General features: G+C 29.7%; 2 protein-coding genes and 3 long non-coding RNA genes across 5 annotated transcripts; all 5 read right to left on the bottom strand.

Annotated features, from left to right (window-relative positions):
- Positions 1 to 6,805: 6,805 nt before the first annotated feature.
- LOC114754360 (uncharacterized) lies at positions 6,806 to 9,792 on the bottom strand. The gene is made up of 3 exons (XR_003741165.1): positions 9,780 to 9,792; positions 7,452 to 7,457; positions 6,806 to 6,877 (listed from the first exon to the last, which is right to left on the bottom strand). It is a non-coding gene; the product is annotated as an uncharacterized LOC114754360 (long non-coding RNA).
- Positions 9,793 to 29,483: 19,691 nt separating this feature from the next.
- On the bottom strand, positions 29,484 to 36,886 carry LOC114754369 (uncharacterized). Its single transcript, XM_028943135.1, has 7 exons — positions 36,547 to 36,886; positions 36,319 to 36,461; positions 32,061 to 32,163; positions 31,761 to 31,838; positions 31,436 to 31,564; positions 30,002 to 30,233; positions 29,484 to 29,859 (listed from the first exon to the last, which is right to left on the bottom strand). Exons 1-7 carry the CDS (start codon positions 36,884 to 36,886, stop codon positions 29,484 to 29,486), a joined length of 1,401 nt encoding a protein of 466 aa, XP_028798968.1.
- A 541-nt stretch (positions 36,887 to 37,427) lies between these two features.
- Positions 37,428 to 38,866, bottom strand: LOC114754368 (uncharacterized). The gene is made up of 4 exons (XM_028943134.1): positions 38,761 to 38,866; positions 38,436 to 38,570; positions 38,264 to 38,338; positions 37,428 to 38,134 (listed from the first exon to the last, which is right to left on the bottom strand). The coding sequence occupies exons 1-4, from the start codon at positions 38,864 to 38,866 to the stop codon at positions 37,428 to 37,430; spliced, it is 1,023 nt and encodes a 340-aa protein (XP_028798967.1).
- A 56-nt stretch (positions 38,867 to 38,922) lies between these two features.
- On the bottom strand, positions 38,923 to 40,175 carry LOC114754358 (uncharacterized). The gene is made up of 3 exons (XR_003741163.1): positions 40,109 to 40,175; positions 39,424 to 39,491; positions 38,923 to 38,998 (listed from the first exon to the last, which is right to left on the bottom strand). It is a non-coding gene; the product is annotated as an uncharacterized LOC114754358 (long non-coding RNA).
- Positions 40,176 to 49,065: 8,890 nt separating this feature from the next.
- LOC114754359 (uncharacterized) lies at positions 49,066 to 52,013 on the bottom strand. Its single transcript, XR_003741164.1, has 3 exons — positions 52,001 to 52,013; positions 49,715 to 49,720; positions 49,066 to 49,140 (listed from the first exon to the last, which is right to left on the bottom strand). It is a non-coding gene; the product is annotated as an uncharacterized LOC114754359 (long non-coding RNA).
- Between the last annotated feature and the right edge of the window lie 20,076 nt (positions 52,014 to 72,089).

Raw genomic sequence — 72,089 nt, 5'->3', positions numbered from 1 at the left:
TAACATGGAAATAAAGTTAATGTTATTCTATCTTTCTATCTTGATTTAAGTTGTGAAATACCCACATAATGATTATAACAAAATGAAAAAATGAATGAGACTAACTAAAAACGGAGCAAAATGTATACTAATTTGGTACCTATGATAATCATCTTAGAAAGTAAAATACATGAAGATGAATCCTGAAAGAAATTCACTATAAGTCATGCATTATTATGACTCAACTAATGCATTTTGAAGTTGGATTTGGATAGTGGTTTCAAATCAGAGGTTACTTATACTTCATTAAAATATGCTATTCGAAGGAATAGCTTAATGGACAACAAACGACCCCCTAATCTTTGACATCTCATGTGTTATACCTAAATCATGCCAATCCTACTAGTAACCACCAATATTTTTTTACTTAGTTTGTGTATCATACTTAGCAAAACCCTTTCATAACCATCATCAGAGAAACTTCTTCATAAAGGCATGAATAAATCATCCTTTGATCTTTCACCGCCAATCTTGTAATGCTTCAACTTTAGGAAGAGAAGAAAAAGGATGGAAGTATTCATTAGGAGACGAAATTCAAAATCTGGGAGATTATCCTGTATGGCTATACACCTCCATTTATGAAACTAGCCAATGGTGCCTTTGTGGATCACCCAAAAGACTTTTGGGACGATAATATATTTTTTTCATTGCTCATTTACTTTAGTGCACTCTATTGTTACTTCAGCTTTTAGCTCTACTCTCTCTTCACTTCTGATTTGCTTTTGTAGATCGGTCCCTGCCTCTTACTAATTGCTTTGATTGAGGTTTTTCTTTTGCTAACTCTGGGAGAGACAATTCCAGCAACACCCCAATTGTACATGAGATGCCTCATATATGTAGCATAACGAATCAATTTCGACACCATGAGAATACACACCTACTAAAAGTAGCCCCGATCCTAAGCATCTCTAAAGGCCTGTTTGGTTGGAGGGAGCCATCTCCAAGAGTCTGTTTGGTTGGAGGGAAGGGTGAGGGAGGGAAGGAAAAATGAGTCCTTCCCCTCATTTGGCTAGAAATGTTAGAGGGGAGGGGAGCAAAAATTTTCCCTCCTCCCTCACCTTCTCCTATTTTAGCTCCTCTTGAAATTAGGTTTTTTTTTTTGGAAGGAAGCTAAATTTTTAGACCATTTTACCCTCTTACTTTTTTTAATATTTTATTAATACCCATAAAAAATATATTATTATAATTTCAAATAAAAATACATTACTATAAATAAATATATATTATTATAATTAAAAATATATTATAATAAAAATTAATTAAAAATTAAAAATATTATTATGGTGAAAAATTATATTATTATAGATTAATTAGTTTTTACAATTTTACCAAAATATTATTTTATTAACTAAAATATGTTTTAAAGCACGAAGAAAAGCATAGCCAAAGGAGAAAAAATTTCATTTTTTTTAAAACAAAGTATATTTGCTAATTTGATTATTTGAAATATATTATTATGCTAATTAGACTAAAAATCTACTGTACCAATTGTTTAATACACATATTAATATAACAATATCGCATTGTTATTAAATTATGTAATTTGAATTAGGATGTAAATTAATTTATGTAATATATAAATAAAAATAAAAATTAATATGTGAGGGTAAGATGATAAATTGACTATTACTATTCCTCTCCTTCCTCTCTTGAATTAAATAAAGGATCATTAAATATTCCTCCATCTCCTCCTTTTTAATCAAACCAAACAAAGTAAGGTTAATGATATAAAACAAGAAGAGAGAAGAGGAAAGGAAGAGATTAGAAAGAGCAGAGAAGAGAAAATAGAGAATGGAGAAGAGGAAACAAGCCGAAGGAAAATGATAACTGCAACATCATTCAATAATCAAGTTTGCCATAAAATGAAAACCTTAAATCTAATTATACTAAAATAATAATAATAACAATAATAATAATACTAAACTACTAATAAATCTTAAAATGATAATAAAACCAAATAAATCAAATATCCTAAAAATATAATAAAATTATAAAAAAAAATTTCATATTCCATCTGTTAAAACCTCTCCCACCGTCCCCTCAAACCAAACATGCCCTAAAGGGTGCCCTTCCCCATATTTCGGCAAGAAGAGAAGTAATGCAGGGTGAAACAAAAAATTCCAAGAAAGGTAACGACAAGAGAGCCCCCCACCAACGGTTTAACAAGTTTTAGAATATCACATTTACTTTTGTTCTTTTGGTGTGTTGCATATATGACACGCTTCATAATTCGTAATAGAAGTCATCATCAAAATGCTGAAAATATGATTAATTTTAAAAATAGAATTGATATATATATATATATATATCTCTCTCTCTCTCTCGAAAGCGTAAGGAAAATAACAATAGAAACATTAAGATGATATAAAAATAATAAAGAGAAACACTAGCAAGTTAGATTATATCCTTACCTTTTAATTTTTTGAGAAATTGGAAGTCCCCTGAATTAATACAAGAAGTCAAATCCTGCCAACCAAAAATATGCGAAAGAATTCATTATATGAGAAATATTATTGATAGAAAATATATAACAAGTCTGAGATGAAAGTGATTAAAAATTAATTCCTTCACATAATATCATTTGGGATCAAAAGGAAATACGCATCTCTTATAATTAAAACTATGCAAAAAAAAAATCATAATGTATATTTATCAAATTTTAAAATAAAAAGGTCATACCAAAGGAAAAGGTAGCAAAGTTATTGACTTGGATATTAATATTGTGTTGGTTAGTTGTTTGTGTGATTGCTTGTCATGATTGTCTGAGCTAAATTTTATGATTGAACATGTAATATATAGAATGAAATCTAGCTATGCAGTGCAAAGAAAAACGCCCTTTTACATAAATATATATATATATATATATATAAAAGGGATAATTAATATATAAGTCCTTATAGTTTCAACTGGTTTTTAATCAGGTCCCTATAATTTTTTTTCTTTTTATCATGTCCTTATATTTTCATATATTTTTAATCAAGTCCTTATAATTTTTTTTCTTTTTATCAGGTCCTTATTGTTTTACTTTGTTTTTAATTAGGTCTTTGTAGTTTTTATTCTTTATTTTACAAATAATAACATTTAAAAAATATATAAATTATTGTAACAATCTTATGTTAGTATTCTTTTAAATTTTTAGTTAAACAAATACGTTATTTATTTTCAATTCAAATTTTTATAATTATAAAATTCAAATTATAATAATAAATTTTTATAAAATTAAAATATGATTATAAATAATTTATATTTAAGTATAATTATTATTCTGATTATTTATTAATTACTAAATGATTATATTAATTATTTTGTCCAATTATATAATTATTAATTTAAAAATGAAATTAATTTTAAAGAATAAAGTTAATAAATAATTTTTCAAAAACTACAAAGCACCTAATTAAAAAATAAGTGAAACTATAAGGATCTGATAAAAAGAAAAAAAAATAGAAGGATCTAATTAAAAACACACGAAAGTAAAAGGATCTGATAAAAAGAAAAAATTTTATAAGGACCTCATTAAAAATCAGATGAAATTATAAGGACCTGGCGATTAATTATCCCTATATAAAATACGTTAGCAAAATATATATAAAATAAAATATATATTATTCATTCTATAAAATAAAATCTGGAAAAGTATAAAAGAGCTTGTCTAAGACATATTTAAGGCTTAGAGATATTATTCAAAGTCTTGAAAATTGGGGCAACGTTAACATTATTTGAGGATTTGGATATACTATGAAGAGGTCTATTTTTCCAAAAATAGCTTACATAATTTTAAAACTAATTTATATGAGAATTAAGGTCCTATTTTCTTGAATAATTCAAGAAAAAATAGTTAGAAAATAATCAAAATATTGATTTGGCCCAACAATTTTATAGACATTATTTTATGAGGCAAAGAATTAAATGGAGCATGGAGGGCAAAACATTTTATAAAATGTCCCAGAATATTTGGCTTTTAAATTTCAATAAAGTAAGGTTTCGATGGTAAATTTAATACACAAAGCAAGAAAATCTTTTAGGGCCAGGCTTGGGCCCAATTTACAAGATAAAGGTCATGGCTTTGATATTAAGAAGGTTTTTTTTCCCCCTCCCCTCGCCAATAAGAAGAGGTGAATTATTGACATGGGTCCCACAAATATCAAAATAATATTTAAATTCAAGCTTTGTTATAAAACGAGAAGTAATAAAAAAAACTAGAGAATATAAAAGAAAATAAGAGATAGAGAAGTCAATGGCTTTTTTCTTATTTACTTTGTTTCATAGTACAAATGCTTTATGCATGCCTCTGCTCCAAGCATTGAAGTTCTATGTTGAGATTACAAAAAAATAAAGAATATCCTAATTGCATTAACAATGAGAAACTATATATTTTATTTAAAATGATAATCATATACATTGGTAATAGAAAAGTCCTCTATATATTTTATTTTTGGGATCACCAGTTATATACTACACACTTCTCCTTTGTTTCCCAATATTATTCAATTTTAGTTTTGATAAAATTACACGAACGTTGTTGCATAAGAATAACCAAAGGTATTGTATGGTCATTAGTAAAAGTTATAACCTAAAAGTCTCACAAATATGTCAACATTACATGAAAAGAAACAAGATAAAGATATATTACCTTAAAAAAAATCGATGAAGAATAACCAATGAAGAGAACAATAAGAAGACTATTACACAAATTTGTCAATCAGAAACACACACAATTTAGTATTTACAATTATTTATAATGAAAATGTTTACTGCTGGTTTGGACAAAATTTAAAGCGCAAATTTCTTTCTCCAGGCATCAAATTTCAACCATCAAATTAAGTCTTATCTTACATGATGCAAATTGCAAAATAAAAGTAACCTTATAAATATAAAATTCTCAAAATGATTGTATATATTAAAATTGTAAACCATGTCGTAATTGATAGTCCAGACCAGTTATACAGCAAAATGCCATATAAGCATTAACAAGAAATGAAACATGATATGATATATTCTTACCCTTTTTTGGTGAGATTTCAATGTTGTTGGACAAAGAGACCTCCTTTTAACTTTTCTTTTTCTTTTTTTTTCTTTTTCTAAAATTTGGCGCAAACTAAAGTGATAAAAAGAAAAATGAAAAGATTCTTAGCAGGAGTGAAACACAAAATCTGCCAAACTTAAACACATAAAAATTAGTAATAGAAACAAGTATGAGATATAAAAATATGCTATACAACCTTTGGCATCCTCACAAATTTAATTTAAAATTAACAATTTGCGGATATTAAGAATAATTATGAGCTGTTAACATTTCTCTTGCCAGTATGAGCTTTTAACATTTATCATGCTAGGTTTTGTAAAGATAATTGGATATAATCAATTTAGTTTTTCATTCGTGCCGTTTGTTTCATTGTTAATTCAGATAATTTTTGCTTTCTTTATATGTGATGGTAATTCTTCATTTTTCTTGTATATTTCGTATGACAAAGAATCACACAGAGCATTGTATTCTTGTACTGTTTGGCTAATAAAAATGGAGAACACTTGGGATACTTGAAACACTAAAGATAGGTAAATTGAATGTACACGCGCGCACACAGACATCTTATAATGTGCTATAAGTGTACATTTCTATATGTTGATTATGAAAATTATTAATGATTGTAGAATGAATATAAAGAACAAGAAAAATGAAAAAAAATGATCATATTCATACCCATATATTTTTTAAAGAAGCTCTTCATAATGCACAAAATTTATAACGTCATATTTAGGTTTGACCGTAAAAATATTTATAATACATAATGGTCAATATTATAATTATTGCAGGATATTGATGAGAATCAGCGAAAAGCGAAGCGCAAACCTATTATCTATTGAGAGACACTTTTAAAGCACCGGCGCTTTCCTATGTACCAAGTACTTCTTTTGAGTTCTGGTGAATAAAATTTTCAAACAAGTATTTTTCAGCAGTTTTTCCTAATTTGAATGTATTATTACCTTTTTTTCCCCTGAAAGATGCACGAAGTTATGAATCAAAATAAAAACACACTAGAATGCACAAATAGCAAGAGCGAAACAAGTCCTGCGTAAATAAAAATTTATGGGGTGAAATTTATAGTTTAAAACTATTGAAACTATCAATAATATTTATTAATGACATCAGGAGAGTGAGCAACGAAAGATCAAATTTAATGAAAGAATGATAGATTCTCTCCTCCCGTGAGAGCGAAATTCTCTGCCCTGTGAGAGCCAAAACCGCTCCCTGGTGAGCGTTGTTTCTCGGCGTCCTCTCCCCGGCAGCCGCAGGGGGAGAGTGAGTCTAGTGTGTGTGTGTTGGCGTGTGCATGCGTTAGAGTTTTTGCTGTGGTTTTGGGAGATGGATATTAAGAGGAAGGTCAGATCTGAAGCTGCGATGCTTATGGAAGTGAAGGAGGAAGATCAGTGGATGGACCTAATTAGAGACTCAGAAAGCATCGTGTTGATGACCGATGGCGAGATTTGGACAGATACAGACAGAATCGAAGATGGAAGATGCAGAAATCTACCATGGCCGAAAGAGGCTGGGGAATGGAGTGATCTATGAGTTGCTGGCAGATTTGGTGTTTCCTTATAATAGAATGTCGTTATCCGGCACCTTCGAGGAGGCTGAAAATCGAAAAGAGCTGATGAGAGGTGGAGGCTTGGGAAGTGAAACGGTCGAAAGCTTTGGATCTCGGTTAACTCTTCCAATATATCTATTCAGATCTATGAGAGACGGATTGAAGAATCTCAGAGTAAAACCAACTTTGCAGTGCCTTGCTGTAAACATGGTCGAATGGAATCCTTTGTCTTGGATTTACAAGGTAAAATGCTTTGGTTCTCTTTTTTCTATTAGCCCTATTGTAGTCTTCATGGGGCTAAATGGTCTGATTGATGGATATGGAATAGGTGCTATGCTGTTTGTTTTGATTTTTGCTTCATGGAGTACTTGGAATATGAGATATATGTGCGAATTTGTAACGAAGGATCTGGTTAGATACAATTTTCACTGGTTTGAATCTCTGGCTTTAGTTCGTCTAGTGCTTACCGCAGTGTTCTTAAAGGTTAAATGGGGCTTTAGCGTTTTCTTCTCTCAAGATAGGATTGCCATTGATAGAGGTGGTGTTTTTTTGGGCTCAACTATGTTTCCTGCAGTTAGCTTTGTTGAAGTTGTGGAGTTTTGGAAATTTAGTGGCAAGTTAAGCTTCTTTGTGGCATTCAGAAGAGATATACTAAAAATTAAGGATGATGCACGTTGGGTGCCACCTGCATGTCTTTATTATTTGTTTGATTCTAAGAAACAAGTGAGGGTAATTGTTAGGGCTGATGGTTCTGAAATGAGAGTAGGGGATGTGTTTCCTGTGGCTTTGATGATGGGTTACTGGTCGACTGGAAATCAAGAGGACAAAAAGCTCCTAGTTCTTCTTTTTTTGTTATGCTCAGCTAAGCTGTGATTGGTGGAGCTTCTTTCTTGAGCACATATCTCTTCTGCAAATTGTTGCTCAGTATCGTAACTTAGCTTCTTTGATTAAGCTAAGGAGTTGGTTAATGGGTTTGTGGCCTTTATGGTTGGGTTTTATGCCCCCCAATCCCAGTTTTTCTTTTGCTTTGTTCTTGGCCCCTCTTGATGGATATTTACCTAGTGCTCATCTTCTCTGCTCCCATGCTTATCTTCTCTACTGTCACGGAAAAGTTCCAGAGCTACTTTGGGGTCAGAAATTGCTGTTTTGCTTTTTCTCTTTAGTTGTTGTTTTGGTGTTGGAAGAGTTGTTTTCCAGTTTATGTTCTTTGTTTTCTCTGTTTTTGCGTTTTGTTTTTCTGGGAACTTTGAGGTGTACTGGTTTACTTTTTTAATACGACGTACTTTCTGACCCAAAAAAAAAAATTAATGAAGGAATGATGGAAATGTTAATATCACAAACACAATCAAAAGTATTTTAGCAATTTCATTTTTTTTCAGATTTATTGTGAACCGAATAATGGAGGAAAAAGAAGAAGGACAAACAAAAATTAGAGCGAAAAGAAGTATCAATTTTTTTTTTAAAAAGTAAAATTATACCTATTTTAAGATACTCAATGTGAATGGTTTTAAATCTAATCAATAATGATCTGAACTGGAAAAATAACTAAATAGAATTTTTGATCTAAATATTATCACAGATGAAGCAAATGAGAGACTAAACATGGAAGGAAATGCCAATAAGACTACCAACATTCATACAAGTGGGAAAGAAACACAGTAAGAATTATAAATTTTTTACCTGTTTTTTTTTTTTTTAAAAAGACACTCCAACCTTCGCTGGAGACACTCCTTTTTGGCTTCTGTATTTTGGTTATGAAATTGAAAAGCAGAATGCAAAAGTTTGAGCAATGGAAGGCAAACTGATAGAATGAATTTTTTCAAAGAAATGAAACTATTTTCTTAAGTGATATTGTTAACAATGACATTAGGACTTTGATTTTTAGGGAGTGGCAGGTCCAGATCAACCATGCATGTGTTTAGAGATCTGGCCTTAGCTGATCATTTTGCTAAGATTTCCCCCAATATGGTGGATACTTTTTTGCATCTTTGATCGACCCTTTTTTTTTCAAGAGAGAAGGTGGATGACAATTGTGATCTTTTGTTTTAAGGTTGTTTTGATTCGATAGCATTCAGTTACATTCAATTATTACTTACGTGTGAATAAACTTTTCGGAGCACCGATACTTTTCTGTATAGGTACTTTAGGGCAATAAAATTTTTAAACAAGTATTTTTCATCAGTTTTTCCTAATTTAAATGTATTATTACCTTTCTCTTTTGCCTTTTCTTTTCCTGAAAGATGGACGAAGCTATGAACGGGAGTAAAAAAAGGTACACTAGAATGCACGAACAGCAAACCCGAAACAAGTCCTGTGTAAATGAACATTTTCAGGATGAAATTTTTAGTTTTAAACCATTAAAATTATCAATAATATTTAATGAGTACCATAAGGAGAGGGAGCAACAAAAGATTAAATTTAATGGAGAATTACGGAAATGTTAATATCACAAACATTATCAAAAGTATTTTAGCAATTTCGTTTTTTTTTTTAAATTTATTATGAACCGAATAATGGATGAAAAAGAAGAACAAACAAAAATCAAAGCGAAAAGGAGTATCAATGTTTTTTAAAAAAAGTAAAATTATAGTAGTACCTACTCTAAATGGTTTAAAATCTAATAAATAATAATCTGAACTAGAAAAATAACTAAATAGAAGTTTTGATCTAAATATTATAACAGATAAAACATATGAAAGACTAAACACGGAAGGAAATGCAAATAAAAATACCAATATTCACACAAAAGAGAAAGAAATACAGTAAGAATTATAAATTTTTTACTTGTTTTTTTTTTAAAAGACACTTCAATGTTTTTCTGTATTTTTGCTGAGCAGGTTATACATTCGAGGAGACAAGAAAAGTAAGACTTAATCCAAGTTAAGAAAAAACGCTTCCCCTAATCAAGAGACTTGTAGATAGTTCGTGAGATTAAGGAAGATCCTGAACTTTAGGTAAGTTTGTTTAATCACTAACTTAATTCATTTTGACTTGATTTACTTCACTGATTTAGTTCATTTTGTTTTATTTAATTTACAGAAAGAAAACAAATAGAGAAACTAGTACTCTGGATAAACAAAATCTGATTATATTATTCTTACCTTGTCTTTTCTTTTTCTTTTTGGAGACAGAATTCAGAGAAATGTAGAGCACACAAACAGCCAAGCAACAACAGATCAAACAAGCCTTGTGACTGTGAATTTGAAATTAAAAAAAAAATTGTTAATTTCTACAGCTCCATTATACGCAGCAGAAATAACTAGAGCGAACGGAAAAGAGTAAACAAAATTTGTAGAAATAGATAACGATTTTGACAGTATAGTTATAATCAGAATGGGTTCATACCTTTTTCTTTTTGTTTTTTTTTTTTGGTCTTGCCTTCTTTCTCCAGCCGCTTCAACTTTGTTTAACAGAGAAATCTGATACACAGAACAGAGATAAGAGCAACGGGGCCACAGAAAACAGGGAAGCAGAAGATGATCCAAATAATTTATGTTGAAATAATATAAATAAAATTACACGAACACAAATAATTTTTTTATGGAGATGATCCAAATAAAAGAAAATAATTATTTATTTTTAATATTTTCGGGCATCACAAAAATATTTACTTTAAACTATAATTTCTCAATAATTTGATATGACGAGGTCAAGATTCAAAGTCCGCACTGACCCCCACTTCCAGGCCCAAAAAAAAAAGCCTACTTGGTTCAATAATTTTAAAGGCTCAGTACTACAGACGTTAAAGTGCTTTGAATGGTGACAGGGCCCCCATCTGATGAGTAGTCCTACAAAAGTTAAAGTCCTTTGAATGATGACAGGGTCCGCATGTGATGCACGGGTAATATTTAAAATAATCCTTAATATAAAATCCTATGTGATTTTTATTTTGATTCTGAAAATAAGACCTCAATCCATTTTATTTTATATATTTATATTTTTTTTAAATAGTCCTTTTAATAATACGAATTCTAGTCAATACATTTGATTAATAAGAATATTTTAGGAAATACAACATCTATTTAGGACAAATAACTAACTCAATTTACTTCTTTAATCTCGTCAAATTAGTCAACTGACTCTTATAATTAGGACCGGAGATAATATTTGTTATTCATATGAATGGCCCCCACCTAGCTTGGTTTTTTCAAGAAAAAATTACAATTAAGTAAAAAAAATCATAATTATTAGTCTCAATAACAACTGACTTTTCGATAGTTACTTCCTTTCCACACAACTCTAGTACAATTCTCTTTTTTTAAAATTAAAAAGCTAAATTTATTTAATATAAATAAAATACTATAAAAAAAGACCTATGAGTTAATAATCCACAAAAAAAAGTGTAATCCAGAATATTCAAAACAAACCCAAAAAAAAAAAACAGATAAAGTAACGATTTGTCATGATTTTATAAAGAGAGGGGAAGGGGAATAAATATGGCACTTCTTTTGAGTTTTGGGCAATAAAATTTTCAAACAAGTATTTTTCAGCAATTTTTCCCAATTTAAATATATTATTATCTTCTTCTTTTTTTTTTGCCTTTTCTTTTCCTGAAAGATGCACGATGCTACGAATGAAAATAAAAGAACACCAGAATGCACGAACAGCAAGAGCGAAACAATTCCTGCGCAAATGAAAATATGTGGGGTGCAATTTGTAGTTTTAAACTATTAAAACTATCAATAATATTTATTAATCACATAAGCAGAGAAAGCAACGAAAGATCAAATTTAATGAATAAATGATGGAAATGTTAATATCACAAAAATAATCAAAAGTATTTTAGCAATTTCAATTTCTTTTATAATTTATTGTGAACCGAATGATGGAGGAAAAAGAAGAAAAACACACGAAAAATCGTAGTAGAAAGAAGTCCTTCTTATTTACAAGGGAAAAAAAATCAAACTTAAAAACAATAAAATTTTATTTTTTTAAGATACTCAGTACGAATGATTTAAAATTTAATAAATAGTAATATGAACTGGAAAATTAACTAAACAAAAGTTTTGATCTAAACATCATGGCAGATGAAGCATATGAAAGACTAAACATGAGAGGAAATGCAAATAACAATACATGACAATATTCATACAAGAGGAAAAGAAACACAGTAAGAATTAGAAGTTTTTACCCTTTTTTTTTTTGGGTTGAAGAGGCTTCAACGTTCTTTGTCGGAGACTCTCCTTTTCAGTTTTTGCATTTTTCTCGTAAAATTGAAATGAGAGGAACTCAGACAAAAGAGCAACGAAGTTGTGAGGTAGAAGCAGAATGCAGAAGGTTGAGCAATGAAACGCTAACAGATAGAATGAGTCGTTTTAAAGAGCTGAAATGATTTTCTTTTTTTTTTCTTTTAAAAAAATCAAGTCAACTTCAAAGTCTTCCTATATGTTAGTCCCATGTGCAATTAGATATCTCAGTAATTACTCATTAATGAGACACTCTTAAATTTTAAATTTAATTAATTATGCCTTAAAATTTAATAATTTTTTAATTTTAATTCGTTTAATATGCATTCTATATTTCAGTAACATTTGTCCTTTGAATAATAAACAAAAAATTAAGTATATAATCATATGAAAAATTTAATAACTTGACTTATAATAAATAGGAGCAAAAAAAAAAAAAACACATTACCTCTATGCTTTATCTCATAAACAGTATCAAAATTTAAAAAAGGGTTAAGGTGCGCCTAGCACCCCGAACTATTTACCCAGGTGCGTCCAGTGGTCTAAAGTAATTTTAGGTGCATCCAGTGTCCTAAACTAATTAAAATGGTGCGTCCATATCCCAGGCTAACAGAAATGTTATGTTTAACTGTTACTTTCCTGACTCAGTTTAAAGTTGACCCCAGATATTCTACATGGTAGACACATGGACACTCGATGTGTATTATTCTTACTCAAAAATCAATTTATTTAGAAGAAGAGAAAGGAAATAAATTCAATTTTGAGTAAGAATAATACATATCAAATATCCATATGTCTACCATTTAGAATATTTGGGGTCAACTTTAAGCTAAGTCAGGAAAGTAACAGTTAAACATAACATTTTTGTTAGCCTGGAATATAGACGCACCATTTTAATTAGTTTAGGACACTGGATGCACCTAAAATTATTTTAGGCCACTAGACGCACCTGGGTAAATAGTTCAGGGTGCTGGACGCACTTTAGCCCTTTAAAAAAATACTTCTCTAATCCTATTTATAGGATAAAAAATAAATTTTTTTAATTCTATTTATAAATCGCTTATTAAATTTGTTATATGAATATACAATTTTACTCTTTATTTATTATTATATAGTATAAATTTTGTTCTTATGGTATAATGTATATTAAAAGAAAAATATTATTAAAATTTTAAAATCACAAATGATTACAAAAATATGCTTCATTTATTTTTTGAATGTTATCTATTGTATTTATTTTTTAAATGTTATCTATTGCTGTTAAAGGCTTAAAGCATAATAAAAAAAATTTTAAATTTTAAATTTTAAATTTTTTTTGTTTTTTGGGGAATTCTCCTCGTCTTAAATAACGAGAAAGTTAAAAAGTTGATATGTCTCAATCTGCGTCCTTTCCTACAGCGAAGTAGATGCCGGCAATTTAGGAGGGTCATTGACGGTAAGTCATCGCCCCATCAAAAATCGGAAACATAGACCCATAGGTTCGGAAGAGTAGACGGCCGACCAAAAAGGCTCGGAAGAGCAGGTGGGGAAGCACTAAAAGGCGGGTATAAAGGTCAATTTGCAATATTTCGTTCTTTCAATATGAGTATAATTTTTAGATCTTCTACTATAAATTTCCCTATTTTCTTCTTCAAGACTGCTTGTAAAATAACTACAGCACGCTATAAATTGAACATAAACATAATAAGCTTCAATTTATTTTTTTAAATGTGTTGGTCTTTTTTATAAGTTCTATTCTGAAAGTATCGAACATTTTATACATTTTACCCCTAATTAAATTATAAATCTCTCTCATATCTTTTTTTTAGGGATTTAATTTGTTTTTTTTTTATTCATTCTCTCTTCCACTCACACTCTTCATAAATAAGAGTGTTTTAGGGCTCAGAAAAATAAATATAGGAGAAAAAGGAGAGATACTATAGGTACAACATTAAAGACAAATTTATTATTTTTTAAGAATAAATAAGAGTGTTATTTTATTCTTAAAAAATAATAAACTGTTACTCTCTAATTTTATCTATTTATATTTTAAAAAAATTAGTTAAAATCAATTTAAAATCATAAATATGTAAGGCATATATTTATTTTTTAAATATATTTTTGTTAATAAAAAGAATAAATATAAGATATAATAAATGAATCAAAGAAAAAAAACATATAAAGATAAAATTAAAAAAAAAACTCATTAAATATTTGGAGAAAAGTGAGTGTTATCTTATAAAAAAAATAAACATCTTTAATAAAATTTAGCTTATATTTTAAATCTGAAAGAGTATTATTTTAATATATATTTAAATGGCTAAACTTTTATTTTTTAATATGTAAAAAAAATTAACTAATTTTTTATATTATAAACAAAAAAGAGTAGCATAACGAATAAATGTCGTTTCAGCAAAAGGGTTTCTTTTGGTAATGACATTAAACGTCGCCACCTGGTCACACTGTAAAACGAAGACTTTCAGTGGCCACGTAGGCCCCGTGACATTGTCCTGTTGAATGGGTTTTAAATGCGTCTGTCAAAAAGATTACTTAGGGGGTGTTTGGGTTGCAACCCAAACCATGGTTTGGAAAAAAATCACCCAAACACCTTTAATAAAGTCAAAACCATGGTTTTAGAAAAAGCAAAAATTTTTTGCTTTTGGAAAAAAAAAAGGGAGAGTGTGAGAGCCTATAGGATATATATCTTGTTGTTTTTTTTATAAATATATTTATTAATTATATTATCTTATGTATTATTAATTATGTTAATAAAAAATATATTATTAACAATTTTATTCCTTCAAATTAAAATATATCATAAAATATATTTTTTCTGTAATTACCATATTAACTTATGCCTTTTTTAGTAATTTGTACATGTAAAAAGTGCTTCTGGTAACAACTATCCAAACACTTTCACTTCTCAGAATCACTTTTTCACAAATCTATTCTTCAAAAAATCTATTCTCCCAAGAATTTATTCTCCATAAGCTATTCTCCAAACCATGGTTTGGTTATATCCAAACACCCCCTTATTCAGAATAACTGATAAATAGTTTTTAAACACTTATAAATATGATCTCAAACAAACATGCGACGATTTAAATTAATAAAAAACGTGATCCCAAACAGGCAAGTAGGTTCTGAGTCCTTTCTTGTCTAGTGAAGGCTTATGCTATCGCTCGTTGTACCAATTTTTTTAAATTATTAAAATTGACTTTATTTTTGGCCCCAAAAAAAAGATTTGGGAGGCTTTTTTTTTTGAGGATATGATGTAATGATGCCACTAGACTACAAACGTGACCTTGTATATGTGGAATTTTATATTAATTTTCTGAATACTGGTATATATTTCATTTATCAAATTTATTATAATATTTAATTACAATACTTATTTGTAGACAATCTCTTCATTTGACAACCATCTCTTATTTTAACTCATTCCATTTTAGATATTGATTCACAAAAAATATTGCAAACATTTGGATGATTGATCAGTTATTTGATTTTAGTGAAAAAGATATGAAGATCATTAACATTATCCTATTTTGACTCCCCCAATCCTTCTCAATTTTAATTATTCATGATGATCTTACATTATTTACAGTTGAATATAACGCTTTTACTATTAAGCAATGTAATCCATCAAATCAAACATTTTTCACTCATCGGCAATTAATTTCTTTAATTGAATCACCCTTGCTTGATTTAAATATGCCAACTTCACAAACAAATAAGACATTTGATCATACTCAAGAAGAAGTGAATATACAATATCGACCACAACATATATGAAGAAGAGGAAGATGTGACATTCATGTCAATTTAATCATTATTTATTATTAATTTTTTAAAATCTAATCATTACTTATTTTCATTAATTATTACTATTATTATGATATAATGATTAACACTCATCTAACTATTTACCCTTAATTTATTATTCAAATGATAATTGAATCATTATTAAAATCATTGTAAGAGATCTGTGTGTGGTGAGGGTTTTTGAAAAAGCTATTTAAGTGATGATGAAACTTAGAAGTTGTTCAGAACAAGATGAAATTTAGTTACATAGAAAAACAAAACTATTGTTCTTGATTAGATGAATTTTAAAAGTTGTCCAGATTTTGAACAAGTTTTACTATAATATTTAGGGAAATCATTCCCACCGTGGAGCATTTGGAGTTTTTTTTTTATATATATATATACTGTTTATAGGTTATGATTAAAAAAAACCGATTACACTCGCTTCTTTCTTTCTGTTGTTTATAGTTTGCTTTATATTCTTTTGGCCTTGCTAAAGTCCCATATGTTGCACCAAATCTAAAATATATTTTTTCATTCTCTTTAATAAGATCCAACTTTTTAAATCAATTTGTATAAGTATTCTCTTAATAAAGATAGTCTTATTTAAAGTCTCATCAGATGCTAAATATAAATATCTTTTTCTAATATGAATCCATATATTCACTTGTAAATTGTAAATAATTGCTTGTACATAATTTTTAAGAAATTGTAAATTCTGAAAAAGTATTTATAAATTGTAGGAACTTGTCTGTATGCCTATTTGCCTATCTCGTCCTTATGCTTATTATTCTTATAAATAATTATGTTGAAAGACTATGGTTAAATCAACTTGTTACCGTTGCTCATGACCAACGTTAATGATCTCTTTAATGATCCACATATATAAGCTGAAACGCATGTTTCATCCCATACCTACTTTATTGGATCACTTCATCTCATCCAAGATTAAACACATAAAAGGCTGAAACATGTTAAGAGCATATATTCTTTCCATGACCCGCCCAAAAACAATACACAATTAGGTTGAAGACTTTTGACTGAATTAATTTTTTAATTGAGGCTTTCATTAGAGATAAAAAATTAAAATTTTCTATACCTAATGCTATTTTCTTTTTCTTTTTTTTTTGTAACTCCAGTTCACAGCTCACCATTATGAATACCAGATTTTGTGGTATTTGAAGCAAAATTTAGTGTAGGTCTCCTCATGAGAGATGATTGAGTGACATGTTATTTTTGGGAGTTATGACATTTCTCTTATGTATAGGTTCGGAAGGACTAATAACAATCTAATTCACTGTTGTACCATAATGTTAATAAATTTACCTCCAATTAGATACAGAGCATGTTTGGATTAGCAATGGAGAAGTAATTTTTTTTACAATATGACTTTTACAGAAGTCAGATTGAATAAAAGTTAGATAGTATAATGTAATTTATGTTTTGATTGGCTTTTACAAATACACGAATAGTTCCTATTCTAAATTTTCCAATGCTTGTTGCAAATTGTCTAAATCCAATCGTGAACACACTTAACAGACTCTAGCATGATGATTCAGTTATATTTAAAAAAACTACTTGCAAAAACAGGAGTCCCTATTGTAAACTTAGCTATTATTGTTGCAAATTTCCTAATTCCAGTAGTCAACATTTGCACTCAAAGTATGAAATTTGTGGGGGAAAATATATTATCATTATTAGACATGTAATAAACACATAATATATAGTTTATTGCACTGAAAATGAAATTATGAGTAATCTTTATGCATAAAAATTGACACATTCTTTGCTAATATAAAAGACATCTTGAGTTGACAGATCCCTCTTCAATTTTCTTTTGGTTGTATCTGTATTTTTGCAAGTAGTTGTACAACAGCTACCAACTATGTATTTCTTGTATGAGTGATGAGCCGCCACAGCAAGTCTGACCTTAGGGAACTGAGTTCTTCCTATTGCACAACATTAAGAACCATCAAACAAGAGACACAGTGGAGTACAAGATTGAAATCTAAAAACAATTCATTCATAGATAAGCACTTAATCAACTTATACTTCATTGTTTTCCGCCACCAGTAGCCATTTATAATCCGTTATTGCACATCATTCAACTATCAATTTTAATCAACTTTCAATAATAATAAACAGTATACGTTAACAACAGAAATTTGCGGGTTTAGAATAGAAATACCGGTTTTCATAACATTAAATTGCTATTTTCTTGCACAACTCCAATTTGAAAATTTACAATCCGAATACATATTTTTGCATCTACAAGTTACTATTTTTCTGCACATTTCATTTTCATATCACCAATTTCAACACATTTATCCATTTTTCTTTCAGTTCTCCCTTTCTAAGTTCCTTCAACAACATATTACAGTCAGTGTTCATTCATTCTCACCCACTTTTCAAAAATCACTAACACCTCATGTTTATTAACTTCAAAGAAGAAAAAGACAACAATATCTCTTTAAAGAAGAAGAAGATAATAATCTCTCTCTAAACTTAAAAGCTATATCAGATTTTTTTCTCTCTCACTACTCACTTATCCATGTATTTAAACACTTATTTTTACATTATTCAATTATCACAACCCAACTATGCTTAACGAAATTTTTTTTTTTGGGAAAAATGGTTTACCTCATGCACCAAGCCCTTCTTTTCTCTTCTTTCTTCTTCCTTTTAAGCGAATACAGTTTGCAGGGCATTTCAATAAAATAGCTTCAGCAATTAATTTCAATTTACTCCCTAGGCCCTTCAATGAAATTTCAGAATGCTTAATTGAAATTTCAGATTTTTTGAAGACTGTTTGAAATTAATTTCCATATGCGGTCCTTAATTGAAATTTTGCCTAAATGCAAAAGGTTTATAAAATCTATTTATAATGAGTCAAGATTCAAAGTCTTTCAATAATTATTATGCGCTGTAGTAGCCCCCACTTGGTTCAAAATCTATTTATTAAGGGCACGCTAAAAACAAAAGCAAAAAGTGCTTTGCATGATGACATGATCTCCGTGATGCACGGGCAATATTTAAATTTATCAAAAATGTCAAAATAGGATAAGAGACGTATTTTCTTCTACTCTTATTAAAAAGTTAAAATAAAAGGAAAATCCTAAAAAAATAGTTGTAGTAATTTTTTTATGAGTGTAATATCTAATACTGATTTAAAATTTTAAAATTTAATAATCATTTTTTGATAATTTTTCCTAAAATAAAAACTTTTGTATTAATAAGTCATATTATTAATTTTTTTATATAAATATATTATTTCGCTTTTCATTTATTATTAAGTAGACTGTTATCTTCCTAACATGAGTAATATTAAATAGAGATAAAATTGTTTTTAAAAAATTTGAGATAAAATTGAAAACTTATTACATTTTAAATTAGAGTTAGTACAGTTGAAGTTTTATTTTGAGTTAATATAATTTTTGATCTCTAAAGTTTATCTTTATTTTGGTTTTAATATTTCAAATTTCAAACTATAAGTTTTAGTCCTTTAAAGAGTAAAATGATCTAAGTATTTATTAGATTATAGAGACCAATGAAAGAAATTAAGGGATCAAAATTTATGGTTTGAAACTTGAGAGACCAAAACCAAAATAAAAATTAACTTGAATGACCAAAGTTTGTAATAACCATGTTATTTTATTTACAATACTTAAGTCCAGTTCTTTATATTTATTATATCAAGTTTTTTCAATATTATCATAAATTGTAAACCCACATAAAAAAAGTAACCAAGACATATGATCTTGTAGAACTTAACATAATAAATAGAATGATTTGGATGGTACAAATTAGCCTTCTAATAACCAAATGCTAAAAATATAATGCCCACAAGATTATAATTAAGACTATATATACAAAAAAAAAAAAACACAATGCATTTCACAATTCTCCTTTTTTTTTTTCTGAATGCGTTTTTTTTCAATGGGCAAGAAATAAATATGCATTTCCCAGTTCTCCTTTTTCAAAAAAAAATTCAAATATTTCTAATTGAAAATATTCAACTATAATATAAAGACGAAATTCCTAAAATATTATAATTGAAGTTATACAAGAAATATCATAATGCATATTTACTAACTTTTTTTTTTTTAAACATTTCAACGTTGAGTAGGCCATGCATTTAGGGAGACCAGACAAAGGAGAACACCCCGGGGAGGGATTTAGAGTGTGTTTGGATAAAACCAAACCGTGGTTTGGAAAAGTGATTCTGGAGGATAGATTCTGGGAAGAATAGATTTTATGAAAAAGTGATTTTGAGAAGGGAGAGTGTTTGGATAGTTGTTATCAGAAGTACTTTTTATATATACAAATTACTAAAAAAAAGATATAAGTTAATATGATAATTACAGAAAAAATAGATTTTATGATATATTTTAATTTGAAGGAATAAAATTGTTATTAATATATTTTTTATTAACATAATTAATAACACATAAGATAATATAATTAATAAATAATTAATATGTATATATATTTATAAAATATAAGATTAAATATGTTTATAAAAAAAATATGTTTATAAAAAAATAACAAGATACATATCCTATAGGCTCTCACACTCTTCCTTTTTTCTCCAAAAGCAAAAAATTTTTGTTTTTTCCAAAACCATGGTTTTGGTTTTTGGGGGTGTTTGGCAAGCACCCCAAACCATGGTTTGGGAAAAATGTTAGCCAAACACCCTTAAAAAAATCAAAACCATGGTTTTGACTCCAAAACCATGATTTTGGGAAAAGTAGAAATTTTTTACTTTTGGAGAAAAAAGGGAGAGTGTGAGAGCCTATAGGATATGTATCTTGTTTTTTTTTTATAAACATATTTTTTATAAACATGTTTAATCTTATATCTTATAAATATATATACATATTAATTATTTATTAATTATATTATCTTATATATTATTAATATATGTTAAAAAAATATATTATTAACAATTTTATTCCTTCAAATTAAAATATATCATAAAATATATTTTTTCTATAATTATCATATTAATTTATGCTAATTTGTATATATAAAAAGTACTTCTAATAACAACTATCCAAACACTCACACTTCTCAAAATCTATTCTTCCCAAAATCTATTTTTTTCAGAATCTATTCTCCAGAAGCTATTCTCCAAACCATGGTTTGGTTTCATCCAAACACACCATTTGAGTGGGTGTTTGGGTGATTTATTCCCCAAACCATGGTTTGGAATGTCACCCAAACACAGCCTAGTATAGCCCTATCAAAGGGAAAATTGCTGAAAAAGGCCAGTTTGAAGGGTAAAATAATAGTATTATGTCATTATGCGTGTACAAACTTTTCAGAGTACTGATACTTTTCTCTGTATTAGGTGCTTTAGGGCAACGAAATTTTCAAACAAACTTTTCAAAGGTATACATTTTAATATTCGGGAATCGGGAGGAACGGTATGATAAAATCTAAAATATAATGTTACCTCCCCCTTTTGATATAAAATCTTATTTATTTTTTATTTTGATTTTAAATATAAAATTCTAATTTACTTTAATTTTTATATTTATATCTTTTTTTAATATAATCCTTCTAACAATAGTAGTTCTAACTAATACACTTGATTAGTAAGGATATTTTAAGAAAGACAACACCTATTTATTACAAATAATTAATTTAACTTCTTTTCTTAATCTTCTCAAATTAATCAACTAGTTTTTATTAATAAGACAGGAGGTAGTATAATATTTAATTTTAATTTTTTATAAATAACTAGTAGGCCAGTAGTAAATTCTTAAATAATTCATGTTGAAATAATATAAATAAAAAAATTATAAAATAAAATAAAATAATTATTCATTTTAATATTTTCTGGCATCACAAAAAAATCTACTTTAAACTATAATTTTTCAAGGGATAATGTGATATGATGAGGTCAAGATTCCAAGGCTGCAAAGGGCCCCACTTGGTTCAATAATTTTAAAGGCACAGTACTACAAAGGCTATGACAGGATCTTCACGTGATGGACGGAGAATATTTAAATTATTCATTATTCATTATTCATATGAATGACCCCCACCTTAGCTTGGTTCTTTTCAGCAGTTTTTCCTGATTTAACTGTATTATTACCATTGTTTTTGGCCTTTTCTTTTCCCGAAAGATGGACGACGCTATGGATAGAAGAGCAAAAAAGTGCGCATTAGCACGCACTAGCAGCAAACCCGAAGCAAGTCCGGCGTGAATGAACATTTTTCGGGTGAAATTTATAGTTTTAAACCATTAAAATTATCAATAATATTTAATGAGTACAATAAGGAGAGCGCGCAACAAAAGATTAAATTTAACGGAAGAATTGAGGCAATGTTAATATCGCAAACACAATCAAAAGTATCTTAGCAATTTCGTTTTTTTATTATTTTATTGTGAACCGAATAATGGAGGAAAAAGAAGAACGAACAAAAATCAGAGTGAAAAGAAGTATCAATTTTTTAAAAAAGTAAAATTATACCTTTTTTAAGTAACTAAATAGAAGTTTTTGTCTAAATATTACTCATCCAATTCTTAATATAAGATATATTTAATTAATTTAATTAAATTAAAGAAGTTAAATAAATGAGTTAATTATAACAAATATGATATGTTTTTTTTAGAACATTATAATTATCTTCCTTAATATTTTTCATTCCTCTTCTACTATGGTTAATGAAGTATCCATAGAGGTAATTTAAAAAATATTGATAAATATAGAAAATATGTTTTATATTTACAACCAAATTTAACTTGATAATTAGTTTTTATATTAAGAATCAAAAGAGTACAACAGATAAAGCAAACGAAAGGCTAAATATGGAAGGAAATGCAAATAAGAATAACAATATTCATACAAGAGGGAAAGAAACATGGTAAGAATTGTAAGTGTTTTACTTGTTTTTTTATTTTTAAAGAGACTTCAACCGTTCAACGTCCTTCGCCGGAGACTCTCCTTTCCGGCTTCTTCCTAGTAGGCTAGTAGTAAATTCTTAAATAATTCATGTTGAAATAATATAGATAACAAATTACTACTTCCGGTTCTTAATATAAAACCTTGTTTGACTTTTATTTTGATCCTAAATATAAGACCCCAATCTATTTTGTCTTTCATATTTATATATTTTTTTCCTAAGATAGTCCTTCTAACAATAATAATTCAAGCTAATACACTTAATTGATAAAGATATTTTAGGAAAGACAACACATATTTATTACAAATAACTAGTTTAATTTTTTTTTAATCACTCCAGATTAGTCAACTAGCTTTTATAAATAGGATCAGAAGTAGTATAAAATAAATACTAAGTTGTCTTGCACTTTTAATTTAAATGAACATAAATTATTCATTTTTAATATTTTCCGGCGCCACAAAAAAAATCTACTTTAAGCTATAATTCCCCAAGTGATAATGTGATATGATGAGGTCAAGATTTAAAGTCTGCAAAAGCCCGCACTTGGTTCAATAATTTCAAAGGAACGGTGCCCCACAAGTTAAGGATTTATATTGGGTGCTTATCCACAAGTTAAAGTGCTGCTACAGGATCTCTATGTGATGCACGGATAATATTTAAATTATTTGTTATTAATAAGAGAGCTTTTTTTTTTAAATAAAAAGTCAATTTTATTCAGTATGAATAAAACGATTACATAGACCGACTAGTCACAGCCCAAGTAAACAAAAGAAGAAGATTGACCTAGAACATCCAAAACAAGAAAAGAACAGATCAAGCAATGATTTTCAATAATCAACAAGTCCTCATGATTTTATAAGGAGGGGCGAGAGGGGGGAATAAATACAGTACCCCAAACATAATTTGAAGAAAAAATTGCTATAAAATGCCTGTTTGAAAAGTTTATTGCTCATAGGTATCTAAATTAGAGTGTTAATATTGTGTGTACAAACTTTTTAGAATATTGGTACTTTTCTATGCATCAAGTACTTCTTTTAATTTTTGGGCAATAAACTTTTTAAACAAGTATTTTTCAGCAATTTTTCCTAATTTAAATATATTATTGCCTTTTCTTTGCCTTTTCTTTTCCTCAGAGATGCATGAAGCTATGAATGAAAATAAAAACACACTAGGATGCGTGAACAGCAAACCCGAAACAACTCCTGCGTAAATGAAAATTCATGGGATGAAATTTATAGTTTTAAACTATTAAAACTATCTATAATATTTATTACTGACATAAAGAGAGTGAGCAGCAAGAGATTAAATTTAATGGAAGAATGACGGAAATGTTAATATTACAAACATCATCAAAAGTATATTAGCAATTTCAATTTTTTTTAAATTTATTGTGAACCTAATGATGGAGGAAAAAGAAGAAAAGCAGATAAAAATTTGAGCAAAAAGAAGTCCTTCTTATTTACAAAAAAAAAAATCAAATTTGAAATTAATAAAATTATAATTTTTTAAGATATTCAATACGAATGCTTCAAAATCTAATAAATGGTAATATGGACTGAAAAAATAACTAAAAAAGGTTTTGATCTAAATATTATAATAGATAAAGCATATGAAAGACTAAACATGGAAGGAAACGCAAATAACAAAACATAACAATATTCATACAATAGGGAAAGAAAAATAGTAAGAACTAGAAGCTTTTATCCCTTTTTTTTTTTTTTAAGAGGCTTTAGCATTCTTTGCCGGAGAATCTTTTTTCGGTTTTTGTATTTTTCTTACGGAATTGAAATGAGGGGAACTTAGTCTTTGTTTGGTTCAGCAGAGGGGAGGAGAGGGGAGGTTAATTAAAAAAAGGGGAGGAGAGGGGAATGAAGGTCGTAGTTTTGTTTGGTTGGAGGGGAAAGGAAGAGAGGGAAGATTTTTTGTTTGGTTTATAAAAGGAGGGGAGGGGAGGTAATTATAAATTGACAAATATGTATTTATCTCTGTATTTAGACTAATTTATTTTTTATTACAATATTTATATCAAAATTATTATTTCTTAATTTATCAATTTAAAAAAAACCAATTACCTCACTTACATGAGATAAAAAAATGATAAAACTAAAAAAAGATTATGACACGCACGTTATGATATATATATATATATATTAATATATATGCATGTTATATGAGATTATAATACACACACGTTATCATATATAATTATAATACACACATATTATGATATGCATATATTAATATATATGATATGCATATATTATATAATTATAATATTATATTATCATTATCAAATATTATTAGTGGCTAAAAAGAGAAAGAAGTGAAAAAAAGATTTTTAATAAGATGGACAAACTTAAAATATTGAAAAATTAATATGGGTAGTTTGGTTAATATTAGACATAATATTTCTCTTCCTTCCAAAAAGCCCCAAATTTGGAGGGGAGCATGGGGAGGGGAGGAGAGCACTAAAAGACAAATTTCTCTCCTCCCCTTCCCTTTATTTTTCCCAACCAAATACACTTGTCCCCTCTTCTCTCCTCTCCTCTCCTCCCCTCCCCTCAACAACTCTCCAAACCAAACAAAACCTTAGGAAAAAAGGAGCAATGAAGTTGTAAAGAAGACTTTGTTTGAGCAATGAAAGGCAAACTGATAGAATGACTTTGTTTCAAAGAGATGAAATGATTTTCTTTTCTTTTCTTTTTAAAAAATCAAGTCAACTTCGAAGTCTTCCTATATGTCTGTCCTATGTGGAATTAGATACCTCAATAATTACTCCCTGATGCTATTTACAAGACACTTTTATATTTTAAAACTGATTGACCATGTATTAAAATTTAATGACTTTTGAGCTGTATTCTGTTTAATATGCACTCTATATTTTAGTAACATTTTTCCTATAATAATAAACAAATGGAACAATTGTAGGGTCATATAAAAAAATTAATAATAAATAAGACTAAAAAATACATTACCTCTATCTTATAAACAGTATTATAATTCAGAAAAATACTCTTCTAATTCTATTTATAACGTAAAAAAATTATACTATTTATAAATCACTTTATTAAATTTTTCATATCAATAAATAATTTTAATTTTTATTTATTATTATATAGTATAAACTTTGTTTTTATGAAAATAATATATATTAAATAAAAATAAAATTAAAAAATTGTTAAAGCATATCTCTTTGATACGTCTCATCTGCGTCCTTGCCTAAAGCGAAGTGGCTGCCAGCAGTTTAATAGGGTCATTGCTGGCAAGTCGTCGCTCCTTATAAAAGGAGACGCATATAGGTTCGGAAGGGACGAAGAGTAGATGGCCAAAGAAAAAAAAGGTGGGGACCAATTGAGGGAAAATAAGAAAATAAAAAAACAAAACGAAATACTGTGATATTATTAAGAGGAGGGTATAGTGGTCAATTTGCAATATTTTGTTCTTTCAATATAATTATAATTTTTGGATCCTCTACTATAAATTTTCCTATTTTCTTCTTCAAGACTGCTTGTAAAATAACAGTATAGCACGCTATAAATTAAACATAATAATTAGAATGTATTTTCATTCATGACAGTCATGCCAATACAACAAATTATTCTCTTAAAAAGTTTCACCTTCATTTCCATCCCTGGTTTTTATTCTAGCTTTACGCCAAGTTATCATGGTGTAAGATGTAACCCAAAAAGTTAGATGAAAATAATATACTAATATAGAGTTAAGCTGTATCTAGCACTCTAGGATAATTTTTAAGGCATATCTAATATTCTAAAATATTACTTCCAATCAGATATAATATTACTCAAAACTAACTCAATAATATTAGATATGACATAGTTATATGTATAAAAATCATGAATGACATTGCATCTAGAGGTGCCATAAAAAATTTTTACTATCTCTTGTCCTTAATACAATAGCTAGATAACTAATTTGAAAATATTAAAAAAAATAATTAAGTTGATTAATTATGACAAATATGTGTTGACTATGCTAAACTATCTTTTTAGTCATGTGCATTGAAACTATCTTTTGGTGAGAACTCTTAAAATAAATAGAAATATTTTGAAAAAAATTATAAATTTGAGAGATAAAATGGATTGTGATTTTATATTTATAACCAAATTCAATCTCCAACTAAATCATTTATAATATAAACATCACGCATTGATCTTACCTTGCTCTGTTTTAAAGCAAGTGAACAGAGCTTTCTTTGTTGTTTGAATAATAATAATGATAATAATTCAATACTTAATATTCAAAAGTAAACAATTAATATATATATATATATCTATATATATCAGCTGTAGTTAAGTGATCCTAAAATAATTTAAGATATTTGCCTCATTCTGAGAATTGGGGGGAAAATAAGTTCAATCATTCATGCCTCAAATATTTTTTAATATGATATGGAAACACGTGGAAAATGAGGTAAAATAAAGAATTTAAACACTTCTTAATATAGTAAAAAATGAAAAAAAAAAAAAAGTAAAATTCTGCCGGCTCATCACCCACCCCAAACCATATGTTCCCAAACAATGGGCATGCAATAGAGGAGTTAAAAAAGGGGTCAACTTTATATCCCTTGCTTCTTTAAACAATAGTCCTTTTTTTTTTCCAACCTTTTGGTAACTAAGACTTCCATTGAAAATAAAAAATGCTCCTATGATACTATTTATAAGCATTTATTAATAAATTTACATAAACTGAGAAAGTTAACTGAAAATAGTTATTTCTTGAAAAATATCAAAATTGTCCTCAATAAAAGTCATCAATTGGAAGAGGTTGTTTAATTAATGTGAAAATTTTATAATTAATTGGGGATATTTTGCGTAAAAAAACTGATGGTCCAAGCAAAATGTGCCATGTTATGAACCTTTTCAAGCATGGAAACTTAGAAAGAGAGAAATCTTAGAGTTACAAATATAGTCGAACTAACCTCTTAATCTTGGACGAACAGTAATACCACCAAATTATATGATTGGCATAAGCTATTTTCCTTCGTTGCATATGTTGTAAATGTTTTTTTTTCCCTTTCCACAATATAGATTTTGTAATAAATGTCGAGGAATACTTTCTCTCCTATTCGTGTAAGTAAGTATTCTGATTTTATGGAATGAATTGACATTTTCACCAAAAAAAAAAGAGTAAGAAAATCCTTTTCACCAAAAATAATGGTTTTATGGATGCAATGTAAAGAATTAAAGATATCATCCTCACATGACGTTGAGGTCACCATAATGCCCTTTTTGTGTTCGATGAATTTGCCTCGCTCACTTGTATGATGCCATTCTCAGTATCCCATCAAGAACAGGGGAAAGACATAGGTTTAGCACTTTTTAAGATAATTAGAACATGAGAACGGATTTATTGAGTGCTTGGATCATTTGTAGACAAAAGTTGTGAGTGAGTCTTGACTTTGATTGCCTTTTCTAATTTGATCATATAAACGATCTCTTGCAGCCCAGCAACACTGAGAGCTTGATCGGTCTCAGCAAAAGGAGGTGCAGTCAATACATTAGAAGACGATTTCTGACTTTGTTGCACCTGAATGAGATGAACATATTATATGAAATCTACTCAAATTCAATCAGAAAAATATGAAGGAAATGTTAAACTGGCTTTTAGTAGACTTTATTAAGACAGAGAGAAAACAATAACGCAGTAGAGATTGGCTGCCACTAATACAGGCCTGTATTGTATGTATAATCTTTTGGCGAAATAGTAAAAGAATGTCATTAGAAAAAATGTTTCCTGCAAACTTTTAATTAAAATAAACCATCTCATCACAAAATAACTTCAAAAAAGAAAGTGTGTATTGATCAGTTAATTCAAAAGGCAAATGTAAAACAGAGACGATAGAGTGTGTATGCAGTAATAAATTTTTTTCACATTGTTTTTATTGAACGAAATTTCTTTTAGTATTTTTCGCGTGCTCCAACCAACATCCTAGTAGACGTAAAGAGAACCACAAAGTGATGAGATTAGCGATCAAATACTAGTTGATCTTTAATTAGATTATAACTTTATCATTTTTGGCATCTCAGAAATAACATTTTTGTAAAAACAGAGTCATACCTTCATGGTTGTGTAGTCCTGTGGTGTTTCATGATCACAAACCATAAAATCATTGAAACATCTGATACTAAACATAAAAGAAATATCATCTTATTTAATGGACTTGAGAGATAACATGATTTGGCAACCCCCAATATGTAGTCTTTCTAGAGCAGGGAAATCAATGCAAGTTCAGTTTTTTTTTTTTTAACCAAAAAATCAATGCAAGTTCTCATACTTTGGTTATCGTCACATAAATGGTCTTTATGATAGCTTCAGTTTTGGAAAGCCGGTATTGAGTCGTGTGAGATCAGAGGAGCTCCAAAGCAGGAAGATCAAAGTGCAGTTCATCATGTTGATTCTGTTTTGCTGAAACATCCTCACGATGGTATTTCCCCCACAATATATATTAGTTCAGGAGCATCTTTGACAGGCCCAGACCTTAAGGTTTTAATTTCTCTAAGTATTGTTGATGGAAATAAAATTTCCAAGCCTTTGCACTCCCTGATTTTTAGTTTCTGCAACTTTGAGAAAATGTAACAGTAGTATCAATTCATTTCAATTATAAATCCTTTTTCTTCTGGAAATAATTAATCAATTTATAATTCATAAGATAGACTCTTGAACGAAAATAGTGAGGCAAGTAGTGTAGCATACGAGTAGCTTTGCTTGATCAAGCGATATATGTTCAGAAACAACAGTATTATTCTCATAAAAGAAACACCAGCATCAAATTTTCTGTCCACTCCACATCAGGAGTCCACATTTAGACAAGTGATTATGCAAGAACTAGGAGAAATCTCACTGGAGAAAAACCCAGACTTGAACTGTAACTAATTCTTATGTGTTTCATTGTCTATAGCAGTAATCAGTCTTTCGTGAAAATAAAATAGAACAGCATGAAGCACACAAATAGTTGCTAAAATCCAAAAGGCCTATGTTTAGCAGCAATTATCTCCCAACATTGTTGCCTTCGTTCTATGATATCTTGACGTTCTTTTAGAAGATGAGCATGACGAGCCATAACATTGGCATGCTCTTGTTGAGCCACTTGTGCAGCTCTTGCAGCCTCAACTTCCTCATCACGAATAGCTTCAAGCATTGCCTCATTGCTCCGCAGATCATTGTCTAAACCCCCTAGAACATTTTGGATGCTATCAACTTCACATATCTCACCATAAAAAACCTTATTCTTTATAGACTCAATCCAATCCTTGTCAAAACCCAAAAGATAAGCATCCTTCAAATGCTCAGCCAGCATCCTCTTGTCTGCCTCGGTGATAGTGAAAGGAGTCCTGGTGGTTAGAATGTTCAAGATATCAAGCAATACCCTGTAGGACATGTGTAACACTCGAGCGCTTCGATCTTTTGTAGAAGTGAAGTTGTGGGTGAGTCTCAAGTGCCTTTGCAAATATTAAATGCTCAAAACCCTCCAACTTCATCATATCGACTATTTCTTGTACTCTAGAAATAGTTGAAGCTTGATTATTGGCTTCCGGAAGAGAAGGCATCATCTCTATAGCTGTAGAAAATGGTGACAATGGCAACTTTGCATCCTCAACAACATTTGACTTTGTCCCATCATGAACGGAATTCTCAGGCTTCTCTTTCAATAAAGATCTCTTTACTTTTACCTCGCTTTGATGATGTGGTAAAGTTATCAAGCCACCTGTGAAGCCAAAAATAAGCAATGGATGATATATTTGCATGCAAGACAAGGCGCTACTCCTTTTGCTTTTGGAGTTAATTGAGAAAATTGCTTTAATCTTAAATATAAAATTCAACCTTCTATATGTGTCAAACATTTGTCATTTTTCTCACAAACTACCTTGATTGACTAGGTTGCAATCAACAAGGGTAATTTTTTATATAAATGATTAAAAGTAACGATATTTAGGAAATTTTTTTTTTTATAAATAATCAACATAACTACTTTTCTTAGTATACATGAATTAGTTATTAAACTTTACATTTAAGACTAGAGAGGGTAATATTTTACCTTTTCTTCCCTCTTCCTTTTTGTCATGGGATTGTATATCATATATTGTTGTTTCTTGTTGTGATTGTGGTTCCATCATAATTGTTTCTTTTTTCTCTTTGGTCCCCAGCTCATCCTGTGTGAGGGATACATGAAAGCCGAAAGTTTGAGCCATGTATAGCATGGATAAAGAATAATAATTTACAAGTAGAGGATAAATAATCTCACTTTTAAATATGTCTTTTGCGAATCAGTTCTATTCAAAAGACTTGGATTCTCTTCTTTATCATTCTGCAAAAAAAAAAAAAAAAGAATTAGTTTGCATTTTGTAGTAGCTTTATTAGAAATGTTGTTCTCAGCTAGTTTTTTATGGTTATTTTGACCAATGGCTCAAATAAATATAAAGGGAAAATATGGAAAAATTTCAACTAAAGAAAATAATTACAATAGGTCCTACTTACATATCAATATGTTATGGTAATTTACAGGCCATCTGTTGTGTTGTCATAGACCTATTAAATATTTCTTCTTTACCTATTGTTTAAGTGTTCTATATGAAAAGAGATATGTTTAACTTTATAGTAATTTTCTTGCTTAACACCCCAAATAGACATAAAACAAACAAACAAATAAAGAGATAATAAGTTAAGACATAGTGATTTTCTTATGACATTTATGGTAAAATAAATCATGTTTTGGCTCAAAATAACTTTGAAACAGAGAAAGAAAATGAATGTGTTCGTAACAGTGAATGGCAGCATACGACTAAATTAAGTTTGTGGATATAATCATGCTAGTGACAAGTGAACGTAATAAAATGCCTTTAACAAAAATAATATATGTGTATATATAATGCAGTGAAATGAGATATACTATTGTGAAATTTGAGGAACCAGTTGTGGATTGTTGTGATTCCATGGCTTGTCTTCCATTTGAATGGGGAGAAAGATTATGCTCTGCCTCTTCCCCAACTTCAGAATCTTGATTTTGAGAGTGATTAGAAAGCTGAGTAGTTGTAATTTCTGCAAACACATAATAATTTTCAATTTGGATTAATGACTAACTTCTCTGAATGCATACCATAAAAAGAAAAATTGGAACAATCATGTATGATGGAAGATTTTTCCAGTTTTTTATATTAAAATTGACATGATGTACTTTTCATGTGTGAGTGTAAATATATTTAAATAATAGTCTTCTTTTTATGTGTTAGGTCACCTGGATCAACTCTTAAATTATCACTTCCACTTGAGACAATGGCATGGGCAAGGGATTTGTCAGAAACTTGAGCATCATCTGCAACATTAGGGGTTTACTGGTTATTATATCAAACCAAAGGATGAAATACCTCATTTAGAGAAAGCATTAAGTACCATCAATAGAGGTTTTAGGCTTCTCCTCTGGTAAAGAACTACTAGACTTCATGCCACTTCGAGTACGTTGAGATGTTATCAAGCTATCTGTAAAACCTAAAATAAATAACCAGTATTTTTTACAAAACTAACATAAATATTTTACCTCCCTCTTCTTCTTCTTTCTCTTCAAAACTTTTGGCACTTGCATGAGTGTTGTCTCTTGTAGGAAGAACATTGAGGTTCGGACTTGTATGAGATGGTGCATCCTATTAGAAACCAACGGCCATATAAAACAAAGATGATAAATTGGTCTAGTTTTTTTTTTTTTGGTACTCTAACAAACACCCCAATATATAAAAAGAAGCTTTACAGAGATTGGCTAAGAAATAAGTCTTAAAATTTTTTTTTGAGTCCAATGATAAAATTGCCATTTTTTTCGCAATTTTAATGTTATACCCTCTTCAATAGTTTTCTTTGTTGGTTCATAAACAGTACAAGATTAAAAAAAAAAAGTTATACAATGTTGGGTTCCCTTCTTCTTCATTATTTAGCATAAATTAAAAATAATGATTCAGATGATGACACTGTGTTCTTTTGAAATGCTCATCAACAGCTACAATATCGTCTCTGCAAAGCTCATGCCAAAAGCATTAAAAATTCACGCACGCGCGCACGCTGTAACTAGCTAACTACATTTATGGGTATCAGAGATTATAGTTGGCATGACAATTTTCGTATACCAAAGAGAACACAATTGGGTTCATATGACAATTTTAAAGCACAAAAAAGAACATTGTTGTATAATAGAGACATAAATAAAGAATAAAATTCTACAACTAAAAAAGACAATTAATCCCACTTTTGCTGATACCTTTTTTCAATCAGTTCTAATTATTCTCCATGAAAAAGAATTAATTTATTAGCTAATATGTAGCAGTAATTGTAAAATTTGAATTTTGAATACTGATTAAACAAGTTAAGTTGACCTAAAATTTAAAAAATATAGTGAATCTAAGAGCAAAACTGTAAATAAGAGAAAATATAGAGCAACAATATAATTGTGAAAAAATGTCCAAAAATTAGAGGGAAGTTTCCAAAAGTGGAAAAAAGATTTTGAAAGCATATTTGAGGTTTGGGGACATTATTTAAAAGTTAAAATATATATTTAGTCTTTTAATTTTATATAATGTTTCAATTTGATCCCTTAACTTTAAAAAGTATATTTTATCTTTTAACTGAAAAATCATTAGGCTTATATGATGATTTTTTGTAAAAATTATAGTTGTTTTAAAAATTAATATGTTAAATTGTTAACATTTGAGAATTCTTTTATCAACATTTAAGATATTAATGCCATTATTTTTTGTTAACAATTTTAGGATTAAAAAAATTAAAAGTATACTTTTTAAAGTTAAGGGATTAAATTAAAATTATGTATAAATTTAAAGGATTAAATGAATACTTTGTCCCTATTTAAAATTTAAATGTCTCAAAAATGAATTATATAACGGTCAAAAAGCTTACTTTGTATCAGAATTTAAGGAAATAAAAAGAAAAATAATGATTAAAATTATTCAAGGACTAGGACTATTGGGAAAAATGTTATCAACTATTATTTTGAGAATTTAGAAATATTATGAGGAGGCTTATATTTTTCAAAAATGACTTAATAATTTTAAAACTAATTTATGGATAATAAGGGTCTATTTTTTCAAAAATTGAATTACAAATAGTTCGAGACTAATGTTCAGCATAAAAATTCGAGGGGAAAAAAATTACTTTTGTAGCCAGAGAACTAAAATAAATAAATCTTCATAAATTGTGTCCCAGATTAATTTTTAAAATTTATTGGGAAAATCTAGTGCTGATAGTGACGGGCACAGCGGCAATTTCATTATCTCAAGCCTGAAAAGGAAATTTCATTATGCCAAACCCAAAGTAAAAGGTACTCCACACATGGTGCACTAAGTCCGAAAAGAAGAGCATCAGATTTGTTGGGTTGGGATTCATGAAATGCCAAAATGAGAAGCTCATGAGGTAAGCTTGCAATATGGATGAGCGGTTTAAATCATACTTAGAAGATGGATTAAGGATTGTGAGTTGATTTTGTGTGAGAAGAGGTGGACTTTTGTATCTAGAGTCTCTGTTTCACGAGAGTATTATTTGAATTTTCCTATGGGATCTGAAATCTGGAATTGGAAAGCTGAATTTTTGCCAGTGTTGTAATGTTTAATTATGTACTAAATTTATATTTAAGTAGTTGGAATAGGGAGAATCAAAGAGAAGTCTCAAAATGTATAAAAGAGATTTCCAAAGCATATTTGAGTCTTACAAATATTATGTAAAATTTAAATGTCTCAAATATGAACCATTGGTCAAAAAGCCTATTTCCGGTGAGGATTCAAAGAAATTAAAGAATTTAAGTGGGAACTAAAATATAGCATACACCTAAAGGCTTCAAGGTAGAATTTAAACCAAGTTTTATTCTCCTCCCTTCTTCGGTCAAATTAATTGGAAAAGAGAGAATTAGGTTTGGTTGAATCTAAAGTCTAAACCCCTTAACGTGTTTAAAAGAGGAGTTTATGAATCTGGAAAATTTTAAAATGTAAACTTTACTTCTTATCCCCTCTTTGGACAGCACCGTTTAGATGTTTATTGAATTAAAAATTTTGTGGCTCAGAGAGATTTAAATGCTACTGTTTTGACATATGATGACAAGGAGCAAATGTTTTAAATTCCCAAACCATACCAAAGGGGTGTCTAAAAACCAGTGTAAAAAAAACCGGACCGGACTGGCCGGTTCAAACCGGATCGAACCGATTAAACCGGTGTGAACCAGTGAAAACCGGCCGGCAATGAATCGGTTTAAATAAATATATTGATATTTATCCAATTTTTTCTTATTTAACTCCTAATATCTCAATTATTATAGATTTAAATGAATTTTAATGATGAGTTTGATATCAATAACTATTAATTTTAGTTATTGAAAAATTATAAAGATCAAAATTCTCAATATTGTTGTACTTTATTATTATTACAATCAAATTCTTATTGTATTTCTTTATATTTTGTTATTAGTAATTATTAGTATTGTTATATTTTGTCATTTTTAATTAAATTATATTATTTTAATATGACCGGTTTGATCTCGAGTTGACCCCGATCTGACCTATTAACCCTTGAACCACTACCTCAACCTGTTTAGTGTCCGGTCCGGTTTTTTGTTCCTTGTTAAAAACCACTGGCCGTTTGGCCGAGTGGTATGTGTGTGTGTGAGGTGTGTGCGTTGCGGGTTCGATCCTATCCCTTGTAGCCCAAAAAAACAAAGACGTATCTAAAAGCTTGTGTTTGGTGGGTCTTTTAAAGTGATTGGCAACAAAAGGGATTACATTTTAAAGCTTTTCTCTTAAGGCCCTGTTTTAGTGAGAGGAAGTTAATTATCTGTTAAATTTGAATATGATGATAAGCTTAGCAGAGACCTTTGTGGAGAAGCTGATCTGTAGCATAAGTTTGGGACTATTAAACAGTTTTTAAATTAGTAAGGCCTTGTTCGGCCAGCATGCTTGAGGGACATCCGAAGATGAACATTAATTAATTTAAAGGCTCCAATGATTTCAAATATAGTATGGTATGGGGGAAAAGTTAAGAATTACTTAGAGCGGAAGGCTTTTCAAGAGCTAAAGTTAGAGCTTTGAACTACTATTTTTGGAGCTATATTGAATTGGGTATGGATTTTTAAAGTATTTCAGAAAATCTCATCCCAATAATATAGGTGATAGAACCTAAAGTTTTTAGAGAAAAGGTTTCTAATTTTTGTTTCTTTGGATTTTTTTTTTGGGTGAAGTTTTTTGGGGATTCTAAGGGGTCATATCTTTAATTTAATTAGTGACCCTACAATAAGTTTTGACAGTAACTTTGTTTGTTTCATTTACTAAAAGAAATATTATTATTTATGAATTTTTTATTTCAAATTTCCAATCCACTCTTTAATAAGGTTAAAATAAATCTTAAAGGTTATCACCTTATAAAATAAGAATCAATTGATGTAACCCAAAAAAAAAAAAATCTAATGATAATGATGATGTCTCTTGGTTTTTTTAAAATAACAAGCTTATGACAGGGGAACGTATTGCTTCTTCAATGCCCTGTCCAAAAACTACATGGCCTGTTTTTTTTTTTTAAAGTTTATGTCATATTTATTAAGCAATTGGAAGAGGAACACGCTCTCTGGTGTCTGCTCGCGTGTGGGTATATTGTTGGCATTTTAACTATAATCTTCAAACTCTGTTTTTCTCATAAAAGGGACAGAATTTCCAGAGCATTGCTACAAATTGAAAACGATCAACCATGCATATAATCATTGATGCGGGACCATTGAAGAAGCAGTAAAATGATGCCATTAGCAATCAGAATCATACCTTTGTGAGGGGTTGTTGTGTTGCTTCTCCCGTATTTAAAGATTTTTCGGTACTCAAATGAGATGAAAGCTTCTCCTCTGCTTTTTCTTCAACTTGAGAATATATTGTTTCAGAGCTTGCTTGAAAATGGGTAGTTGAAGTTTCTGAGATTAAGAGATTGTCAGTGTTATAATAAAACTCATAATAATTTTCAATTCTAAAGAACAAATTACTTTTCTCAATGCATACCATAAAAAGAAAAGTTGGGACAATCAATCACGCTCGTCTTATCATTTTCTCTCACAGTTTGAAAATCAATCCCATGGCAGATGCTAACAAGTTTGGGAAGAAGCCATAGTTTCAATTGACTTAGTTGTGGAAGCACATCCTTCATGACCATCTCTTTCATCTCATCTTGTCTTCTGATAGAAAACAGGTACTTCAATTTGCCACAAGACAAGACAGAGACTTGTTCTAAGTTGGGAAAGCATGGCTCATGGCGCAAATGATCATCATCCTTTGTTCCATTGTCTTCTTCAACAATGTTAACTAATTCTTCACACCATGATATATGTAGTTCTTTCAACATTGGAATAAATTTTAAATCTATAATAAATGTCCTTGATAATTCTAAAATAAATCAGTTTAAAATGTTATTGAGGATAGCTTGAATGATAAGTTGGATGAGATTCAGTTAGAGGTCTGGAGTTAAAAATTCAAACATGTAATCAGAAAATGTGTAGAGCCATAAGTTAAACAATGAGATGCAGCATCCCTTTGACAATTATATATGACACTGATGTTAACATATTATGTGTCAGTGTCGGGCAAAGTACTTAATTATGCCTTATCATATATGCAGTTGATGCACTATATTCAATTTGACTAGTAGCAAATGGGTGAAGATAAACACATCTAGAAACCAGACACAGAGATGTAAGGTCTTAACAAGGAAAATAACCCTTAGGTACAACAAGTCTGTAACGTCATGCACGATCCTTGTGCAAAATAAAGGTACGGTAATATTACAATGTCCATGAGAGTATTACTTTTATTTTTTATTTGAAATAAAGGTACGACAATGACCCTTAATTGAAACGGCAATAATAAAGTTTCAAATGGCACCCATGTTAGAAGCCGAAAGGCCTGAATTTGGCAGCAATATTTTCTGAACATTGATACTGTTGTTCTGAAATTTCCTGGCATTCTTCTAAGAGATGAGAATAACGTGCTCTAATGTTTGCATGTTCTTGTTGTGCGACATTAAAATGGGATTGAGCTGCTTCCAACCCTTTATATGCTGCCTCTAATTCTTTATGTGTGGCCTCCAACTCTCTCTGAGTCATTTCTACCAATTTTGCTGCTTTCGCCTCCTGGTCTCGAATATTTGCAAGCTCTATCTTATTGGCTTGGAGCTTATTGCCTAAACCCTTCAAAGCTTGTTGCATGCGATGGAGTTCTGATGCATCACAATTGGAAACCCTGTCCCTAACTGACTCAAGCCAATCCTTGTCAAATCCTAGAACAGAAGCATCCTTTAAATGCTTTGCCAACAATATCTTGTCTGCTTCAGTGATTGTGGAGGGGCTCCTAGTGGCCAGAATGTTCAAAATATTTAGTAGCACCCTATATGAATAGCATAACAACTCAGTGCTTCGATCCTCTGAAGAAAGATGAAGTTGTGGATGAGTCCGGAATGCTTCTGCTAGCATGAAAGGCTCAGCACCCTCTAATTTCATCATATCAGCTATCTCTTTTATCCCATGAACACTTAAATTATTATTGGTGTCATAAATAGAAGGAGCCATGTGTGATGAACCACATTCAGCAAGTTGACCTACCAAAACCAGCAAATTAGCAGGTGAGTTAAAATAAAAGCAAGCTTGGAGAATCAAACTACTCATATTCAATGAAGGAGTCAAGTATAACAAATGCAAACATGTAATGGTAAGGACACAAGACTTACTAGAAATTTGAATAGCACCCAAAGTTTCATGCAAACGCTGGTCGATGGTTCCAACATTCTCTTGGATCTTTCTTCCTGGATGAAACAATTAGAATATGACATCTTTCTAAAATTACAAAATGATAAAGTAGTGAAAGGTAAGTTAGTAAAATAAGACAACAAAAAAACTCACCATAAGAAGTCTCAGAGGGAGTGGACATGGAAGTTTGCTTGGGACTCATTAGAGCTTTTGATGGTATAGGACTTATTGTCTCAGAAGCTTGCTGCTCACTTGAAATAATTGGCATTGGTGGCACAAAGGGGTCACCTATACCAAGTCAATGAAGTATATAAATATATAGTTAGTAAATCACAGTGAGAAATATTTCATTTTAGGAAAGCCACAAATACCATGATCAAAAGTCTTGTGCTCTTTTCCTACTGGCAAAGAATTCGCTGCCTAAGATAAGTAACTAAAGGAGCTATAAATCTTGAAATTTTGGACACTATCATCTTACCTTTCTCTTCCTCTTCAAAATTTTTGGCAGTTGTGCTTGGGCTTCTGGGGAGAATAGTGGTATTGGGGCTCACAGGAATTGGTTCCTTGTACAATAAACCATTCATAATTGTTAATATAGGAATAACATATATTAAATTGTAAAATTGTTGGAAGAGGCAAACCTTTTTAGAAGTTAAGGAACTTGGATGTGGGGTCTCTAATATTGAAGCACCATCTTCGGCTCTTACTTCAACAATCTGTATATCACCAAAGATATTTAAGTTGCTTTCTTCTGAGATGATAAACCATCATAAATATAATCCTTAATGAACTTTTAAGTTGTTTTAATTTCTTTAGATTGTATGTCAAATTTAGTTTCCTTGTGGACAGAATGAGAATTCATTTTAGCTGTGCATAAGAAAGTGGGATAACTCCATTTTATCTAGAATAAATTTGTGTATCTTAAGCCCGCAGATGTTGATCTTAGTCAAAGAAATTAAGGTCTCTTAAATACAAAATCTTGAGTTTCAATCTATGTAAATGCAAAAAACGCCTTTATGATAGTTACTTAGTACTTATATGGCAATACATGAATCTCATCTAATAGTAGTAGAACCAGGTAGATAGAAATATAAAGCAAAACCTATAATCTTTATGTATGAAGAAATAGCAATAGTACTACCTTTGAGGATTCTTCTTTGGAAATATTAACAAAAAGTGTTGCTGGCATTGCTCTTCTTGGTTGCGAATCTGTCAATTGATTTATTGTTTGAATTTGGCCCGGAAAAAGACCATCGCATTAGAAAATGAAGATAATGAAATCAACTATGCAGAATCGAAAGTACTCACACGGATCACAGGAAAGAAGATTCAAGTTCACTTATGTTTTATATGTTCGACAATAAAGGAAGTAGGTTAATAACCTTTAGAATGTGACGACTCTTGTTCCCTTTGTGCTGGGTTACTTATTTCAACATTCGACATAGATTCATTTTGAACCATACCTGCTTCCTTGTTTTCCCCGCCGTCAACACCTTCGAATGAAGAGTTTGAATGCGGATGAGACTTATCACAAACTTCAACATAATCTACAATATTGGAGTTCACTAGTTAGTAGTTTCAACATTTTAAATATATCCCTTAAATTAATGAAGTGATAGTAGAATGGAAATTAAAAATATTAATTGAATAAAGTAAAGTTCAGATATGTGCAATGAGTAGAATCACTAGAGCATAGACTAGAATCTTCTATGAGGTCAATGGCACTTCTTATAGTAACATCTGTCTTTGCTTGATAAGGTAGTCTTCATATATAGTTTTGGCAAGTCTGACACTACAATGATTGGCAAGACAGCAAAGAAACTTACCATCAGAATGCTTGGGGATAACAGATGAAGGAGTTTGGTTAAGGCTTGTTGAAGTTTGTTCACTCAAAACAGTTGTTTCTGGGGGCACACATTGGTCACCTATGAAAAAATGATTATTATGTCAAATCAAAGGAAGAAATTAATTAAAGATTTCATTTAAAGAAAACAGCAAGTACCATCAGTAGAGTTTTCAAGCTTTTTTTGTAGTAAAGAACTGCTAACTTTCTTGCCATTTCGGGGACGTCGGGATGTTATCAAGCTGTCTGTAAACCCATAAAATAAATAACTAGTATTTTTCTAATACAAAACCAACAAATCAACATTTTACCTTCCTCTTCCTCTTCCTCTTCAAGTATTTTAGCACTTGCATGAGTGTTATCTCTTACAGGAAGAACAGTGAGGTTGGGACTTGCATGAACTGGCACCTTCTATTGGAAACCAGTGGTCATATAAAACAAAGATGATAAATTAGTGTAGCTGTTTTCTTTGTACCCTGACCAACACCACAATGTATAGAACTAATATTTAAAGAGATTGGTTAACAAATAAGTCTTAAACATTTTTGTTTTTTGCAAGTTTGGTCTTAGACCTTCTTCAATAATTTTCTTTGTTGCTTCATATATAGCAGAAGATAAGAAAAAAGGTTTCAAACGTTGAATTCATTAACACTAGGATTCCTTTCTTCTTCATTATTCAGCATAGCAAAAATAATTATTCAGTGGATGATGATGATATGTTCTTTTGACACATTTTAGATATCATGCTCATCAACTTCAATATTTTTTCTGCATAGCCAGCACTACAGATATAACTTTGCCTAGTGCATGTCAAATTCATTAAAAAATTTGGAGGTAAAAAAAAAAAAAAAACACACACACACACACACAATATTTATGTGTGTTAAGAGTTTCTTGTTGGCATTTTAAAGGACAATACTCCCATCAAGTTTCTTATATCCATTGTGTCCACACATGACCATGTATCTTATTTTGTGAAATATTAACATCTAGTTATAAATCCACATGAAACACAAAAGGGCACATGGCCATATATGATTGAAGAACTTGGCATAATAAATATTGACCTGAGCCCTCCCCCCCCCTCAAATTTTATCCCCTTCAAATTATATGTTAAAGTTCATATGACAACTTTAAAGTAAAGAAAGAAAATTATTGTGTAATAGAGAAAAAAAGTAAAGAATAAAAATTTATAAATAAAAGAAAATTAATGTTGGTTTTGGTGATACCGTTCTAAAATCAATTCTAATTATTCTGCATGAAAAAGAATTAATAAATTAGCTAAAATATTTAGTAGTAATTGTAATATTTGAATTTTGAATATCGGTTAAATAAGATAGTTGACCTAAAAGTCCAAAAATATAGTGAGTTTAGGGGCAAAAGTGTAAATAAGAGAAAATATAGAACAAACTATAATAGTGAAAAAATGCCCAAAAATTAGAGAGAAGTCTCTAAAAGTAGAGAACAAACTATAATAGTACTGATAGTGATGGGTACAATGGCAATTTCACTTGGAACTGAACATTTAGACCAGGATATATAAGGAACTTAAACCTTATTGCATCAATAATTTTTTCCAGTGGTTGTGTTTTGCAAGTACATGGAGGTTTAAATCTGGTTTTCAGAGGGAGAGAAAGTGAGGGACGCATGCATTAAGCTATAAAAATCATTTATATGATGGATTAAAGCTTGTGGGCGTTGATTTTATTCCATGCATGTTGATTTGTGTGAGAAGAAGTGGATTTTTGAACCTGGAGTTTCTGTTTTAGGGGAGTATTTATTTGACTTCTCTTAAGGGAGCTGAAATCTGAAATTCAGGGCCAGAAATTTTCCCAATGCTATAATGTTTAATTACGTACTAAATTTATATTTAAATGGGAACTAAAATATAGTAAACCTAAAGGCTTCAAGGTAAAATATGGGTGAGGTGAAGTGGTTAAAACAAGTTTTATTCTCTTCCCTTGTTCGATCAAAGTAATTGGAATAGAGAGAATTAAGTTGGATGAATATAAAGCCTAAACCCCTCAATCAATCTTTAAGAGTTTATGAATCTGGAAAATTTTAAGATGTAAAGGGAAGCTAAGGCTGTCCAAAACTTTAAAAGTGGACGAACTACATATGTAAACAGTCTGGTGGCTTCTATATAGTGATTAGATGGGCAATAGGAATGTCAAAGCATTAGCTTTGTGAACTTTAATTCTTTTCCCCTGTTTGGACAAGTTAAAAATTTTTTGACTCGGATTTAAATGCTACTGTTTTGACAAGTTATGACATGGAACAAGTGTTTTAAATTTCCAAGCTACACCAAAGGCATGTGTAAAGGCCCTTAGCTTGTGTTTGGTGATTCTTTTAAAGTGATAGGCGATAAGAGAGGATTAAATTTTATAAGCTTTTCTCTCAGGCCTTGTTTTGGATAGCATAGTTTTTTTAAGGGGAGGTTAAATTTTGGCTAAATTCGAATAGGATAATGAGCTTAGTAGTAGCAAGTCTCTAGCATAAGTTTGGGACTATTAAACACAAAATTAAATTAGTAAGGCCGCCTTGTTCGGCCTGCATGTTCGAGGGACATAAAGACGAGCATTAATTAATTTAAAGGCACCAATGGTTTCAAATGTAGTACAGTAGGATTGGGGAGGGGGAGTTAAGAATTAGTTAGAGCATAAAGCTTTTTCAAGAGCTAAATTTAGAGCTTTGAACCACTATTTTTGGAGCTATATTGCATTAGTTATGAATTTTTAAAGTATTTTAGAAATTCTTATCCCGACAATAAGAAAGCATTAGTGATAGAACCTATAGTTTTCTGGCAAAAAAAGTTTTTAATTGTTGGCCTTTCTGAGATTCTAAGGTAGTTAGTGAACCTAAATAAGGTTTGACAGTAACTTTATTTATTTCCTTTGTTAAAAGAAATATTATTATTTACTAATTTTTTTTATTTCAGATTTCCAACCCATTCCTTGATAAAATTAAAACAAATTCTTAAAGGTTTGCCACCTCATAAAATTAGAATCAACTGGTGTAACAAGAAATCAATCAAATACGATGATGATGTCTTTTGGTGTTTTTAAAATAGCATGCTTATCACAACGGAATTATATATTGTTTCTTCACTACCCTGTCCAAAACCATAAGTGTCTTGTTTTCCCAGTTGACGTCAAATTCATTAAGCAGTTGGAACACACACATTTGTAATAAATTTATATTTAAGTAATTGGAATAGGGACAATAAAACAGAAGCCTCAAAATGTATAAAAGAGATTTCCAAAGCATATTTGAGTCTTAAAAATATTATGTAAAATTTAAATGTCTCAAATATGAACTATTGGACAAAAAGCCTATTTCCGGTGAGGATTTAAAGAAATTAAAGAATTTAAGTGGGAACTAAAATATAGCAAACACCTAAAGGCTTCAAGGTAGAATTTAAACCAAGTTTTATTCTCCTCCCTTCTTCGGTCAAATTAATTGGAAAAGAGAGAATTAGGTTTGGTTGAATCTGAAGTCTAAACCCCTCAACGTATTTAAAAGAGGAGTTTATGAATCTGGAAAATTTTAAAATGTAAACTTTAAGGGTGTGTTTGGTATGAGGGATTTGGGAGGGAGGGGAGGGAAGAAGAGGGATTTGAATCATTTCCCCTTATTTGGCAACACACAAATTTTAGGAGGGTAAGGAAAATTTTTTAAAATTTCCTCTCCCCTCCCCTCCTCAACCTTCCCTCCAAAATTGGGAGGATTTGGAGGGAAAGGATAAATTGATTATTACTATCCATCTCCTTATGCTAATTAGAAATTATTATGCTAATTAGAATAAAAATTTACTGTACCAATAGTTTAACACAGATATTAATACAACAATATTGTATTTTTATTAAATTACATAATTTGAATTAAGATAAATTAATTTATGTAATATATAAATAAAAATAAAAATTAATATGTGAAGGTAAAATGATAAATTGATTATTACTATCCATCTCCTCCCTCTCTTGAATTAAACAAAAGATCATTAAATATTCCTCATCTCCTCCTATTTAATCAAACCAGACAAGGTAAGGTTGATGATATAAAACGAGAAGAGGGAAGAGAAAAGGAAGAGATTAGAAAGAGCAAAGAAGGGAAAATAGAGAATAGAGAAAAGGAAACAAGCCGAGAGAAAACGATAACTGCAACATCATTTAATAATCAAGTTTGCCATAGAATGAAAACCTTAAATCTAATTATACCAAAGCAATAATAATAATAATAACAACAACAACAACTAATCCTAATAATAAAAATACTAAACGACTAATAAATATAAATAAATCCTAAAATGATAATAAATCCAAATAAATCAAATATCCTAAAAATATAATAGAATTATAATTATTTTTTCATATTCCATTGGTTAAAACCTCTTCCACCCTCCCCCACCCTATCTTCAATCCAAACAGGCCCCAAAGGTTGCCCTTCCCCATATTTCGGCAAGAAGAGAAGTAATACAGGTTGAAAAAAAAAGTCCAAGTAAGACTAGGACAAGAGAGTCTAACAAGTTTTAGAATATCACATTACTTTTGTTCTTTTGGTGTGTTGGATATATGACACACTTCATACTTAGTAATAGAAGTCATCACCAAAATGCTAAAAATATGATTAATTTTTTAAAAATAGAATTGATATATATATATATATATATCTTTCTCTCTCTCTCGAAAGCGTAAGGAAAATAACAATAGAAACATAAAGATGATATAAAAATAATAAAGAGAAACACTAGCAAATTAGATTATATCCTTGCCTTTTCTTTTTGAGAAATTTTAGTCCCCTGGATTAATACAAGAACTCAAATCCTGCCAACCAAAAATATGCAAAAGAATTCATTATATGAGAAATATTATTGATAGAAAATATATAACAAGTCTGAGATGAAAGTGATTAAAAATTAGTTCCTTCACATAATATCATTTGGGATCAAAAGGAAATACGCATATCTTATAATTAAAACTATGCAAAAAAAATCATAATGTATATTTATCAAATTTTCAGATAAAAAGGTCATACCAAAGGAAAGGTAGCAAAGTTATTGACTTGGATATTAATATTGTGTTGGTTCAGTTGTTTGTGTGATTGATTGTGATGATTGTCTGAGCTAAATTTTATGATTGAACATGTAATATATAGAATAAGATCTAGCTATGCAGTGCAAAGAAAACGGCCTTATATATATATATATATATATATATATATAATACGTTAGCAAAATATATATAAAATAAAATATATATTACTCATTCTATACAATAAAATCTGGAAAGGATAAAAGAGCTTGTCTAAGACATATTTAAGGCTTAGACATATTATTCAAAATTAAATTGCCTAAAAAATTAATTATTGGCCAAAAAACCTTTTTTCGGATGAAATTTTTAAAAAATAAAGAAGAAATAGTTTATAAAATTATTCAGAGTCTTGAAAATTGGGGCAACATTAACATTATTTGAGGATTTGGATATATTATGAAGAGGTCTATTTTCCAAAAATAGCTTACATAATTTTAAAACTAATTTATATGAGAATTAAGGTTCTATTTTCTTGAATAATTCAAGAAAAAATAGTTAGAAAATAATCAAAATATTGATTTGGCCCAACAATTTTATAGAAATTATTTTATGAGGCAAAGAATTAAATGGAGTATGGAGGACAAAACATTTTATAAAATGTCCCAAAATATTTAGCGCTTAAATTCCAATAAAGTAAGGTTTCAATGGTAAATTTAATACACAAAACACGAAAATCTTTCAGGGCCACGCCTGGGCCCAGTTTAGAAGATAAAGGTCATGTCTCATTCTAATATGAAGAAGATGGCTTTTTTTTGGGAAAAATTAGAGATAAAATTCTCGTTGAAAATTTAATTGACAAATGAGATCTAAGAATTTTGTGTAACTTAACTTTTATTATGTATGACTTAACTTTTTCTTTTGTGTAATTTATTTTTCCTTATGTGCAATGATCTTTTTTTGTGCCATGTGCAACACAATTTTTCTTTGTGCAAATAAAATTTTTTTATATGCAAGTTATCTTCCTTATATGCAAACGAATTTTTTATATCTAATAATATTCTGTGCAAACTATTTTTCCTTTGCGCAACTTACCTTCTTTTGTATGCAACTAATCTTTCCTTATATAATCAATCATCCCAAGTCCCATTTACCAAATAAATTTTCAATGATTGATTTATCCCCAATTTTTCTTTCTCTTTTTTTTTTGGCCAACAAGGTGAATTATTGATGTGGGTCCCACAAGTATCAAAATAATATTTAAATTCAAGCTATGTTATAAAATGAGAAGAAAAAAGAAAACTAGAGAGTGTAAAGAAAAGTAAGAGATAAAGAAGATAATGATTTTTTTTCTCATTCACTTTGTTTCATAGTACAAGTACTTTATGTATGGCCTTTGTTAGGTCTTCAAGCATTGAAGTCTTATATTGAGATTACAAAAGAATAAAGAATATCGTAATGCTATTAACAATGAGAAACTATATTTTTTATTTAAAATGATAATTATATACATTGGTAATAGAAAAGTCCTCTATATATTTTATTTTTCGGATCACAAGTTTTATGCTACACACTTCTCCTTTGTTTCCCAATATTATTCATTTTTAGTTTTGATAAAATAACACGGATGTTGTTGTACGAAAATAACAAAAAGTATTTTATGGTCATTGGTAAAAGTTATAACCTAAAAGTCTCACAAATATATTAACATTACATGAAAAGAAACAAGATAAAGATATATTACCTTAAAAAAATCAATGAAGAATAACCAATGAAGAGAACAATAAGAAACTATTACCCAAATCTGTCAATCAGAAACACACACAATTTAGTATTTACAATTTTTTATGATGAAAATGTTTAATGCTGGTTTGGGCATAATTTAAAGCACAAATTTCTTTCCCCAGGCATCAAATTTCAACCATTAAGTCTTATCTTACATAATGCAAATTGCAAAATAAAAGTAATCTTATAAATATAAAATTCTCAAAATGATTGTATATATTAAAATTGTAAACCATGTCGTAATTGATAGCCCAGACCAGTTATATAGCAAAAGACAATATAAGCATTAACATGAAATCAAACATGATATAATATATTCTTACCCTTTTTTGGTGAGATTTCAATGTTGTTGGACAAAGAGACCTCCTTTTCACTTTTCTTTTTCTTTTTCTTTCTTTTTTTAAAATTTGGCGCAAACTAAGGTGATTAAAAGAAAAATGAAAAGATTCTTAGTAGGAGTGAAACGCAAAATCAGCCAAACGTAAACGCATAAAAATTAGTAATAGAAAAAGAAAAGTTGATAAAAAAATTACCTAACAAGTATGAGATATAAAAAAATGCTATACAACCTTTGGCATCCTCACAAATTTAATTTAAAAAATTTAGAATTTGCGGATATTAAGAATAATTATGAGCTGTTAACATTTCTTTTGCCAGAATGAGCTTTTAACATTTCTCAGGCTAGGTTTTGTAAACATAAGTCGATATAATCAATTTAGTTTTTCATTCGTGCCGTTTGTTTCCATTGTTAATTCAGATAATTTTTGCTTTCTTTATATGTGATTGTAATTCTTCATTTTTCTTACCTTTTTTCAGCAGTTTTTCCTAATTTGAATGTATTATTACCTTTTTTTTCCCCTGAAAGATGCACGAAGCTATGAATCAAAATAAAAACACACTAGAATGCACGAATAGCAAGGGCGAAACAAGTCCTGCGCAAATGAAAATTTATAGTTTTAAACTATTGAAACTATCAATAATATTTATTAATGACATCAGGAGAGTGAGCAACGAAAGATCAAATTTAGGGTGTGTTTGGCAAGCACCTCAAACCATGGTTTGGGAAAAATGTTAGCCAAACACCTTTAAAAAAATTAAAACCATGGTTTTGACTCTAAAATCATAGTTTTGGAAAAAGCAAAAATTTTTTACTTTTGGAGGAAAAAGGGAGAGTGTGAGAGCCTATAGGATATATATCTTGTTATTTTTTTATAAACATATTTTTTATAAACATATTTAATCTTATATCTTATAAATATATATACATATTAATTAATTATTAATTATATTATCTTATATATTATTAATATATGTTAATAAAAAATATATTATTAACAATTTTATTCCTTCAAATTAAAATATATCATAAAATATATTTTTTCTATAATTATCATACTAATTTATGCCAATTTGTATATATAAAAAGTACTTCTAATAACAACTGTCCAAACACTCACACTTCTCAAAATCACTTTTTCACAAAATCTATTCTTCACAAAATCTAATTTTTTTTAGAATCTATTATCCGGAAGCTATTCTCTTAACAAAACAATGATAGATTCTCTCCTCCCGTGAGAGCGAGATTCTCTCCCCTGTGAGAGCCAAAACCGCTCCCTGGTGAGCGTTGTTTCTCGGCGTCCTCTCCCCGGCCGCCGCAGGGGGAGAGTGAGTCTAGTGTGTGTGAGTTGGCGTGTGCATGCGTTAAGAGTTTTTGCTGTGGTTTTGGGAGATGGATATTAAGAGGAAGGTCAGATCTGAAGCTGCGATGCTTATGGAAGTGAAGGAGGAAGATCAGTGGATGGACCTAATTAGAGACTCAGAAAGCATCGTGTTGATGACCGATGGCGAGATTTGGACAGATACAGACAGAATCGAAGATGGAAGATGCAGAAATCTACCATGGCCGAAAGAGGTTGGGGAATGGAGTGATCTATGAGTTGCTGGCAGATTTGGTGTTTCCTTATAATAGAATGTCGTTATTCGGCACCTTCGAGGAGGCTGAAAATCGAAAAGAGCTGATGAGAGGTGGAGGCTTGGGAAGTGAAACTGTCGAAAGCTTTGGATCTCGGTTAACTCTTCGAATGTATCTATTCAGATCTATGAGAGACGGATTGAAGAATCTCAGAGTAAAACCAACTTTGCAGTGCCTTGCTGTAAACATGGTCGAATGGAATCCTTTGTCTTGGATTTACAAGGTAAAATGCTTTGGTTCTCTTTTTTCTATTAGCCCTATTGTAGTCTTCATGGGGCTAAATGGTCTGATTGATGGATATGGAATAGGTGCTATGCTGTTTGTTTTGATTTTTGCTTCATGGAGTACTTGGAATATGAGATATATGTGCGAATTTGTAACGAAGGATCTGGTTAGATACAATTTTCACTGGTTTGAATCTCTGGCTTTAGTTCGTCTAGTGCTTACCGCAGTGTTCTTAAAGGTTAAATGGGGCTTTAGCTTTTTCTTCTCTCAAGATAGGATTGCCATTGACAGAGGTGGTGTTTTTTTGGGCTCAACTGTGTTTCCTGCAGTTAGCTTTGTTGAAGTTGTGGAGTTTTGGAAATTTAGTGGCAAGTTAAGCTTCTTTGTGGCATTCAGAAGAGATATGCTAAAAATTAAGGATGATGCACGTTGGGTGCCACCTGGATGTCTTTATTATTTGTTTGATTCTAAGAAACAAGTGAGGGTAATTGTTAGGGCTGATGGTTCTGAAATGAGAGTAGGGGATGTGTTTCCTGTGGCTTTGATGATGGGTTACTGGTCGACTGGAAATCAAGAGGACAAAAAGCTCCTAGTTCTTTTTTGTTATGCTCAGCTAAGCTGTGATTGGCGGAGCTTCTTTCTTGAGCACATATCTCTTCTGGAAATTGTTGCTCAGTATCGTAACTTGGCTTCTTTGATTTTGTGGCCTTTATGGTTGGGTTTTATGCCCCCCAATCCCAGTTTTTCTTTTGCTTTGTTCTTGGCCTCTCTTGATGGATATTTACCTAGTGCTCATCTTCTATGCTGCCATGCTTATCTTCTCTACTGTCACGGAAAAGTTCCAGAGCTACCTTGGCGTCAGAAATTGCTGTTTTGCTTTTTCTCTTTAGTTGTTGTTTTGGTGTTGGAAGAGTTGTTTTCCAGTTTATGTTCTCTGTTTTCTCTGTTTTTGCGTTTTGTTTTTCTAGGAACTTTGAGGTGTACTGGTTTACTTTTTTAATACGACGTACTTTCTGACCAAAAAAAAAAAATTAATGAAGGAATGATGGAAATGTTAATATCACAAACATAATAAAAAGTATTTTAGCAATTTCGTTTTTTTTTTCAAATTTATTGTGAACCGAATAATGGGGGAAAAAGAAGGACAAACAAAAATTAAAGCGAAAAGAAGTATCAATTTTTTTTAAAAAAAGTAAAATTATACCTATTTTAAGATATTCAATGTGAATGGTTTTAAATCTAATCAATAATGATCTGAACTGGAAAAATAACTAAATAGAATTTTTGATCTAAATATTATCACAGATAAAGCAAACGAAAGACTAAACATGGAAGGAAATGCAAATAAGAATACCAATATTCATACAAGAGGAAAAGAAACACAGTGAGAATTATAAATTTTTTACCTGCTTTTTTTTAAAAGACACTCCAACGTTCTTTGTCGGAGACTCTCCTTTTCGGCTTCTGTATTTTGGTTATGAAATTGAAAAGCAGAATGCAAAAGTTTGAGCAATGGAAGGCGAACTGATAGAATGAATTTTTTCAAAGAAATGAAACTATTTTCTGAAGTGATATTGTTAACAATGACATTAGGATTTTGATTCTTAGGGAGTGGCAGATCTAGATCAACCATGCATGTGTTTAGAGATCTGGCCTTAGCTGATCATTTTGCTAAGATTTCCCACAATATGGCGGATACTTTTTGCATCTTTGATCAACCTCCTCCTTTTTTCAAGAGAGAAGGTGGATGATGATTGAGATCTTTTGTTTTAAGGTTGTTTTGATCCGATAGCATTCAATTACATTCAATTATCATGTGTGTATAAACTTTTCAGAGTACTGATGCTTTTCTGTATAGGTACTTTAGGGCAATAAAATTTTTAAACAAGTATTTTTCAGCAGTTTTTCCCAATTTAAATGTATTGTTACCTTTCTTTTTTGCCTTTTCTTTTCCTGAAAGATGGACGAAGCTATAAATGGGAGCCAAAACAGGTACACTAGAACGCACGAACAGCAAACCTGAAACAAGTCCTGCGTAAATGAACATTTTCAGGATGAAATTTATAGTTTTAACCTATTAAAATTATCAATAATACTTAATGAGTACCATAAGGTGAGGGAGCAACAAAAGATTAAATTTAATGGAAGAATGATGGAAATGTTAATATCACAAACATAATCAAAAATATTTTTGTAATTTCATTTTTTTAATTTATTGTAAACTGAATAATGGATGAAAAAGAAGAACAAACAAAAATCGAGAGTGAAAAGAAGTATCAATTTTTTTAAAAAAATAAAATTATAGTAGTACCTATTTTAAATGGTTTAAAATCTAATAAATAATAATCCGAACTGGAAAAATAACTAAATAGAAGTTTTGATCTGAGTATTATAACAGATAAAGCATATGAAAGACTAAACACGGAAGGAAATGCAAATAAGAATACCAATATTCATACAAGAGGGAAAGAAAGACAGTAAGAATTATAACTTTTTTACTTGTTTTCTTTTTTCCATACAACGCTTCAACGTTCTTCTGTATTTTTGCTGAGCCGGCCATACATTCAAGGAGACAAGAAAAATAAAAATTAATCCAAGTTAAGGAAAAACGCTTTCCTTGATCAAGAGACTTGTAGATAGTTTGTGAGATTAAGGAAGATCCTGAACTTTAGGTAAGTTTGTTTAATCACTAACTTAATTCATTTTGATTTAATTTACTTCACTGATTTAGTTCATTTTGTTTTATTTAATTTACAGAAAGAAGACAGATAGAAAAACTAGTACTCAGGATAAACAAAATCTGATTATATTATCCTTGCCTTGTCTTCTTTTTTTTCGAGATAGAATTCAGAGAAATGTAGAGCACACAAACAGCCAAGCAGCAACAGATCAAACAAGCCTTGTGACTGTGAATTTGAAATTAAAAAAAAATTGTTAATTTCTACAACTCCATTATATACAGCAGAAATAACTAGAGCGAACGGAAAAGAGTAAGCATCATATGTAGAAATAGACAAGGATTTTAACAGTATAGTTATAATCAGAATATATTCATACTTCCTTTTTTATTTTGTGAATTTTCGTTTAAGAACATATAATTAAGATAAAAATAAAAAAATAAAATTTGAAGAAGCTCAAGTAGAATTTGTTAGACTTACATAATGAAATTCAGTACTAATTAAACTTATAATTATACGAATAGAATTGATATATGCAAGGGAAATACCGAAATAGTAATAAAAACATAAACACAATATAAAAATAACCAGTGCTGTTTCAAAGTGAAAACAAGAGAAAATAAAAGAAATTTTCAACTCAGAACAAAAGAATATATGAATCCTACCAACCAAAAGAGTTGGCCCCAGAGACTAAAAAAATTGGTACAAGGGATAGTGGATAGGTTGATCGGTTAAAACCTGATTAAGGACTGAAGGTAGTACTCATCTGAGTGTATTATTCTTACCTCTCTTTTTTTGTTTATCTTTTTGTGGGTTTGAGACAGAAATCCCATAAAGCTAGAGCACACAAAAAGTTGAGCAGAAACACCTTAAACAAGTCCGGTGAATTTGAAATTAAAAAAAAATGTTATTAATTTTTACAACTCCATTATAGACAGCAGAAATAACCAGAGCAAACGTACAAGAGTAAACAAAATGTGTAGAAATAGGCAACAATTATAAAAGTATAGTTAGAATCAGAATTTGTTCATCCTTGAAAATAAAAACAAAAGAGATGACATTTGAAGAAGCTCAAGTAGAATTTATCAGGGAGCAACTTTTAGTTGGGCTGGTTTTCCTTCTAGTCTCCACAACAACTAAGCACATACAAGTCCTCTTGATCTGACAAGCCTCGAGGCTCACGGTTTTTGTTTTTGTTTTATATCCTTTGGGCTACCCAGTGTGTAGAACTTATTTTTTTGGGAATCCTATTTGCAGATATTTAAACAACCAACTAATCCAAATCGAGGCTTTGTGATCTGATGAAAATGCTTCTCTCCAATGTACCCAAAAAAAAAAATTGCTTCCCTCCAAGTCTTTTTCTTTTTAACAAGATGAGATTCTAGCTGATTCCCCACTATATCAAGTGCTATTGGCTTAGGATTCTTTTTTCGATTAAACTTTTAAAACATTTTCATTAACTGATGTTGAATACTTTGTCATATACACACATATAGATATAAAATAAATTAAAAATTAAAAATAAAATAAAGAAACGAGGGACGAACAGCCATGGCAGTATATATAGCATTATAAACATAATTACTAATTAGAATATACTACTGGCATAAGAACATAATGAAAATGCATTCTTACCTTTTTTTTAAAAAATTTGTTTGTTGAATGCACATGAAGCTATGAATGAAAATAAGAGTAGAAGGAAATATTTTGATGAATATAGAACACACAAATAGCAAAGCCCAAAGAAAGTCCTGCAAAAAATAAACATGATGACATATAGAGTGAAATTTAGTACTAATAATTAAACTCACAAGATTAGTTATCAATAATAATGAAGATTTTACCTTCTTTTTGTTTCTCTTGCCTTCTTTCTTCAACGACTTCAAAGATTTTTGACAGAGAAATGTGCTTCTGTTTTATGAAGGCAGAGAGCATAAATAAGCTGAGCAAAAGGAGCAACGAAAGAGAAAGTGCATGGAAGTGTGAGAGATAGAAACCAGAAAGAGCACATCAAACTGAGAAGCAGACGCAGGAATTTGAGGAACACAAGAAGAAGAACACAGAGAGTGCGATAATAATCAAGATTCTTTCACTGTAGCCACCAGAAGCTATCTTTTTTATATTAAAGTTTCAATAATTTTTTTGGGGGGTAACATTTAATAATTCTTCTTTTGTCACGCTAGGCTTTTGCTAATAAATACTAAATGTTTATAAAATCTATTTATAATGAGTCAAGATTCAAAATCTTTCATTAATTATTATGCGCTGTAATGTCCCCCCCTTGGTTCAATAATTTAAAGACACACTAAAAACAAAAGCAAAGAGTGCTCTGCATGAGGACATGATCTCCGTGAAGCACGCGGAATATTTAAATTTCCCAAAAATATCAAAGTAGGATAAGACTCTTATCCTAAGAGTCTTATCATAAGAGGAGTATTTTCTTCTTAATCTTATTTATAAGTTACATAAAATCTTTTATATTAATAAGTCATATTATTAAATTTTTTATATGAATATCTTATTTTAGTTTTTATTTATTATTGGGTAGACTGTTATTTTCCTAAAATGAGTAATATTAAATAAAAATAAAAAAATTGTGAAAAAATTTAAGATAAATTGAAAAATTATTAGATTTTAAATCAAAGTTAATGCAGTTTTTTTTTTTTTGGCCGAAAAGATACTTATATTGAGAAGTAAAGAACAAGGAGCAAAAGCAAAGTCAAAAGGCAAAAGAATAGACGAACTCCCAAACCCAAGCTACACACCCGACGAAGCCACTAAAAACAAAAGAAAGACAACACCACACTAAAAAAGAAAGCCACTAAAGCTAAGGAACAGCACTAACGAGGCGTGAAAGCGCCAAAGTCATTAACCAATTCCCTGCTTCTTGAAGTCTGCACTGTGTCCAGCTTCAGGAATCCCATATCTGTCAGAGTCACGGGCTACCAGCTCGCCTAAAGAAGATGACAACACCACCAGCCAACTCATTTGGTTCATCTCCTTTTTTGCGTTAGCTGCCAAGAAGTCAGCAGCTTTGTTACCTTGCCTCGCAACAAGGGAAAACTCCACACCCTCCAAAGACTCTTTTAGATCTAAGATTTCCTTTAGCAGATCAGCGCTCTTCCACTCACAGCCAGCCATAGAATTCTTCTTCAGTAGCCGAAATAGAACTTCGCAGTCTAACTCCACAACAATCTTTTGATCAGGAAATCTGTTTCTTGCCTGCAGTGCTTCTTTCACCGCTAGACACTCCGCCATGAAGGGGAGGAAGCTTCCACCTTTCTACCACATCCCCCCTTGAAGCCCCCTTCCTCATCCCTACAGATCACTCCGATAGAAGCCTCCCCTGTCTGTTCTCTGAAAGATCCATCAACATTTATCTTGATTGAACCTGCATTAGGCGGATACCATCTTTCCTTTCTTTCAAAGACTTCCTCAAACAGCTTTCTCTTTCCACTACTGTTTCTGGCTTTAGCATTCCAAAATTCATCAACCTGCAACCTCACAATTCATCTTGATTGAAATGTTGTTTATTTACAATACCTAAGTCCACTTCATTATGTTTATTATATCAAGTTTTTCTTCAATATTATCATAAACTATAAACCCACATAAAAAAATAGTCAAGATGTATCGTTATTTGTAGAACTTAACATAATAAATATAAGGATTTAGATGGTACAAATTAGCCTTCTAAATTCTAATAACCAAATGCTAAAAATATAATGCCTACAAGATTATAATTAAAACTATATATACCGGAAAAAATGCATTTCACAATTCACCTTTTTTTCTGAATGCGTATTTTTTAATGGGCAAGAAATAAATATGCATTTCCCAGTTCTCCTTTTTCAAAAACAAATTCAAATATTTATAATTGAAAATATTCCTAAAATATTATAATTAAAGTTATAAAAGAAATATCATAATGTATATTTGCTAATTTTTTTTAACATTTCAGCGTTGAGCAGGCTACGCATTTGAGGAGCCGAGAAAACGGAGGACACGAAAGAGGGGAAAGGGAATAAATATAGCACTATTGAAGGGAAAGTTGCCGAAAAGCGCCAGTTTGAGTGTTGCTCGGAGGTACTAATTTAGAGTAATAGTATTGTGGGTGTACAAACTTTTCAGAGTCCAAGAGAGTGCTCGCTGTCATAAAAAATATTTTTTAAAAGTATTTTTTTATTCTGTTTAGAATAGCGGTAAAAATATCTTATAAACACGTTTTACGTAAGTCAAGAAAAAAAATTTCTCAGATATATGTCTCGTATTCCGTAAATTACGATTAAAAAGCTACTTATAAGCTGATCCAAACAGCTCATAAACTTCTTCACATATTTATTTTATATACTATAAAAATATTTTTAAAAATATAGTTTTGATTCCATCTAAGCACCTTCACTAGAAAGCACGAACAGCACACCCCAAACAAGTCCAGCGTGAATGAACATTTTTATGGTGAATTTTATAGTCTTAAACTATTAAAATTATCAATAATATTACCAACATAATCAAAAGTATTCTAGCAATTTCCTTTTTTTTTTTAGTGTGATTCGAATAAGGGAGGAAAAACAATAACAAACACAAATCATGATTCAAAGAAACACACAACTCACAGAAATAAGTCTTACGAATTTTACAAATTTTAAAATGAAATATTTAATTTAAAAAGTTACAAGATTCAAATATATATATATATACACACAATGACTCCGAACATTGAAAATCGCCATTAAAAAGCTTGAGCTCTGTGGAAGTCAATACAACCATAGAAATACTTTTTCAATCCTAAATATAATATCTTTATACACGTTAGTATAAAGATTTTATATTTAAAACCGGAGGAATAGAAAATAAACACATTATGTATTCTTGCCCTCGTTTTCTCTGTTGTTTTGAAGAGAAAATAGAAGAGATTCTGAGATCTGAATGTAAGAGGTTAGGCAGAGCGGCGTCGAGAGATGGGCTGATACTGAACAATACTCAGATTTAAAAACATGAATATCCTTTGAGAAGTCAATTTAGTCAAAGTCTCCACCAAAATAATTTTTTAGGATACTCCACTTTTCTATTATTATATTATTACTACCCTGTTTTTTATTATAAAATTTTTTTAACTAAATTACACAGTTCAAAAAAGTTAGAATTAGTTAAAAGCAATTAATATGTAGTAAATATAATTTTTTTCCTAACATACATTTATATATAAATAGATAAATGTGAGAGAGTAATAATGAGATAAATGAAGAAAGAGAATATATTTAATGCATTAAATTAGAAATAAAATAAGTAATAATATATTAAATATGTAGACAAGTTCAAAGAGAATCTTATAAAAAAGAACAGACCCATTCAAAAAATTGAATTTTATAATAAGAAACGAAGGAAATATTATTATTGGATGAAATGCCTCACGGCTAATTGATTCCTATACTTTTCTCCAGAAAGCAATCACGCTCTTATATATTATATATATATATATATATATATATATATATATAATTTTTTTTAATAGAGGTGGTCTTATTTAAAATATTATTAGACACTAAATATAAATAACGATACATACGTTTCACTTGTAAACTATGAATAATAAATTGTGAATAGTCGGCTGTAAATAGTTTTTAAAAATTGTAAATTCTCTACAACAACAGAAATGACATAAAAAGAAGTTAAAAATTACAACATTTTATTTCAGACACCTTACATATTAAAATTATAGAGGAGGAAGTTATGCCTGATCTAACATTTTGTAAATATAGTTAAATAATAAAAATATCTTTATATCAAAAAATTTATTAACAAATTGTGAATAGACAATAATAAGTATTAAATAGTAAATGATGAAAATGTACTGACAATAATAAGATATTTATTAATAAGTTATAAATTAATAATGACAAGTGTTAAACAACTAAAAGTGGGAATCAGGGCCGGCCCTTCAGGACTAGCTGGCTTAAAAGGACCGGCTCTCCAGGATTAAAATTTTAAAAATATCCTAATTTGCTAGGCCGGCTCATAAGTTACAGGGCTCAGGACTGGTTCGCGGGCTTTTGGCCCATTTAAAAAAAATACTATTTTTTATATTTCTCATATGTTTTATAAAAATAAAAATAAAACAATGAAATTGTTAATAAAAGACATAAATATGAATAAAATTAAGTCACAAATATAAAATATCATCATATATAAATATCCACCAACATCCAAGAACATCTAAAACATTCATTAATAAGATACCAACATCCAAAAGTTTTATCTATAGTGCAATTGTGTAATAAATAAATACTATCATTAATCTTTTGAAATTTCATCATCACTATAATTAATTCTTCTTCATAAGTATGCTTTTCTTTCGTAACAAAAATATCAAGTTTTTCTTCTATATAGGAATTTTATTTTTAAATTTTGCATTATAGCTATTATTTTACTTTAATGTGAGAAACATGTTGTTGAAATTCATGAATTTCTAATTCAAATTATAGAATCACAAGTTATATAAGTATAAAAATACTCTATTTTCAATATATATATATAGTTTAAATATCAACGCATATAATATAAATCAAATCATTATTAAAGTCCAAATTAACCCATTTTTTAAAAATTTAATTGGATAAATTATTGTCTAAAACTAAATAAATCAAATCACTCTATAAAATTTAATTTTAAAATGATAATAATAACTAAATATTTAAAATATTATTAATAATGTAAAAAATTAATAATATTAGAATTATATAAAAAAATTTAAAAAAATAAAAAATTGTAAAAGGACCTAAACGGGCCAGTTCTTTTAAGCTCTCGGTCTTCCAGGACTAGCCCTCCAGAGCTTATTTTCTATTTGATGGGAAAAATTTCAAACCCGACCCTCATAATTTCAGTGTCTAAATGGGCTGACCTAATGGGCTCGATCTGTTTTTCTGACTCTAAAACAACTAATAATAAAAAATATATTGATAATAACAAGTTTAATAATGTTTTTAAAAAAACTGATATAAAAGTACTATTTTTTTTAAGGTTTTGACCTCTTAAATAATATCTGAATTAAGATATTATAACTTTTAACTTATAAATCAGATGTGGTCATCGTTATGTCTATTTGCCTATCTCGTCCTTATTCTACTCCTCTGGTCCTATTTATAGGGCAGAGAGAGAATGTTTTTTTTGGTTATATTTATAAGTCACCTCATTAACTTTTTACTATGACTTTACCATGTTGTCCTTCATTTATTATAATGTAGATAGTTACTTTTTTGAAAAAGGTATATATTAAATAAGGGTAAAGTTGGAAAGTTGGTATATTTTAATGAAGAGTTAATGTAGTTTAAGGTTTTTCTTGGTATGTGTAAAACTTATTGGAAGTGCCTTATAAATAGGACCAGAGGAGTATATACACATGGCGTCCATAATAAAATAATGAAGTCTAAATCCTCGGCCCGTACCCTTTGGGCACTCGTTACCTAATCTTGCTCTTCCCCATGCGATGTGATGTGGCGTCGACATCCAATGCAGAGCCTTGTGCTCACAAAAGAATGCAATTGTTGGAAGACTGTGATTGACTCTAATCATCTCTACTGTAATTACCCTCCTCCGACCAGGTTCATCAACCTTCGGCCAAAAATGAAAAATTAAATGTTGATCAACAAATTCAACAACTTTTTTTTTTTAAAGTACAAGTATTCAACATGTGTAGATGAAGAATTAATTTCACCTTTCTAAATTTCCAAAACATGAAAGAGATATTTGAAATTGAATCATAAAAAAATGTCAACCCCTAATTGATGAGTAAGCATTTTTCCAAAATTTCAGGAATTAATAACTATTTGACGGATTTTCTTTTTTTTTTTCTTTTTTGGTTGAAGAATTTGACAGAGAACATAAATAAGCTGAGCAAAAGGAGCAACAAAAGAGAAGTGAATGGAAGTGAGAGATGGAAACCAGAAAGAGCACCATAAATTGAGAAGCAGAAGCAGGAATTTGAGGAACACAAGAAGAAGAACTGAGAGAGTGCGATAATAATCAAGATTCTTTAACCCTAGCCACCAGAGGCTCTCTTTTTTATATTAAAGTTTCAATAATTTTTCTTTTTTTTTTTTTGGGTTAACATTTAATAATGCTTCTTTTGTCACGCCATGCTAATAAATACTGAGTGTTAGCGTCTTTTATTAATTATTATGCGCTGTAATAATTTAAAGGCACACTAAAAACAAAAGCAAAAGGTGCTTTGCATGAGGACATGATCTCCGTGATGCCCGCGGAATATTTAAATTTCCCAAAAAGATCAAAATAGGATAAGAGAAGTATTTTCTTCTTAATCAATAAGTTAAAATAAAAACTTTTGTATTAATAAGTCATATTATTAAATTTTTTATATGAATATATATTTTACTTTTTATTTATTATTGGGTAGACTGTTATTTTCCTAAAATGAGTGTTATTAAATAGAAATAAAGTTATTGTAAAAAAATTTGAGACAAAATTGAAAAATTATTAGATTTTAAATCAGAGTTAGTACGGTTGAAGCTTTATTTATTTACAATACTCAAGTCCACTTCATTATATTTATTATATGAATTTTTTTAATATTATCATAAATCATAAACCCACATAAAAAAAATATTCAAGACACATGGTTATTTGTAGAACTTAACATAATAAATATAAGTATTTGGATAGTACAAATTAGCCTTCTAATAACCAAATGCTAAAAATATAATGCCTAGAAGATTATAATTAAAACTATATATACAAAAAAAAAACAATGCATTTCACAATTCTCCTTTTATTCTGAATGCGTATTTTTTTTAATGGGCAAGAAATAAATATGCATTTCCCAGTTCTCCTTTTTCAAAAAAAAATTCAAATATTTATAATTGAAAAAATTCAAATTATAATATAAAGACGATATTCCTAAAATATTATAATTAAAGTTATACAAGAAACATCATAATGTATATTTACTAACTTTTTTAACATTTCAACGTTATACGCATTTGAGCAGGCTACGCACTATTGAAGGGAAAGTTGCTGAAAAAAGCGAGTTTGAAAGGCATATTGCCCTTTGGTCAAAAAAAAGAAAGGCATATTGCCCAGATGTACTAATTTAGAATAATCGTATTATGTGCGTATAAAACTACGAACTTTTCAGAGTTCAAAAAAAGTACACTAGAAAGCGTGAACAGCCCACCCCAAACAAGTCCTGCCTGAATGGACTTTTTTAGGGTCAATTTTTAGTTTTAAACTATTAGAATTATCAATAATATTACAAACATAATCAAAAGTATTCTAGTAATTTCCTTTTTTTAATTTATTGTGAATCGAATAATGGAGGAAAAAGAATAACAAGCAAAAATCATGATTCGAAGAAACAAACAACTCAAATAAACAAGTCTTAAGAATTTTACAAATTTTAAAATGAAATATTTAATTTAAAAGGTTACAAGGTTCAGATATATATAGAATGAGTTCGAAAATTGAAAATCGCCATTAAAGAGCTTGAGCTCTGTGGAAGTCAATATGACGACGGAAATAGAAAATAAACACATTCTCTATTCTTGCCTTCGTTTTCTCTGAAATTTGAGTGTTCTCTTGAAGAGAAAATAGAAGAGATTCTGAGATCTGAACGTAAGAGGTTAAGCAGAGTGCAAAAAGTGCGGTGATGAGAGATGAGCTGATACTGAACAACACTCAAATTTCAAAACATGAGCATCCTTAATGGACAATTAAGAAGTTAATTTAGTCAAAGTCTTCACCAAAATAGTTTTTTTTAAGGATAATCCACTTTTCTATTATTACTATATTATTATTATTATTATTGGATGAAATGCCTTACAGCTGATTGATTCATATCCCCTTTTTTTTTTTTTATAGACCAGCAGATTCATATCCTTTTCTGAAAGCAACCACGCTTGAGAAAGAGATGATTTTTTATTCTACGCCTCCTTATTTAATGTTTTGTTCTTATATGTATATATAAAATATTTTTCTAATAGAGACTAAATAGTCATACATTTCACCTGTAAGCTGTGAATAATCTGTTGTAAATAGTTTTTAAAAAATTGTAAATTCTCTAAAACAAAGGAAATGAGAAAAAAAATTGAAAATTATAATATTTCAATTCAGAATTCCTTAGAGGTTAAAATCCTAAGGGAGGAAGTTATGCCTGATCTCACATATTGTAAATATATTTAAATGAAAAAAATACTTTTATATCAAAAAATTTATTAACAAGTTGTGAATAAGCAATAACAAATGTTAAACAGCAAATGACGATAAATGTACTAATAATCACAAGATATTTATTAATAAGTTGTAAATTGATAATGACAAGTGTTGAACAACTAATAACAAGAAATATATTGGCAATGCAAGTTTGATAATTTTTTTTTCTAAAAACTGATATAAGATTATTTTAGTGATTTGACTACATTTACAAAATATCAAATCAGGTACTACTTCTTCCTCTAAAATTTTGGCTTTTTAAATGTTTAAATTACTCTTCTGGTCCTATTTATAGGGTAAAAAGAAAATTTTTTTTTGTCATATTTATAACTCTTTTCATTAAATTTTCAGCGTGAATATATAATTTTTATTTTTTATTTATTATAGTGTAAGCAGTTATCTTTTTTGAAATATACATATATTAAATATGGATAAAATTAAAAAATAGTTATATTTTAATAAAAAACTATTGTATTTTAAAGTATTTCTTAATTTATATAAAATATATTAAAAATATTTTATAAATAGGATCAGAAGATGAGAATATTGTAATTTTTAACTTGTAAATCAGAGGACCTCATCGTCATGTCCATTTGCCCGTCTCGTCCTTATCCTGTTTGCACATGGCGTGCATAATAAAATAGTAAAATCTACATCCTCAGCCCGTACCCTTTGGCGACCCTACTCCTGCTCTTCCCCATGCGGTGTGATATGGTGTCGACATCCAACATAGAGCCTTGTGCTCATAAAAGAATATAATTGTTGGAAGACTCTGATTGACTCTAATAATCTCCGCTGTAATTACCCTCCTCCGAAAAGGCTCATCAACCTTTGGCCAAAAATGAAAAATTAAATGGAGATCAACAAATTCAACAGTTCTTCTTTTTTTTTTTTTAATTCACCATGTGTGTAGATGGAGAATTGATTTCACCTTTCTAAATTTCTAAAACATGAAGGAGATATTTGAAATTCAATCATAAAAAAATGTCAAACCCTAATTGATTGGCAAGCATTTTTCTAAATTTTCAGGAATTAATAACTATTTGCCGGGTTTTCGAAAGTAATATACAGAGGCTCAATTTATTTGTGCCTGCAACAATACCTCGTTGAACTTGAAGGATGCAGAAGAGAGGCACATCAATTGGATGTTTTCTATGTGAGTTATCATAAATTATTTTTATTTTTTTATTAAAACTCAAATTTAATGATCAATTTTGAACTTCTTTGTCGGTGCTCATAAAAAAAGAAGAGAGTGAGAGACAATGATTAAATTAACTTCTTAATCACATTGCTCGTGATTCATTCTAATGATCTCTTTAAATGTCATAATTATCTTCTTTTGGAAATGTAAATCAACAAATTCAACATATAACCTGGAATGCATATTTCATCTCAAATTGAAAAATTAAAATGTTAAATGCCTTGAGAACATATATGTTTTTCATGAGTCGCCCAAACAGTTCATAAAAAAAATATTATGCCGGAGAATTATAATTAAATTAAATTTTCAATTTAACTAATTATAAGAAAGTTAACATATATTTATTATAAATAATTAATTTAACTAATTTTTTAATATTTTTAAATTAGTTCTCATACTCTTATATTAAAAATCCAAAAGAGTATAAAAAGGCTGCATCTTGATTTTATGTAAATAATGATGCTAATTTTGGTTGAACTTGTGATTCTCTGTCTAATCAAAACATGATGATTTGTGTCTAATCTGTCATATAAAATTAGTTTTAGATAAGTGTAAAACTGCTTTTTAAAAATATCTTTTAGTAAATCGAGACAAATCTTTTTATATATTTACTTCGTATACAGTAAAAATATTTTTAAAATTGTAGTTTTATTTTCACGTAAATACCTCCTATTTAAAGTGTATATTGACGATATAATCAAAGAAATATTGACTTATATATATATATATATATATATCATTTCGAAACACAAATAAAATTTAAAAAAGATAAAAGGATGGAAAATTAATAAGCTGGTGAAACAAAAGTATATAAAAGCGCGGTTAATAAATTAAAAAAATTTTGAACTGCCCAAATACAATGTTAATAATTCAGATATAAAATTTTGAACTCATCAATTTTAAATAAGATAATATTTTTTGAAAAACTGACAGTTAAAAGATAATTTTTATTTTAAATTATATATATTAAAAATATAAAAACAAAATTATATTAAACTGGTTCGTTCAGTTTTGATTCAAACAGTTCAGATTCAGTGCCAAACTGAATCCATTTTTATACATACAACTTCCTGATTTTTGTTGGGAAAATTAAATATGTACGCAAATTTATTTTTCCGTATCAGTCTCCTATTGTTCTGTCCCTCCCGCCACTGGTAAAACTTCAAAAATATAATAATAATGATGTCAGCAATAGTATCGCACATAAATTTTGGACCTGGAAAATGAATGCATACAATTATTGTTAAAAATAAAATCCGATTTAAACAAAAAAAAAAGACTTTCTTGCGGAAAATATTTCCCAACATTATATTGATTTTGCCTGCTGGCTAGCTTACTAGAATGTGTTGGCTGGCATGCTTTCAAAAGATAAGTAATATTGCTCTCTCCCTTGAGCAAAGTACAATTCAGTACGTAGTTTTTGCCTCCTCAATGTCTCTCTCTTTTTGGTTTTAACGACAATATTTGCGCAAACTTGCCGAATTACATTCCAACTTTATTAATATTTAACACCAATGACAACCAACTATCAATTAGTACATATGAAAAGAAAATCGTAAGTAGAAAGTGCCCTAGAAAATCGAATCCTTTATGTGGCTATTTACCCATGATAAAGCACATACAAAAAATTTAGGGTTGACAGAGCGATTGCAGATGCTCTTGCCTGCCCTTTTGGTTGTGATGGAGATGAAGATTCAATGCACTTGTTATGTGATTGTTCAAATGCCAAGGAACGATGGAAGTTGGTAGTCTCACCTGCTCTTTGGAATGCCTTCTTTTCTCGTCAATGGAAGGATTGGGTGAAATGGAACTTAACACATGAAACAAGGAAAATTCATACCAAGGATGTTGGTTGGGCTTTTCAAGATTACTAAAGATGGAAGCGGAGGAGTTATTAAAGAGAGAAACGATGGATGGATATGTGGCTTTGGTTGCAACATTACTATAGTTCCATTAGCAATAGTAGAGCTAACTGGCTCGATTCATGGTCTGCATTTATGCTAGTCTGCGAATTTTGGACTTTTTTTCCCCTAATTATATTGAGGTTATTAATCTGTTGAATAGTGACTGTGATTTTGCACAACTTTTTGGAGACTTGGTAGATGAAGCGAGATTACTGCTTTGTAAAGATTGGCGGCTGTGATCAACTATGCGTCGGGAGTTGATAACTTTATGGCTGACCAACTTGCCACGCAATCTCACATTTTAGAAGAGAATTATTGCATTTTTAATCACATTTCATCTTTTCTTATCTGAGATGGATGGTGATGACGGAAGTTTATTCTAGGCTAATTTTCTTTCCGTATTCTCTGTTTGTAAATTAATGTTATTCAATGCTCATTCGAAAAAGAAAAACAAAAGAAAATTGTGAGTCGGGCATATCAACACAAGTACGGCGATTATTTATAGAATTTTGCATATTTTTATCTGTAGGTGCTCTTATTTTCATTGCGTATTTCTCATGCCAATCATATAAGCTTAAAGAAATCATTCACGTTCAATCCTTTTGCCCCTTATCTTTCGAGAATATTAGAAAGATCATTTTCAATTAAGTTTTTAAATTGGTTTAATTTGTTTAAAATCTAGACACTCTCCTACTTCATTTTTGTTTCATTATTTTCTTTAATTTCTGTTTTATTTTCTTCCATCATTCTTTCAATCTCACCACATATATGATCTTTTTTAGATGCAGACCTGTTTTTATCAAACGTACTTATGTGCAATAATCTTGGGTTTTTTCTTCTTTCTCTATCCAAGAATTTGTATCTAACTTTTTTTTTAAAAAAAAAAGGATACATCATTTTTGGAGTTTTTTTCCTTTTGCGAAAATCATAAAAAAATTGTATCATTTTTTCCTCATGAGATATCAAAATGTTACTCTTTTTAGATAGAATCTAATGGTTAAAAGAAACAGAACAAAATACTTTGACTACCCTTCTAATTTGTATCAATTACACAGACTTCCCTTGTATTTTAAAAATATACAGTTTAATCCAATAAGTTAACACTGATAGGAATATTCTAAAAAGATTCTAAAAATATTATTTTTGACTGAAATTTATATTAACATAAATTTTACTTACTATTTTACTCTTCATTCTAATAAATTCTAAAATTATATTTTTACGGTTACATAAATTTCATTCAGTTAAGGCAAACATAAAAGACTTGATTAAAAATTTAACTAATTTTTTTCATAAATATATATATAGTTTGAGTAAACATGTTTATAAATTTCTGTGATAAAGATGTGTTTAAAAATTTTGAATTATAAATTTAAATAATTTACAAAATATTTTAAACTTATATTATTTAAACTCTACGATAAACAAAAACTATGTATTTGAAATATGCTTTTACAATTTAAAAGAAATCAAAGTAAATAATTTTGAATGAATGTGATAAAATATTAAAATTATAAAATTTTATGATTTATGTCAAAATTAATAAATTTTATAAGATATTAGAAATTTTAAAAATATACGTATTAGAATTATTTTTGATTTTATAAAAAATATTTTTTAGAAAATATAAATATCTAAATAATTATTAAGTTAAGAAGGGGCATTTTGATATAAAAAAATAATTTAAAGTCAAACTTAACCATCAATTAACGGTTTGGGTAAATGGAAATTAGATATTAAATATAGGAGGAATGTTTGTGTAACATATATTTTAATTGTAAGGGAGGTTTATATACGTTTTCAAAATAGAGGGGAGGTTTTCATAGTTAAGATAAAATAGAAGGAAGGTCAATATATTTTATCTAAAGAAATAAGAAAAAATTTGGAAAGTAGGAAAATTTATGGGGCAGCAGAGGGGGTAACAAACACTCCAAGTCCTTATATATATTGTAGACAAATTGGTAGGCAAAGCGGCACCTCTCTAGTGGGATATAGTCACCTAATCTGGATTTTTCAGATTTAATAAAGACCATGTTTCTATTTTTAATTTTTTAAAATAATTATTAAGATATAAAATTTAAAATAAAAATAATCATTTTACCATCAGTCTTCAAAAAAATAATTTTATTATTCAGAAAAAAATCATCAATTAAAAATTTATTATTGAACCCATTGAAATTGTATCCTGAGGATACAAATCTTACCACAATAATAAACCCCGTTTTGCTGTGATGAGTAAAATTGGGTAATGTGTGTTCATCTTTTTACCAGCAATTTTAGTATGTTCATAGTACCAATATAGAATTTGAAAAATATAAAAGTCCATAAGTTGTCATCATTTAAAAAAAAAAAAAGTGCAAGCACATACTATTTAAAATATGTGAATAAATATTATCTGCTTCCTAAAGGATGCAGTTTATGCTTTATACCTGGTGAGTTAGGATCTCGTTATTAATATGGGAATTATGTTGCTAGATAATTCGTAGGTATTTTGTATTAAAAAAAAAAACTCGTAGCTATTTTTATAAGAGTTTTTTTTTTCTTCTTGAGTCGTGAAATCTACCCTAATCTTAATATATAAATCTAAAAACTTGTTGGCAAAAATAAAATAAATCTAAGAACTTAATTAAATCCACGGGAACCAATGAATTCATTCCTGTCTTCTTTATGAACCCTCCTATGCATGAGTTCAATTTCATTTAAAAATAATACTCCGCCCGCTTGCTTTTATATAATTATATGAGCCGAAAATTTAAATTGTTTGGTTCTTTTTATGAGAGCTCACTTGGGTTGTGTGAACGTTTAATTTGCTTTTATTATTTTTGCTTCTAATTAATTATATATATTATATTAATTATAAGATTGACAACTTGACATACTATATTCTTTTTCATATTTTCTCTCATTATTACTTTATATCTCTCCCTTACTCCTTTATAAATAAGGGCATATGTAAAAAAATTTTATTTCTTATGTATTTATTATTTTTAATGAATTTTAACTATTTTCTTAAAATTTAGTTATTAGGCTTTTATAAAAAGAACCAAGGGAGTACTAAAGAGTTGTTATGTATTTATAGTTTTAAAAAGAGTAGTTTTAAATCCTACAATTATTTTCCAAAAAATATTTATATTTTTTGGTTGACGTCGAAAACTTATTTCTTTCATTGTTTTGAATGAATTTATGAGCCTCCGTATAACCTTTTTTCATTTTCATTGATATTTAATTTCAGAATTACTGTCTTCTTCGGGGGCTCATCGCCCAACTGTGCCTACTGCTTTATCTTGCGAATCCTCTCTCTGCTTTCTTGGATTTCTTGTATTTACTTCTGAAATTTCTGGGTAGCCAAAACGAGTTACTTTTCATCCATTTCTTTTTCCTTCCTTTCTTTCTCTTCTGTGCTGTTATCCTGTAACTTCATCTTCTCTGGACTGCCGAATGGCATAGCCAAATTATTCGGATTTCATTTCATACTTGTTCAAATTTATTCTTTCCTGCAAGCCATCGATGTAAGCCTGATGCAAATAACACGGTTCTCTATTTGAATTCCCAAGATCTCATGAACGGTCCAAGTTTTTCCTTTTAGGGCCTTCTTTCTGCTATTTTTGTCTGTGTCTTGTGTGGATACTCTGCTTTATATTCTTTTGGCCTAAGTAGAGTCCCATATGTTGTACCAAATTTCAAAGAATGAGTTTTGAAGAAACCTCCAAATATGCTCTGTTTTAAAACAAGCAAAACAGAGCTATCTTTTGTGTTGAGATGATGACGATGACGATGACGATGATCATAACAATAATAGCCTTTGTCCGAGAATTGGGGAAAAATAATCAATTAAAATCATAAATTTGCTATCAATTGAATGATTATTTATCCGTCAAATATTATCCATATATAACTTCACAAATTTGCTAGTTAAATGCACTAAAATCATATGGTCTATTTGATGATCTAACACGATACCATAATAAGGATTATCAAATAGAACAAATATGGCCTTGGTTAAAGTATTCATCTGTTTTCAATATACGATGCAGACTTGGGCCATCGTACTGAAATATATTACTAAAATCATCACCAAAATCACAGAGACAATGATTACTTGTTACTCTTTAAGTGAAAGCTGGTATTGTGATTCGTGTGAGATCAAAGCAGAGGACCTCCGAAGCAGGGATCGTGTGAACCGAGAAGTGACTTGTTCCATTTGTGTATGTATAATTGTTCTTGCTATATAGAATGAATTGACATTTTCCGAAAAAAAATTATTATTATTAATGATTTATTTTTACTCAAAGACAATATTTGTTTCTTGTTTGTAAAACTATTCATTTTATTTTCCATATTTTGTAATTTTGTGTGGTGGGGTCAATATTTAGTAGCAGTATCATAGTCCCTGTTTTGATCTAAATCGTAAACTTGTGAAAAGACATATATGCCTCCAATTATGCTCTTCTTCAGTTTCTAACAAAGTGAGTGCTAGGGTCACTCTTTCGCATGTCAAGAACATAGATCTCTTGAACGCTCCAAATTCTGCTTAACTTAAGCGATGCCATTTTTAATATCCTATCAAGAACATCTTCATCAGATATGGTTGCCCAAAATTAATTTCTTTCTCAAGAACAGGGGAAAGACACAAGTTTAGCATAGCACATAAGAAGGAATCCGTTGATTCATTTGCTTGACCAAGAATTTGGGTTCAAGACTTAAAGAATTCAACTTGTAATTTACTTGATAACCAAGTCCTGTAATAAAGTGTTTTAACATGTTGTTTTCATTTGCCACCACTTAGACCTTCTGCTTATTGCTCTGGTAGCCACGCAGATGATTTTATTTTTTTCAAAAAAAAGGTTCATGTGGTAGGAATTGTCTCTGATATATAAATTCATTGACAGACAAAAATTCCTATGGTTTCTCTGCAGAGAGTCATGGGATGAGATGCTTAAAAATTCAATGAAACAAGAAATAAATCCATTTTTTTTGCCATTTTCAGAGCTTTTGTAGATGCCTTTTGAATTTAAAGCCTTTCTAGGCACATTCAAAGATTGCACAATCACACCCTTGATCAAGTGAGTTAGTGTTCTTATCGCTTTCTTCCTTCCTTTGTTCAAGCAAAGTGCTTAGTTATGCCCAATCATATGTGTGTGTGTGTAGTTGATGCACTATATTTAATATAATTAGTAGCAAATGGGTATACATAAACACATCTGGAAACCAAACACACAAATATATAAGATCTTAACAAGAAAAATAACCCTTATCCACCAATGGGCACAAGTCTATAATGTCAAGCACAATGATGACCTCGGTGCAAACTAAAAACACGGCAATATTACAAAGTTTATGACAGTATTACGATATTTTTTTTTTTATTTGAAATAGAAGTACGACAATGACCTTAATTGAAACAACAATAACAAAGTTTCACATGGCATCCCTGTTAAAAGCCAAAAGGCCTGACTTTGGCGGCAATCATTTCTGAATATTGCTATCGTTGTTCTGAAATTTCCCTGCATTCTTCTAAAAGTTGGGAATGACGTATTCTAATGTTTGCATGTTCTTGTTGTGCAACATTAAAATGGGATTGAGCTGCTTCCAACCCTTTATATGCTGCCTCTAATTCTTTATGTGTGGCCTTCAACTCTTTCTGAGTCATTTCTACCAATTTTGCAGCTTTTGCCTCCTGGTCTCGAATATTTGCAAGCTCTATCTTATTGGCTTGGAGCTTATTGCCTAAACCCTTCAAAGCTTGTTGCATGCGATGAATTTCTGATGCATCACAATTGAAAACCTTGTTCCTAACTGACTCAAGCCAATCCTTGTCAAATCCCAGAACAGAAGCATCCTTTAAATGCTTTGCCAAAAATATCTTGTCCGCCTCAGTGATTGTGGAGGGGCTCCTAGTGGCCAGAATGTTCAAAATATTTAGTAGCACCCTATAGGAATAGCATAACAACTCAGTGCTTCGATCCTCTGAAGAAAGATGAAGTCGTGGATGAGTCTGGAATGCTTCTGCTAGCATGAAAGGCTCAGCACCCTCTAATTTCATCATATCAGCTATCTCTTTCACCCCATGAACACCTAAGAAATTATTATTGGTGTCATAAGTAGAAGGAGCCATGTGTGATGAACCACATTCAGCAAGTTGACCTACCAAAACCATCAAATCAGCAGGTGAGTTAAAATAAAAGAAAGCTCAGAGAATCAAAATATTCATATTCAGTGAAGGAATCAAGTCAAGTATAACAAATGCAAACATGTAATGGTAAGGACACAAGACTTGCTAGAAATTTGAATAGCACCCAAAGTTTCATGCAAACGCTGGTCAATGGTTCCAACATTCTCTTGGATCTTTCTTCCTGGATGAAGCAATTAGAATATGACATCTTTCTAAAATTACAAAATGATAAAGTGAAAGGCAGTTAGTAAAATAAGACAACAAAAAAACTCACCATAAGAAGTCTCAGAGGGAGTGGACATGGGATTTTGCTTAGGACTCATTAGAGCTTTTGATAGTATAGGACTTATTGTCTCAGAAGCTTGCTGCTCACTTGAAATAATTGGCCCTGTGAGCACAAAGGGGTCACCTATACCAAGTCAAAGTATATAAATATAGAGTTAGTAAATCACAGCGAGAAATATTTCATTTTAAGAAAGCCACAAATACCATGATCAAAAGTCTTGTGCTCTTTTCCAACTGGCAAAGAATTCACTGCCCAAGATAAAGTAAAGGAGCAATAAATCTTGAAATTGTGGACACTATCATCTTACCTTTCGCTTCCTCTTCAAAAATTTTGGCAGTTGTACCTGGGCTTCTGGGGAGAATAATGGGATTGGGACTCACGAGAATAGGTTCCTTGTACAATAGACCATTCATAATTGTTAATATAGGAATAACAAATATATTAAATTGTAAAATTGTTGGAAGAAGCAAACCCTTTTAGAAGTTAAGGA

The sequence above is a fragment of the Neltuma alba genome, unplaced genomic scaffold (assembly GCF_004799145.2).
Source record: "Neltuma alba isolate B1F8T4 unplaced genomic scaffold, ASM479914v2 tig00010134_pilon, whole genome shotgun sequence".
Classification (NCBI taxonomy): Eukaryota; Viridiplantae; Streptophyta; class Magnoliopsida; order Fabales; family Fabaceae; genus Neltuma; species Neltuma alba.
Note: the sequence above shows the minus strand (reverse complement) of the source record. Positions and strands in the feature narration are given on the sequence as shown.

Coding starts and splice junctions, on each gene's coding strand:
- LOC114754369 (XM_028943135.1), bottom strand. CDS start 36,886: ATGTTGAAAGAACTACATATATCATGGTGTGAAGAATTAGTTAACATT. Junction 36,462..36,546: donor TCCCAACTTTTCTTTTTATG/GTATGCATTGAG, acceptor TCTTAATCTCAG/AAACTTCAACTACCCATTTT. Junction 29,860..30,001: donor GAAATAGTCGATATGATGAA/GTTGGAGGGTTT, acceptor TCTAACCACCAG/GACTCCTTTCACTATCACCG.
- LOC114754368 (XM_028943134.1), bottom strand. CDS start 38,866: ATGAATGGTTTATTGTACAAGGAACCAATTCCTGTGAGCCCCAATACC. Junction 38,571..38,760: donor TTTTGAAGAGGAAGAGAAAG/GTAAGATGATAG, acceptor GACTTGGTATAG/GTGACCCCTTTGTGCCACCA. Junction 38,135..38,263: donor GGGTGCTATTCAAATTTCTA/GTAAGTCTTGTG, acceptor TGGTTTTGGTAG/GTCAACTTGCTGAATGTGGT.